The 72,089-nt window shown below is 43.7% G+C and overlaps 3 protein-coding genes and 1 pseudogene across 5 annotated transcripts; all 4 read left to right on the top strand.

Moving 5' to 3' along the window:
* Positions 1-19,256: 19,256 nt before the first annotated feature.
* LOC311124423 (nuclear receptor subfamily 1 group D member 2-like) lies at positions 19,257-26,519 on the top strand (the record flags this gene model as incomplete). Its single annotated transcript, XM_084198576.1, has 7 exons — positions 19,257-19,607; positions 19,810-19,898; positions 20,027-20,171; positions 24,493-25,094; positions 25,276-25,461; positions 25,648-25,858; positions 26,204-26,519. Coding segments are annotated over 7 exons (1,784 nt in total), but the record flags the coding sequence as incomplete, so codon positions are not given.
* A 5,701-nt stretch (positions 26,520-32,220) lies between these two features.
* On the top strand, positions 32,221-46,946 carry LOC311124421 (molybdate-anion transporter-like; annotated as a pseudogene). Its single transcript has 3 exons — positions 32,221-32,532; positions 45,401-46,140; positions 46,540-46,946. The product of its transcript is annotated as a molybdate-anion transporter-like (transcript).
* Positions 46,947-48,502: 1,556 nt separating this feature from the next.
* On the top strand, positions 48,503-55,946 carry LOC311124424 (protein lifeguard 2-like). Of its 2 annotated transcripts, none has more exons than XM_084198578.1 (12): positions 48,503-48,738; positions 49,794-49,905; positions 50,044-50,135; positions 51,019-51,083; positions 51,364-51,417; positions 51,507-51,557; positions 51,676-51,715; positions 51,881-51,918; positions 52,385-52,472; positions 52,627-52,722; positions 52,987-53,040; positions 53,143-55,946. In XM_084198578.1, exons 1-12 carry the CDS (start codon positions 48,724-48,726, stop codon positions 53,293-53,295), a joined length of 858 nt encoding a protein of 285 aa, XP_084054704.1. In that variant the 5' UTR covers positions 48,503-48,723; the 3' UTR covers positions 53,296-55,946. The 2 variants fall into 2 exon arrangements, with proteins under 2 accessions (XP_084054704.1, XP_084054703.1); XM_084198577.1 differs by having other exon boundaries at positions 49,794-49,914; positions 53,143-55,944.
* A 221-nt stretch (positions 55,947-56,167) lies between these two features.
* Positions 56,168-68,127, top strand: LOC311124422 (sentrin-specific protease 1-like). Its single transcript, XM_084198575.1, has 17 exons — positions 56,168-56,803; positions 57,221-57,285; positions 57,427-57,653; positions 57,898-57,982; positions 58,115-58,292; positions 58,559-58,709; positions 58,935-59,050; positions 59,347-59,609; positions 60,612-60,675; positions 60,763-60,801; positions 60,999-61,083; positions 61,310-61,453; positions 61,883-62,014; positions 64,139-64,342; positions 65,408-65,572; positions 65,681-65,776; positions 66,981-68,127. The coding sequence occupies exons 1-17, from the start codon at positions 56,661-56,663 to the stop codon at positions 67,041-67,043; spliced, it is 2,220 nt and encodes a 739-aa protein (XP_084054701.1). The 5' UTR covers positions 56,168-56,660; the 3' UTR covers positions 67,044-68,127.
* Positions 68,128-72,089: the final 3,962 nt, after the last annotated feature.

Raw genomic sequence — 72,089 nt, 5'->3', positions numbered from 1 at the left:
ACTTGTTCTCTGCTCACATCCGCTGAACCAAGCAACTCACTAGCACAGTTATTCGGAGTGCAGAACGGATCCAGGTAGCATCCAAGAATAATCTCTCCTGCACACCTGAGACAGTTGGACATAACTGTTCTGCATCGCATACAGCTGTACATAACTGTGCTTACAGTATACTACGGAGTTTTCTGTCGTTGACAGATCAATACGATTGTCTTCAATCGTGCGCTCGTTCCATGGGTCAGGTATTTTACGCACAGGTAGTTCTCGACTCTCACCTGTCTCCAGTTTAGTATTGATCCTGCATATTGACATTCAGAAGCATCTGTATATTGACAAGTCGATCATCATTCATCACAGCAAACAAGACACATCAAGAAACATGGACAGTCCCGGTGGTAAGTACTATGATTGTGAAGATATGTTTTGTTATTTCCATTGATTGCTAATTTTCATATTATATTTTGTTATTGCATACATTGTATATATCAGTTGCATAGCAATACTATTTTTTCTAGCTCAATATTGAATTTGGCATTGGAATTATACATTTTGAGTTGAGAATGGTGAAGGTTTTTTAATGAATTTAAAGATTATTTACCATGTTTTATTGTGTTGGTTTCTCTTTGCAGTCGTGCATAATTGTGCGTAAAATACGTTCCCAAATGTCCTGCATGATGAGGTTTTACATTGAAAGTGTCTCTTCATGTTAGAAAGGGGATCGAGTTAATAAGATTTGAAACAATGTTATAAGGCTAGTACTGTATGTCCACGTCTATATGTTTAGGAAGTTGCGAGATGGAGATAAGAACAATTCAACTTTATAACAGGATCATCTTCTAAAAATCCACCTTTCCAGAAATAAGTCTCTCACTGTTGCCGCTTGCTACAGACCCCCCTCAGCCCCCAGCTGTGCCCTGGACACCATATGTGAATTGATTGCCCCCCATTTATCCTCAGAGTTTGTACTGCTTGGTGACCTAAATTGGGATATGCTTAATACCCCAGCCATCCTACAATCCAAGCTAGATGCCCTCAACCTCACGCAAATTATCAACGAACCTACCAGGTACAACCCAAAATCCGTAAACATGGGTACCCTCATAGATATCATCCTGACTAACATACCCTCTAAATACACCTCAGCTGTCTTCAACCAGGATCTCAGCGATCACTGCCTTATTGCCTGCGTCCGTAACGGGTCCGCGGTCAAACGACCACCCCTCATCACTGTCAAACGCTCCCTAAAACACTTTAGCGAGGAGGCCTTCCTAATTGACCTGGCCCAGGTATCCTGGATGGATATAGATCTCATTCCGTCAGTAGAGGATGCCTGGTTGTTCCTTAAAAGTAATTTCCTCTCAATCTTAAATAAACATGCCCCATTCAAAAAATACAGAACTAAGAACCGATATAGCCCCTGGTTCTCCTCAGACTTGACTGCCCTTGACCAGCACAAAAACATCCTGTGGCGTACAGCATTAGCATCAAATAGCCCCCGCGATATGCAACTTTTCAGGGAAGTTAGGAACCAATATACACAAGCAGTCAGGAAAGCAAAGGCTAACTTTTTCAAACAGAAATTTGCATCCTGTAGCACTAACTCCAAAAAGTTTTGGGACACTGTAAAGTCCATGGAGAATAAGAGCACTTCCTCCCAGCTGCCCACTGCACTGAGGCTAGGAAACACTATCACCACCGATAAATCTACAATAATCGAGAATTTCAACAAGCATTTTGCTACAGCTGGCCATGCTTTCCATCTGGCTACCACTAACCCGGCCACCAACTCTGCACCCTCTGCTGCAACTTGCCCATGCCCCCCCCGCTTCTCCTTCACACAAATTCAGACAGCTGATGTTTTGAAAGCGCTGCAAAATCTGGACCCCTACAAATCAGCTGGGCTAGACAATCTGGACCCTTTCTTTCTAAAACTAGCCGCTGAAATTGTCGCTAACCCTATTACTAGTCTGTTTAACCTCTCTTTCATAATGTCTGAGATCCCCAGAGATTGGAAAGCTGCCGCGGTCATCCCCCTCTTCAAAGGGGGTGACACTCTAGATCCAAACTGCTACAGACCTATATCCATCCTGCCCTGCCTTTCGAAAGTATTCGAAAGCCAAGTTAACAAACAGATCATCGACCATTTCGAATACCACCGTACCTTCTCCGCTATGCAATCCGGTTTCCGAGCTGGTCACGGGTGCACTTCAGCCACGCTCAAGGTCCTAAACGATATTATAACCGCGATTGATAATAGACAGTACTGTGCAGCCGTCTTCATCGACCTGGCCAAGGCTTTCGACTCTGTCAACCACCGCATTCTTATTGGCAGACTAAATAGCCTTGGTTTCTCAAATGACTGCCTCGCCTGGTTCACCAACTACTTCTCAGATAGAGTTCAGTGTGTCAAATCGGAGGGCCTGTTGTCTGGACCTATGGCAGTCTCTATGGGGGTGCCACAGGGTTCAATTCTTGGGCCGACACTTTTCTCCGTGTATATCAATGATGTCGCTCTTGCTGCTGGTGACTCTCTGATCCACCTCTACGCAGACGACACCATTTTGTATACATCTGGCCCTTCATTGGACACTGTGTTAACAAACCTCCAAACGAGCTTCAATGCCATACAACAATCCTTCAGTAGCCTCCAACTGCTCTTAAACACTAGTAAAACTAAATGCATGCTTTTCAATCGAACGCTGCTGGCACCCGCCCACCCGACTAGAATCACCACTCTCGACGGGTCTGACCTAGAGTATGTGGACAACTACAAATACCTAGGTGTCTGGTTAGACTGTAAACTCAACTTCCAGACTCACATAAAGAATCTCCAATCCAAAGTTAAATCTAGAATCGGCTTCCTATTTCGCAATAAAGCCTCCTTCACTCATGCTGCCAAACATGCCCTCGTAAAACTGACTATCCTACCGATCCTTGACTTCGGCGATGTAATTTACAAAATAGCCTCCAACACTCTACTCAGCAAATTGGATGTAGTCTATCACAGTGCCATCCGTTTTGTCTCCAAAGCCCCATACACTACCCACCACTGTGACCTGTACGCTCTTGTTGGCTGGTCCTCACTACATGTTCGTCGTCAAACCCACTGGCTCCAGGCCATCTATAAATCACTGCTAGGCAAATCCCCGCCTTATCTTAGCTCATTGGTCACCATAGCAGCACCCACCCGTAGTCTACGCTCCAGCAGGTATATCTCACTGGTCATTCCCAAAGCCAACACCTCCTTTGGCCGCCATTCCTTCCAGTTCTCTGCTGCCAATGACTGGAACGAATTGCAAAAATCTCTGAAGCTGGAGACTCTTATCTCCCTTAATAACTTTAAGCATCAGTTGTCAGAGCACCTTACCGATCACTGCACCTGTACACAGCCCATCCGAAGTTGGCCCACCCAACTACCTCATCCCTATATTATTTGTTTTGCTCTTTTGCACCCCAGTATCTCTATTTGCACATAATCTCTTGCACATCTAGCATTCCAGTGTTAATACTATTGTAATTATTCTGCACTATAGCCTATTTATTGCCTTACCTCCATAACTTGCTACATTTGCACACACTGTATATATCTTTTCTGTTGTATTTTCTGACTTTATGTTTTTTTTACCCCATATGTAACTCTGTTGTTTTTATTGCACTACTTTGCTTTATCTTGGCCAGGTCGCAGTTGTAAATGAGAACTTGTTCTCAACTGGCTTACCTGGTTAAATAAAGGTGAAATAAAAAAATAAAAAAAATAAAATCATGCTTTTTGTGCATTATCCTCCCATGTGTGAACTTGGAAAATGCAATGAATCCTGACTGATATACAGTGAGGGAAAAAAGTATTTGATCCCCTGCTGATTTTGTACGTTTGCCCACTGACAAAGAAATGATCAGTCTATAATTTTAATGGTAGGTTTATTTGAACAGTGAGAGACAGAATAACAACAACAAAAAACAGAAAAACGCATGTCAAAAATGTTATAAATTGATTTGTATTTTAATGAGGGAAATAAGTATTTGACCCCCTCTCAATCAGAAAGATTTCTGGCTCCCAGGTGTCTTTTATACAGGTAATGAGCTGAGATTAGGAGCACACTCTTAAAGGGAGTGCTCCTAATCTCAGTTTGTTACCTGTATAAAAGACACCTGTCCACAGAAGCAATCAATCAATCAGATTCCAAACTCTCCACTATGACCAAGACCAAAGAGCTCTCCAAGGATGTCAGGGACAAGATTGTAGACCTACACAAGGCTTGTAGACCTACACAAGGTCCCCCTGCTCAAGAAAGCACATATACAGTGCCGTCTGAAGTTTGCCAATGAACATCTGAATGATTCAGAGGAGAACTGGGTGAAAGTGTTATGGTCAGATGAGACCAAAATCGAGCTCTTTGGCATCAACTCAACTCGCCGTGTTTGGAGGAGCAGGAATGCTGCCTATGACCCCAAGAACACCATCCCCACCATCAAACATGGAGGTGGAAACATTATGCTTTGGGGGTGTTTTTCTGCTAAGGGGACAGGACAACTTCACTGCATCAAAGGGACGATGGACGGGGCCATGTACCGTCAAATCTTGGGTGAGAACCTCCTTCCCCCAGCCAGGGCATTGAAAATGGGTCATGGATGGGTATTCCAGCATGACAATGACCCAAAACACACGGCCAAGGCAACAAAGGAGTGGCTCAATAAGAAGCACATTAAGGTCCTGGAGTGGCCTAGCCAGTATCCAGACCTTAATCCCATAGAAAATCTGTGGAGGGAGCTGAAGGTTCGAGTTGCCAAACGTCAGCCTCGAAACCTTAATGACTTGGAGAAGATCTGCAAAGAGGAGTGGAACAAAATCCCTCTTGAGATGTGTGCAAACCTGGTGGCCAACTACAAGAAACGTCTGACCTCTGTGATAGTCAACAAGGGTTTTTCCACCAAGTACTAAATCATGTTTTGCAGAGGGGTCAAATACTTATTTCCCTCATTAAAATGCAAATCAATTTATAACATTTTTGACATGTGTTTTTCTGGATTTTTTTGTTGTTATTCTGTCTCTCACTGTTCAAATAAACCTACCACTAAAATTATAGACTGATAATGTCTTTGTCAGTGGGCAAACGTACAAAATCAGCAGGGGATCAAATTTCTGAAACAGTTGTAATGTCCAACAAGTGGATATTTTCTTTCAAGCATACAAAGGTGTACTCCAAAAACTGCTAAAAAGATTGACGATGATATGTGACAGTGCTTGAAGTTCACGCAACTTCCCACATAAAAAACTACTACAGTTTACTATACAATACTACAATACTTACTATAGAATTATGTAGTAAACTGTAGTATATTGTCGAATCCTATACTACAGACTGTAGTATCCCTCGATCATGTGTAGTACTTACTATATAATTTTGTACTACAGGTCGCAAAAACACTACAGTAAATACTACAGTAATGTCGGCAAAAACTCTACAGTCTGCAAAAATACTACAGTAATTAGTATAGTATATTATACTACAGTATTCAATTTGCATATGCCCATTCCCCTCCTCCATATCCCAGGTTGTACCACCCATAAGTGTGAAATCTACATACCAAGTATATATAAAAATATATACAGTACCAGTCAAATGTTTGGACACACCTGCTCATTCAAGGGTATTTCTTTATTTTTACAATGTTCTACATTGTAGAATAATAGTGAAGACATCAAAACTATGAAATAACACATATGGAATCATGTAGTAACTCAAAAAAGTGGTAAACAAATAAAAATATATTTGAGATTTGAGATTCTTCGAAGTAGCCACCCTTTGCCTTGATGACAGCTTTGCACACACGTGGCATTCTGTTAACCAGCTTCACCTGGAATGCTTTTCCAACAGTCTTGAAGGAGTTCCCACATCTGCTGAGCACTTGTTGGCTGCTTTTCCTTCACTCTGCCGTCCAACTCATCCCAAACCATCTCAATTGGGTTGAGGTCATCTGATGCAGCACTCCATCACTCTCCTTCTTGGCCAAATAGCCCTTACACAGCCTGGAGGTGTGTTGGGTCATTGTCCTGTTGAAAAACAAATGATAGTCCCACTAAGCGCAAACCAGATGGGATGGCATATCGCTGCAGAATGCTGTGGTAGACATGCTGTTTAAGTGGGCCTTGAATTCTAAATAAATCACAGACATTGTCACCAGCAAAGCACCCCCACACCATCACACCTCCTCCTCCATGCTTCACGGTGGGAACCACACATGCAGAGATCATCCGTTCACCTGCTCTGCGTCTCACAAAGACACGGCGGTTGGAACCAGAAATCTCAAATTTGGACTCATCAGACCAAAGGACAGATTTCCACCAGTCTAATGTCCATTGCTCATGTTTCTTGGCCCAAGCAAGTCTCTTCTTCTTATTGGTGTCCTTTAGTAGTGGTTTCTTTGCAGCAATTCGACCATGAAGGCCTGATTCACGCAGTCTCCTCTGAACAGTTGATGTTGAGATGTGTCTGTTACTTGAACTCTGTGAAGCATTTATTTGGGCTGCAATCTGAGCTGCAGTTAACTCTATTGGACTTATCCTCTGCAGCAGAGGTAACTCTGGGTCTTCCTTTCCTGTGGCGGTCCTCATGAGAGCCAGTTTCATCATAGCGCTTGATGGTTTTTGCGACTGCACTTGAAGAAACTTTCAAAGTTCTTGAAATTCTCCGGATTGACTGACCTTCATGTCTTAAAGTAATGATGGACTGTCGTTTCTCTTTGCTTATTTGAGCTGTTCTTGCCATAATATGGACTTGATCTTTTACCGAATAGGGCTATCTTCTGTATACCACCCCTACCTTGTCACAACACAACTGATTGGCTCAAAGAAGGAAAGAAATTCCACAAATTAAGAAGGAAAGAAATTCTCCAAATTAACTTTTAACAAGGCACACCTGTTAATTGAAATGCATTCCAGGTGACTACCTCATGAAGCTGGTTGAGAGAATGCCAAGAGTGTGCAAAGCTGTCATCAAGGCAAAGGGTGGCTACTTTGAAGAATCTCAAATATTACATATATTTTGATTTGTTTAACACTTTTTTGGTTACTACAAAATTCCATATTTGTTATTTCATAGTTTTGATGTCTTCACTATTATTATACAATGTAGAAAATAGTAAAAATAAAGAAAAACCCTTGAATTAGTAGGTGTGTCCAAACTTTTGACTGGTAGTGTATATAGAAAAGAGCAGAAGCTCTGAACTATCCGCTCAGTCCTACCTACCTATCGATGGGAAAATTGCTAAATGTGCTCTTTGAGTATTTTGTCCAGTAGGTTTCCTCCAGAAAATGCCTCACTGCTATATCAAAGATAATAAAATAAAAGCACTATAGTAAATACTACAGTAATGTCTGCAAAAACACCACAAAAAGGGTTCTACCTGGAACCAAAAAGGGTTCTGCTATGGGGACAGCCGAAGAACCCTTTTGGACCCCATTTTTCTAAGAGTGTAGTATTTATACCATAGTATACTATAGTATTTTTTCATATGGGTTGGAGACACTTCCTGTTTTTCCTCATGAAAACAAAACTCACATGGAGCGAGCTGTAATTGGTTCCAATGCATTCTATGCTTATTGCCAACAGTAGGCAGGCTACTTTGTTTTCGTGTGTATCTATAAGTAAATGATTCTCTACCACCCAGTTGGCATTGAGATAGTAAAAGTGCTGTGATTACTATATTAATAATTAGGTGGGTGCTTATGTTTGTCCTATTTCACACATGTACAAGTGTGTATTATACACATGTGAATTGGAAATGTGTTTTTAGCATATCTCACTCCCCCTAAGACACCCTCAGAGAGTGGGGTCACGGCCAGGGATCAGCCATTATTGACGGCGACCCTGGAGCAATTAGGGTTAAGTTTCTTGCTCAAGGGCTCACCTAGTCAGCTCAGGGATTTGAACCAGCAACCTTTAGGTTATTGGTCCAACGCTATTAACCTCTAGGCTACCTGCCGCCCTTGGAGGCTGGGGCAATGATATGGGTTGATAACGCAAAGTTTATGGCTATGGGAAGCTATAGAGTTATGCATGGAGCATTGGGCGGTGTTTCCACGAGATTAGCGAAAGTACACCTGGCATCATAATATTTGTTTACGGATTCCACTTCCACTCCCGGCTGTTGAGTGGTGATTCATTTACTAACTCTGCAGTCACGTTTCAGTCCAGGTGATGGAAACGACTGTGGCAAATGGCTTGGGTCAAGGCGCCCACGCCCTTCTCCATGTTCCATGACTTCCACAGATTCCATGTCAGTTATTACCTGTAGAGGACAAAACGTGGAGCTTTTCAGACCTCTGCATACTACACTAAACTCACTCAGTCATTTATTTGTCAAACTGATATATATAAAAAAAGTTTTTAATCACTTATTCATCATCTACTTTATTGGCCTTAGATATTTTGTATGGGCTATTCAGGTAGGCTAAATACTGTATACATTTTGCGGATGTTTGCATGATGTCAATAAGGGGGTTAAAAGGTCACTGGTGCAGTAATGTGGGATATCTGAGCCCCATGGCACAGCATTCTTTACTCCTGCTATCTGCCTGCAACTTGGAGGCTGTTTTGAATGGTGGCTCTCTGTATTTCTTCATTGAGAAGGTCATCCAACTTGACCCTATGAATGCATGGCTCAGTTAACCTACAGATGGAGCCCCTGTTTGGCCTTGATATTTATTGGTCTCAGAGGGAGAGATACAGTACATGTATTCTTGATTTATCCTATCAAACCAAGCAGAAGTAAACAAGATCAGATGTAATCCATATACATCCTAATCTAAATAACACAAGATGTAATCTGATACAAGATCAAATGTAATCAAGAACAAGTAGTTCAACTGATTGGGTAATATTAAGAGTGAGGCTACTTTCCCCTAGAGAGCTCAACTGGTTTAACCCAGAGCCCCATATTCACCTGCTGCCCAATTAGGTAAGCCTCACAGAGCAATGCAATGGGTGATGGCATTTAACTGAGAAGCCTGCTCACACACACACACACTTTGGGAACCATGCCAATCAGGTCAGGTGTTGGCACAATATGGGGGCTGTGAACTACATCTACACGTGGCCACTACCCACAGGATGTCTAATCAGATCATCTAACCTATTGTCAGAACTGTAATCCAGATTTGCTATGTGGTCAATATTGGCCACTGGCTCTATGATTGATCACGTGCGGTGTGTGGGGGTCAATGTAGTTCGCGCGAATGATTCTGGCGCGCATTCAGAACATCCCAACCAACCCTACATCCTGCTCTATTTAATTTTCCTCTAAAATTATAACAGAGGCTATAAAGCGCGGGTGGTGATGATACATTCTGACTGGTTGTGATATCTTCATGCAGCGCGAGTCTTTCCACTGAATGCACTCCTCTCATTCTCGAATCGTCCTCACGTGGGTGCACTTTCTAAGCCGCGTGCGGCGCGTGATTTCACAGGCGCGTACAGTACTCTCTCTCTCCATCTCTTTTTTTTTTCTCTCACTGTCTTCTCTTCGCTCTCTCTCTCTCTCTCCCGGGCACTTCTGTTGTGATGCTGCCTCCGGTGGTGGAAAGGGGGAGGTTAGGTTGGACAGTGGGGTCAGCGATTTCATGCATTAACTTTATCTCTAGTCACGTTGTCCCGCCTCATGCACGGTTTATTATATTCAAATGCATTAGTCCTCTATCCTATATCACAAGTCCCTTGCATCAACATCCGTGGCGTCAGTTCATCTAAACCTAGGGTATGGCAAAGTGGGGTGGGGTGGGGTGTGTGATTGACCCCAGGTATTAATTATCACCGCAATATATATTAGGTTTAAAGATGTGTGTAACGGCGTGTACAACGTCAACCACTACTCAACCTCATCATAAATTGACTCATTTACTTGTGGAACGACGTATACAGTGCTACATGAAATAAATGCATAATACGTGCTATCAAGTCACAACACGGCCGACTTCAAATAATGACATCAGTGTGAAAGTAACCGGTGCATAAAACAGCTGACCGCGAATGCAAACTATGCCATATAAATCCTATACATGCTTACAAATAAAAAGCATAGCCTACATCAAAACCTACAGTGTCACTGTCTCCTGCGCTTCCCATCAACATTGCCTCGTGCACTTCCCACACATTTATGCATTTGCCTGTCTGCATTATTCGCCAGGGAAGATAAACATACTGCGAATATTGAAGCAATGTATCAACATGGTGGCTCTGAAAATATTGAAACATTGTATCAACGAACGAGGCAGCTTGGAGAATATTGAAAAATGTTGTATCAACAAGGCAGCGACGAGAATAGTGATGGTAACATAGCAGCCAGCGAGGGGGTGGCTCGCGCATTTTACCACGGGCCAGCTTGTCTCTGTCTGATATTATTGTGTTGTTTACGCATCTGGGTGATTATTATATTTAAAAAACAGCCCTACATCCACACTATAGTTAAATAACTTAGACATATTTAATGACTTTTTAGCAACAAGATTGATCCGTAAGAATATCTCATTTTAATTGAGGAAGATGGACAAGCAAGTCTGATAAGAGTGAGAGGTGGAAATGCAACATACCAGAGGAAATTAGGCTACAGGTAGTGATTAGGGATGCAGGCAGAGAATGATGAGGAAGTAAGCCTACAGCAAGAAGTTCAAAAAAGTTAGCCCAAATACGTCATCATTAATGATTTGCATTATCTCAATTATCATTCTGTCACTGCATGACAATGTACATTTGCTAATGCCTACAATTGTTATTGCCTTTGAAGCCAAAAACAGGACATTTGGGGGAAATGCTCTAAATAGCAAGTTGTTCCGTTGTGTTTATTTTCATACCAATACATGAATTGCACAAATCTACTGGGCGAATGAATGAAAATATTAATTAGACCTACAGCTATCACAGCCTGTATTTTAATAGCAATAACATAGCTTTTGGTTTCGAATGGTCACCAAAAGGAGGGCTCCCCCACCTCCCATTTCCAAATTCAATTAATTTATAACAAATTAATTGCTATCAGATAACAACAAGGTTTAGAAGGCCGAGTTCTATGGAGGACTAAAAGTGCCACAATTAAATAAATAAATACACCATTAAATAATTACTTAAATGTGTCATTAATTAATTAAAATTAGAATTAAATACATAAATGTGTTATTAAATGTGTCATTAATTAATTCAAATACCGATTCATTTTATGTAAAATACATATATCATAATTTCACTATTTACATTTACATTTCATGGTCCTGCGTTGGAGTGCTTCCTGAATTACTTAAAACTGTCAAACTGACCCATCAAAAGTTGGTAGGCGGAACCTAACGCCTGATTGGTTACCCTCTGCATCAAGCCAAGACAAATCAATTCCGGATAATGTCAGCAGGTCCTGCTTCTAAGTTTAAGTTAAGTTTAAAATGTCTCTAACCAACTCCCTGGAAAGTTCACGGAGATCCTCCATTGTCTCTATCCAGGTTGGCCTACTCTACTTCAGACCAAAGCAATGGATCAGACTAGATTCGCGTTAGCCCCGCCCACTGACTTTGATGGGTCAGTTTGACAGTTTTAAGTAATTCATGAATCACTGCAATGCAGGATCATGAAATGTAAATGTAAATAGTGAAATAATTATATATGTATTTTACATAAAATGAATCGGTATTTGAATTAATTAATGATACATTTAATTACACATTTATGTATTTAATTCTAATTTGAATTAATTAATGACACATTTAAGTAATTATTTAATGGTGTATTTATTTATTTAATTGTGGCACTTTTAGTCCTCCATAGAGTTCAAATGCCGACGTCAAATTCAAAGCAATTGGCGCACTCCCTAAACTGCTGACTGGCAAAGCAAATTGCCACTGTCTGCGCTCTGCTTTCTACAAGTGAGAGAAAAGGGTGCAAACTGGCTGCTGCTCTGGTCAGCCAATCACAGTCGTTTCATTTTAATCGGGATTGGAACGATTTCAGGCTACTTTGTTTTTGCCTACTTAACATTTTTGGTCTTGAGCTATGGCGACTGCCATACCCAACTGACGCCCCTGATCAACATCTCTCCCAAACTGAAGGTTCAGCACACATCCACTAGACCAGGGGTGTCAAACGTCCGGCCCACGGGCCGGATCAGGCCCGCAAACGGGTTTAATCCGGCCCGCGAGATGATAAAAAAAATAAAAATAAAAATAAAAAAATTGTAAAGTATAAAAATGCGCTGCAATTTTTCAATAAAATAAACTGCTGTTCCAATTGCGTCCACTGGATGGCGCAATATCAATTGTGTTAAGCAAGCAAACTGTTTATACCGGGGCAGAGCAAGTAGGTCAAGCACGTGCAGCCAATGAGCTACTTTGTTTTGCCCGCGATATTTATTACGGCTTCTACTTTTAACATTATGTGCTTTGGCACCCTCATTGCCCCAATATGTCTCTGTCAAAAAAGAGAAAAGTGGACGCAGAGTGCAGAGTGTTCCAAGAAAAATGGTCATCCTATTTATTCACGGAATTGAATGGGAAAGCTGTATGTTTGGTGTGTTCAGAGCATGTTGCAGTGCTGAAAGAATATAACCTTTGTCGCCACTATGTGAGTCTTCATGCCGACAAATATGACAACTTTCAAGGACAGCGGAGATGAGAGAAGGTGAATGAACTGTTGGCGGGTCTGAAGAAACAGCAGTCTGTGTTTACTCACAGCCGAGACATCAGTGACGCTGCAGTGAAAGCTAGCTACCTCATTGCTAATGAAATCGCAGTGGCTTCAAAACCATTTAGTGAGGGTGAATTTGTAAAAACATGCATGATGAAGGCAGCGGAGATTGTGTGCCCTGAAAAGCGGCAGGCTTTTGCAAATATCAGCCTGACAAGAAACACAGTTGCAGACAGGATTTCCGATCTTTCAGTGGATTTGGACAGCCAGTTGAAGCAAAAAGTAAAGTCATTTATTTCGTTTTCGGTTGCAATTGATGAAAGCACAGACATTACAGATGTTGCACAACTGGCCATTTTCATCCGCGGAGTTGATGACACATTGACCGTCACCGAGGAGTTCGTGGAGTTGGTGCCGATGACAGATACAACGACAGCAGCTGATATTTTTACCGCACTCGTCGGCGCGCTGGACAGGGTCGTAGTGGACTGGTCCCGCGCTGTCAGCCTGGCTACAGATGGTGCGCCCTCAATGATCGGGAAAAAAGCAGGCGTTGTGACAAAGTTCAGAGAGAAAGTGCAATCTGCAAATGGAGGACGTGATTTTTTGACTTTTCACTGTATTTTGCACCAGGAGGCTTTGTGTTGCAAGTCATTAAAGATGGATAACGTCATGAAGGTGGTCATCCAAACTGTTAATTTCATCCGATCCAGAAGCCTGAATCACCGTCAGTTTGACAGCCTTCTCAGAGAGAAAGACCACATCTATGGCCTGCCATACCACACTGAGGTAAGATGGTTAAGCCGAGGTGCTGTGCTGAGGCGTTTCTTTGATTTACGAGAAGAAATTGAACAGTTCATGGAAGAAAAGGGCAAACCAGTGTTAGAATTTCATTCCGCAGAATGGATGCAGGACCTTGCATTTATGGTGGATGTTACAGAGCACCTGAATAACTTGAACAAACAGCTGCAAGGGCGCAACAAAGTTGTCACGCAGTATTATGACAGCATACGTTCTTTCAAGTTGAAGCTGTCATTGTGGGAGACGCAACTTGCCGGTGGTGATGCAGCTCACTTCCCCTGTCTGAAAAATGTGTGCTTATATGTTTTTATGTTGATGTGCTATTGTTTTTAATTGATTTTATTTTATTTGTATATTTAACCTATTCTTGACTCTGTGGTTCTTGCACTTGTTTGGGGAACAGGATTTCATTATTTTTTATCTACATTTCTGCCTGAGAAATGACACCCTGATATAGTTCTGTGATCTGTGATATACTTCTGTGAATCACTGAGGCATTGTGTGTTTGTGTGTTCTTTGTCCTCAGAACTTTCAAATAACTTGAGGTGTTTTATGATTAATAGTGATGTTGTGCTTTTGGACACTGTCCTCAGGCTCCAGCTTTATGTTTATATGTTTTTATGTTGATGTGCTATTGTTTTTAATTGATTTTATTTTATTTGTATATTTAACCTATTCTTGACTCTGTGGTTCTTGCACTTGTTTGGGGAACAGGATTTCATTATTTTTATCTACATCTCTGCCTGAGAAATGACACCCTGATATAGTTCTGTGATCTGTGAAACAGTTCTGTTAATCACTGAGGCATTGTGTGTTTGTGTGTTCTTTTTCTTTTTCTTTTTCAAATAAACTTGACGTGTTTTATGATTAATAGTGATGTTGTGCTTGTACTATTTTGGACACACTGTCCTCAGGCTCCAGCTTTATGTTGTATGTTGATCGTATTAAAACAAAGAAAACAATCTGAAGTTGTTGTTTTTAAGTTATATATACCATGATTTTTCCGGTCCGGCCCACTTAGGAATAGATTTTCCTCCATGTGGCCCCTGAGCTAAAATGAGTTTGACACCCCTGCACTAGACTAAAGTGTGCTATGTACAGCTGGAACGTGACAGCCCTCCCTGTCAGTAGGCTATTTGTAGCCTGCAAAATCATTCGATCCTCTGTAGGCCTCGGAGTGATGCTAAAACTGCTATAGGACAACCTGTGACATCCTGCATTCTTGGTATGCAGTGTGATGGAGATAATCTATTATAATCCTCAAATGATGCATCATGCATTTAGCCTACATGGATATATGGTGGCTGCCAAATAGTGCCATTTGTGTCATTCTTCTTTATAATGCAACCTATGTAGTTGAATAGAGTAGACTTTTGAATATACTTGCAATATAAATATACATATAATCCATAACATAATATAAATTCAACTCCTTCTATTCACCCCCAGTGAGGCCCCTCCAATTAATCCAATCAAATTGTATTTGTCACATGCTTAATAAACAACAGGTGTAGACTAACAGTGTACAGTGAAAATGTTACTTACAGGTCATTTTCCAACAATGCAGAGTTAAAGATAAGGTTGTTTTTTTAAATTAAAAAAATAGTAATGTGACGAGGAATAAATACACTGTGAGTAACGAATAACAATAATGAGTAAAAATAACATGGCTATATACAGGGAGTACCGGTACTGAGTCGATGTGCAGGGGTACAAGGTAATTGAGGTAACTATTGATGTAATACCTATGTACATATACATATATACAGTGAGGGAAAAAAGTATTTGATCCCCTGCTGATTTTGTACGTTTGTCCACTGACAAAGACATGATCAGTCTATAATTTTAATGGTAGGTTTATTTGAACAGTGAGAAACAGAATAACAACAACAAAATCCAGAAAAACGCATGTCAAAAATGTTATAAATTGATTTGCATTTTAATGAGGGAAATACATTTTGACCCCCTCTCAATCAGAAAGATTTCTGGCTCCCAGGTGTCTTTTATACAGGTAACGAGCTGAGATTAGGAGCACACTCTTAAAGCACACTCTTAAATTATAGACTGATCATTTCTTTGTCAGTGGGCAAACGTACAAAATCAGCAGGGGATCAAATACTTTTTTCCCTCACTGTATATAGGTAGAGGTGACTAGGCAACAGGATAGATAATAGACAGTAGCAGCAGCGTATGTGGTGAGTGTGAAAGTGTGTGAGTGTGTTTGTGGCATCAGTATGCATGTGTGCGCGTGTCATGTGTGTGGTTATAGGCTTGCTGCAGCATCTATGTCAGCCACGGAGCGCACATCCAAATACCATTGCACCTTGTTACTGAGACAGTGGACTACTTCTCTTCTCCTAGCTGGATTAATGCAGTCTGTTAGCGACATAGTAACATGCTCCTCATTGGTCAAGGATGTTTACTGTAATGTATTTACTTAGGATGCTTTTGGCAGCTGTCAGTTTGGATCCTGGCTTCAGCCACATACTGTACATCAATAATTCACAAACTGTTATGATCTAGCTATAAGTTACAGTATATGGAGCCAAATGGGTGACCTCCTCTACCTCCACCCTACCTGCTACCTCCATCCTTACCTCTACCTCCACCCTTACCTCTACCTCCACCCTACCCTCTACCTCCACCCTACCCTCTACCACCACCCTACCCTCTACCACCACCCTACCCTCTACCTCCACCCTTACCTCTACCTCCACCCTACCCTCTACCTCCACCCTACCCTCTATCTCTACCCTACCCTCTACCTCCTGCCTACCCTCTACCTCCACCCTACCTTCTACCCTCTACCTCCACCCTACCCTCTACCTCCACCCTACCCTCTACCTCCACCCTACCCTCTACCTCCACCCTACCCTCTACCTCCACCCTACCCTCTACCACCACCCTACCCTCTACCACCACCCTACCCTCTACCTCCACCCTACCTTCTACCCTCTACCTCCACCCTACCCTCTACCTCCACCCTACCCTCTACCTCCACCCTACCCTCTACCACCACCCTACCCTCTACCACCACCCTACCCTCTACCACCACCCTACCCTCTACCACCACCCTACCCTCTACCTCCACCCTACCCTCTACCTTCACCCTACCCTCTACCTCCACCCTACCTTCTACCCTCTACCTCCTTCCTACCCTCTACCTCCTTCCTACCCTCTATCTCTAGCCTACCCTCTACCTCCACCCTACCCTCTACCTCCTTCCTACCCTCTATCTCTACCCTACCCTCTACCTCCACCCTACCCTCTACTTCCACCCTACCTTCTACCCTCTACCTCCACCCTACCCTCTACCTCCACCCTACCCTCTACCTCCACTCCACCCTACCCTCTACCTCCACCCTATCCTTCATGACAAGTCATTGCAAAGGCAAAACGAGCTAGGAAAACACTAGCAGCCTTGCCAGGCTTACAGCTGTCGCATAACGTAGCACAGAGAACAAACCAGGGAAATTATATAATAGGGGAGGAGGATGTGGGGAAGAATTGTTGTGCCTCTTAAGTGCTCAGCGCTCACGTTTCCCTGCCTGACAGCCTGCCTGGCTCTATTCACCCACTCAGGCAGATAGATTAGTGGCAGAACAGGTTGGTAAAGGTCACGATGGGAAGCTGCTTTCCTCACTCCCCAACCTGCTGCTGATTCCACAATTAAGTGTGTATGGCTGTGAGTGTATGGCTCTTCTTCTGTCTATTCTCTGGGTTACATTGGGAATAATCTGGCACGTGCTATAGGCTATGTGCTATCCTACTGGCTGAACATCAAAGCCAACAAAGCCAATTCACATTCCTAAAGTCCTATGGCCCCCTATGATTTTCTATACTCTCATGAGGACCATGTTCTCTGAATTTGAGTTAGTCGACTTGACACAAAAGCCATATACTCTACTTAGCCGCTGGCCAAGCATATGACATATTATGGCAGTACAGTATATAGCAGTATAGTCAAGCTTCGCCTTGGGGAGACTGTAAAAGCAGATTATTAATTGACCACATTTATGGCACCAGTTTTGAGGGCCCCTCACACACACAAACAAACATAGAAGTAACTCACGTGAGTGTTCAGGTGGACATGCAATGTATTTGGGTGGGTGTGGTGGTGGAGGTGGGGCAAGTCCTGGCTGGGTCAGCAGCAGGCTGATTGTTTCCAGTCTCAGGAAGTGGCAGGCCAGGGCAGGACCAGCAGGTCCCTGTCATAAGACTAGCGCTAGCTCTGCTGTGTTAACAATCAATCCTGCAGCACTTGCTGGCTGGAGGATTATAAAAACACTTGAGCTAAACAAATACCCGGTGCAGCAGAGAACAAGAGGAAAGAAAAAGGACAGATTATCAAATTTCCCATTCAAAATGTAAGGTTACATGACAAGTGCATGATATTTGGGAATATCGTTTTTATTCTATGTATAGACCTACAATAGGCTAACTATCACTGCCCTCTATCTCTGATTTACAAACTCAGCAAGCTCAAAAAGTAAACCCAAAGTTCGGTACAGTTTACTCTCTCTATGGGAGAACGTGACTCGCTCTTTCCATACTGGGGGCGAGTTTAATGTACAGTAGGCTACAGTGAAACATTGTACCCCTCTATACCACATCATTCCCGGGGCGCCCCCAGCCCTATATTTCTAAAATCATGGAACAATTTTTACATTTTAGCAGACGCTCTTATCCAGAGCGACTTGCAGTAGTGAGTGCATGCGAAGGGCGGAGGGGGAAAAAATTATAAACAGAGATAAAACGCTATGTTAATTTCCTTAGCCTATTTATAACGACCGCAAAATAAATACTGTGGTTTGCCTGACGCAAAAAAAATATGTTTCAATAACCACGTTTCCATCCACGAGTAGCCTAAAGTCATATCTTATAAAACTAAATCATGACAGCTGTGATGGAAACAGGAAGTTTCGATGTAAATTTATAAACGCAGACATATTTTGTTCGTTCGACATAGTGGGATCATTTTGTGTCGGTAAAATACAAATATTTTCGCTCTTATCCATAATAATCTCATCATGTAGACTAGCCAACCCACACAGCCTACCCTTCACTGTATCTGCGAGCTACTGGCTAGAGCGCGCACGTGCCAATACCAGAGTAGGCCCATTTATATTTAACGCAACAGCTTGTGACAAAACTATCCATAGAATTGAAAATGTGATGGAAACACAATGAACATTCGATTTTTATTCGGTAGGCCTACATGAAAACTTAAGCGAAAAAGTACATCATCATGTACTGATTTTAATTCCCCAACAAGTCAGTTTGGTGGAAACATACCACTGGTGGGAAAATGCGCATATTTTCTTTATGCATATTTTAGAATATTGGCATGAAAATCTGTCGCCAATTGGATAGAAATCTAGCCAGTGGGAGTTAGACTTTGGTTGGCACAGAACCTGCTCGCGCTGTGTAGCTGTGTTTCCAACATTGTTAACCTTGCTCCACTCTCCCTGCATGTGCTTGAATGCACAATTATGCCTATTAAATTCATATCATATGATGAGAGGCTTGCAGCAAATTCTCAGAGCTGTCCTCCTTTGCAGGGTCAGAGGGGTGTGCAACATGACATCACAGTAAAACATGTTCCAAAACATGTTATGCACTTGTATAAATAGCATATTTTTCAACACCAAAATGCATTCAGTACAGCCCTTTTAAATATGGCATCCTAAAATACAGCATGAACTTTGAGACTTTAAACTCCTTTTCAGAGTAAACTTCTCAGCTATTTTGTATAGACTACCTGACTAACTCCCCACTCTGTCTCTGTTTTGCAAACAGGTGGTGTTATTCTGTTTGCGGGCTCCTCTGGCAGCTCCAGCCCTGGCAGCCCCAGCACCAGCCCTGGCAGCCCCAGCCCCAGCCCTGGCAGCCCGTCCAGTGGGTACCAGACCCAGTCCCCCCCCTCCCACTCCCAGCCCTCCTCCCCAGAGGAGGTCACCTTCACAGAGCTCGGTCCGCTGGGGTCCCTGAAGAGCCAGAGGGGAGGAAGATGTACCCCTCCATCCTCCAAACTGGTGTTCCAGTTCCCAGAAGTCTACAATGTGGCTACATCAACATCCACCCAACAGCACACCTACCAACACCCCATCGCTGGGAAAAGGCCATGTGGATTCACAGGAACTTTCACCAGTGAGTTGTTTATCAATGTGTTATTTTCTCTCTTTAATTCCTGAACCTGAAGGAATTCAGGTCCATTACCCATGTCCCCCAAATCTTTTAGTCTAATGTACACATATTTTGTTGCTTGTACAATTGGTTGGTATTCACCCTCGTAGGCTCACTGATCTGATCACGTCTTATTATCTGTGCCTCTGTCTTCCTATATCTACAGAGACTGGTGGGATGGTGCTCCTGTGCAAAGTGTGTGGAGACATTGCATCTGGGTTCCACTACGGAGTGCACGCTTGTGAGGGTTGCAAGGTAAAGACCCTGACAAATAAACACAAACACATACTGTATATGATATGATTACATTACACAGTCTATATTACCATTAAAACCAACCAGGATGCAAACTAACTTTACATCTGCTTGTATTTCCTGTCTAGGGTTTCTTCCGTCGCAGCATCCAGCAGAACATCAACTACAAGATGTGTGTGAAGAACGAGAACTGCCTCATCATGAGAATGAACCGCAACCGCTGCCAACACTGTCGCTTCAAGAAATGTCTCTTCGTCGGCATGTCCAGAGATGGTAAGAGTTATAGTGACATCTTAATGATAGTGCAGTCTCAAAATGGGGCAGAGAGTTTTTTGAGGCCATCCAATGAGGGTTTATCAGTTACTAGCTCCATCAGCACTGCACCAACCTTGTCTTTTTATCTTTCACCTGAGACATTGCACTGGCCTACTGTTGAAGGGCACACTTAGGAAAATACCCTACATCCACACAGCCTCTTGCACATTCAAAAGTTTCAAAGTCAGTCTGCCTTTCTCTTGTTCAGACTCCTCCTCTTCTCTCCTCTCATGTCCCTGCCCCTCTCCATGTTCCTCAACTCCATGTTCCCTGAGCTCTCCCTCCATCCCACTCTCCTCCTGTGCTCTCCCTCCATCCCACTCTCCTCCTGTGCTCTCCCTCCATCCCACTCTCCTCCTGTGCTCTCCCTCCATCCCACTCTCCTCCTGTGCTCTCTCTCCATCCCACTCTCACCCTGTGCTCTCCCTCCATCCCAATCTCCTCCTGTGCTCTCCCTCTATCCCACTCTTCTCCTGTGCTCTTCCTCCATCCCACTCTCCTCTCCCTCCATCCCGCTCTCCTCTCCCTCCATCCCGCTCTCCTCTCCCTCCATCCCGCTCTCCTCCTCAGCTCTCCCTCCATCCCACTCTCCTCTCCTCCATCCCACTCTCCTCCTGTGCTCTCTCTCCATCCCACTCTCCCCCTGTGCTCTCCCTCCATCCCACTCTCCTCCATCCCACTCTCCTCCTCAGCTCCCTCCATCCCACTCTCCTCTCCTCCATCCCACTATCCTCTCCTCCATCCCACTCTCCTCCTCAGCTCTCCCTCCATCCCACTCTCCTCCTCTCCTCTCCCTCCATCCCACTCTCCTCTCCTCCATTCCACTCTCCTCACCCCCATCCCACTCTTCTCTACGACAGTGATTTATGAGAACAGGAGCTTTGAAGTCCCAAAAGCTATCTGTCATCCAGACTGCAGCAAACAGGAATTATTTTGGGAAATTGGAACAGGGGCAACTTGATTACCTTGTGTACTGTTTGCCCTTATAACATCTTGTGGAATTAATTAGGGATACAGCAAACAATTAAGCTTGAGATGCATTAACAAAACAGCTTGGCCTTGACACGCAATTAATCAATCTTTATCATACGCTTTTAGTCTTAATAAGCTAAATATTGATAAATTGCCCCATCACAGATTACAAGAATACGTTTCGGTGTATTTAAAAAAAAGCAAAGATGTGACCTATAGCATAGTGGTAGATCGTGACCTCGTTGGAATTGTTTGCCTGCCTCCTACTCTTCTTCCTGTCAGTGTTGTTGTAATTATCTGTAGAGTAATCTATTCCTTAATCTACGAGAGAACCAAGTGTGATTTATGCATGCGGTCGACAGTTTGGTTGCTCAAAGGTTGAGTACAATAAACGAGGGTAGTGTAGAGTTTTTTAAAGGGAACAAACACTCATTTTGACCCTATTAAAAAAATATGTTGTCGCAATTGTCAAGAACCGCAACCTAGAAACCTCTTTCCTTCTGCTGCAACTGTTGCGAAAACAGGAAAACCTCAGTCAACTGCCTGCAGTCCACATTAAAGAATACGCCCTAAATTCTCAGGAGCCTGATGATGTGTGATTCTGTATCTTGTGATATCGTATAGGCAAGGCAAATATTTAAGTCAGTTGGCACAGTAGTGGCATACTTTCCCTCCCTGAAACCAGTTAATCTTCTTAAAGATACAGTCCATACTTCCAGTGCTTTTATTTCATTCTCACATACTGTAATGACTAGACACTACAGACTAATTTCATGCCATATAATAGTAAATCCATGTAAACTAACATAGCAGATCTCCTCTAACCTCATGCCACTGTGCATAGCCCTTTAGCTCAAACTAGATCGATGATCTTTAGGGACAGTGCAGAGACCCAACAGATCATGTAATGATGCCAGATTCGTTAAAGGCCCAGTGCAGTCAAAAACATGATTCTCCTGTTTATATATATATATATATATATATATATATATATATATATATATATATATATATATATATATATATACATACATACAAATATATATATATTTCCACACCATGAGGTTGGAATAATACTGTGAAATTGCGAAAATTATGATAATGCCCTTGTAGTGTGAGCTGTTAGAATTTTTTTACCTGTTTTGGTGGAATGGTGACATCACCAGGCAGTTAATTGGATAATAAACCAATAGGAAAGCGAGTTCAAAACCTCTCTGCCAATAACTGATAGTTTTCAGTTTTCCCCTCCCCACTCAGACAACTCCCAGACAATCACTCTCTCTAAAGGCCTGATTGGTGGAGTGCTGCAGAGATGGTTGTCCTTCTGGAAGGTTCTCCCATCTCCACAGAGGAACTCTAGAGCTCTATCAGAGTGACCATCAGGTTCTTGGTCACCCCCCTGACCAAAGCTCTTCTCCCCTGATTGTTCAGTTTGGCCGTGCAGCCAGCTCTAGAAAGAGTCTTGGTAGTTCCAAACTTCTTCCATTTAAGAATGATGGAGGCCACCGTGTTTTTGGGGACCTTCAATGCTGCAGACATTTTTTGGTACCCTTCTCCAGATCTGTGCCTCGACACAATGCTGTCTCGGAGCTCTACGGACAATTCCTTCGACCTCATGGCTTGGTTTTTGCTCTGACATGCACTGTCAACTGTGGGACCTTATATAGACAGGTGTGTGCCTTTCCAAATCAATTGAATTTACCACAGGTGGATGTAACAATGAAGCTGTGAGTCGAGAAGCAGGTGCAGGTGAAACGTTTAATAAAACAACAAACATGAAACGAGACAGCGTAACAGTGGCGATATAGCATGATCACAGGAACAATACTGACTGAGGAATGAACGTAGGAGGACAGATAAAGGGGAGGTAATGAGGAAGGTAATGGAGTCCAGGTGTGAATCATAATGATCTGCAGGTGTGTGTAATGATAAATCCCAGGACCGGTAGTTAGTATTCCGGTGACGTCGCACGCCGGAGGGGAGGAGCAGGAGTAGATGTGACAATGGACTCCAATCAAGTTGTAGAAACATCTCAAGGATGATCAATGGAAACAGGATGCACCTGAGCTCAATTTCGAATGTCATAGCAAAGGGTCTGAATACTTATGTAAATAAGGTATTTCCGTTTTTTATTTATAATACATTTGCAGAAATTTCTCAAAACCTGTTTTTGCTTTGCCATTATGGGGTATTGTGTGTAGATTGCTCAGGTTTTTAATTTTTTTAAATCAATTTTAGAATAAGGCTGTAATGTAACAAAATGTGGAAAAAGTCAAGGGGTCTGAATACTTTCCGAAGGCACTGTATGTTCATGCTTGCACTCTTCTTAATCATTCTTATACACAATTTACATTTTGTCTCATGCATTGTGCTGGCTGGGTTGGAGAACTCTCACGAGGCAGGACTGCTGTTTGAAGTCTACTTCTTATCTCACGCGCCACCTTGTGGCGTCTCACACTCCTCACTCACTACTTTCGCTCTGTAATCTCCTACTTCACTCCTCCTCTTCACTGTCACTTACCCCCTCCATCCCCTGCAACCTATACTTCCTGCTTCCCTCACTCCTTCTCTGCAACCTCTCCTTCCTCCCTCCCTCCCTCGTTCTCTGCAACCTCTCCTTCCTGCGTGCTGAGAGCCCATCTCTCTTTCCGCAGTAGCAGTGACATCACGTTCACGATGACCCACTGCCCTACTTACAGAGCAGAGAAGGAGGGAGGGAGCGAGGTAAGGAAGGAAGGAGAGACGGAGAGAGAGATAGAGAGGAGGAGAGAGAGGGGGTCTATCAATAGCATCTCCAGCTGATGGATATTTTTGGAGAGGGTGTAGGGAGGAGGTAGGGAGGAGGAGAGGGGGTAGGGAGGAGGAGAGGGGGTAGGGAAGAGGGGAGGGGGTAGGGGGTAGGGAGGAGGAGAGGGGGTAGGGAGGAGGGGAGGGGGTGGAGAGGGGGTTGGGAGGAGGGGAGGAGGTAGGGAGGAGGAGACGGGGTAGGGAGGAGGAGAGGTGTTTGGGAGGAGGGGAGGAGATAGGGAGGAGGAGAGGGGGTAGGGAGGAGGAGAGGGGGTAGGGAGGAGGAGAGGGGGGCTTGGATGAGGAGATGGAGGGATGGGATCCACTACAAGACTTACACAATCTGCTCAGATTCATCCATATGGAAAATACAACAAGATACAATTAACGCATTTTAGTAATCAAGGATATGTGTGAATATTTTGGTTTCTGTACAGACCATTTAAACACATTCCTCCAAGTCTTATCATGTAGGCTACTATAGGTGTTAACCAGTCCCTTCTGTTTGTGTCTTCCTCAGCTGTGCGTTTTGGCCGTATCCCTAAGAGGGAGAAGCAGAGGCTTCTGGATGAGATGCAAAGCTACATGAACAGCCTGAACGAGTCTAACACCATCATGGACGTAGACTCCTCCCCCATCTCCGAAGCCCCTCCCAGCCCAGCAGAGGTTCCTTCTAAAGAGGCTATTGGAGCCATCTCACAGTCCTATCAGGACATCTTCGCCAGCAGCCAAGGCAGGGCAGCCAAGACGGGCATCAACATCAATAACAACAATAACAACCTCCCAACATCCTGCCCCTTCAAGAGTAACGCATCTCAGGAGACCTCCTATGGCTCCTCCCACTCCGGCTCAGGCTCTACCCAGGGGTATCAGTCCTGTCCTGCAGGCCCCGTCCCTTGCTGCTCAGTAACCAATGACAACCACCATACATTCCCGTCTGTGGACAACAGCTGCTATAGTTACCCTGCAACATCCAATCAGAATCATGGACAGTCCAATATTGGCATGCCTCAAAGGGGCAGCCCGACAAATCATAACTGTTTCTCCATGAAGGAAGAGACCCAAGAGACCCAAACTCAGACTTCCTGTCCATGGAAGTTAGCAGTGGGCACCAAAGTGTTGGTGAGTAAATGGAGAGTTGTTATAAAGTTGGTATTAAACTTGACTTTTGTTAAGCTGCAAAACTATAGTGTAGTGTGATTACAATCTACCTGTATCTAACTCTCTCTATCTAGCTTTCTCTCTCTTTCTAACTCTCTCTCTCTCTATCTAACACTATCTAACCCTCTCTTAACTTTCTCAGGCTTGTCCTCTCAATGCGTGTCCTGTCTCTGAGGCCAGTCGTTCCGGCCAGCAGGTATGGGAGTCTTTCTCCCAGTGTTTCACCCCAGCAGTGAGGGAAGTGGTGGAGTTCGCTAAGGGCATCCCTGGCTTCCAGGATCTCAGCCAGCACGACCAGGTCATGCTGCTCAAATCAGGCACCTTCCAGGTAGTAACCGCTTGTTTAGTCCAGAACTAGGTTTTATCTGGGCCCGGGAAACCGGCTCTAAATCAGATATTTGTTTGTAACTCCAGCTGAAATTAAGTACAAAACACCTCTTAATTTTCTCTCCCAATAAATGTAATCCCACTCCATGTTGGCTAACCTTTCCATTGTGCCTTCTGTCTCGGTCAGGTGTTGATGGTGAGGTTCTGCACCCTGTTCAACCCTGAGGAGCGGACGGTGACCTTCCTGAACGGCCAGACATACCCTCTGTCCACCCTGCGGGTGCTGGGAATGGGGGCGCTGCTCAACTCCATGTTTGACTTCAGTGAGAAGCTGGGAACTCTGAGGCTGGAGCCTGATGAGATGGCTCTGTTCATGGCCGTGGTGCTGGTCTCTGCAGGTGAGACAAACAGACGTTTAATTCCTTAATTTTTCCAAGCCATTTAGTTCATCTCTGAAGCAAGAGGAGGAGAGTTTGAACAACATGACAATAGCCAGTTTAGAAAATATAGTATTGCATTTGTACCTTGACCAGTATGGAGATAGGCTTACATTTGTACCTTGACCAGAATGGAGATAGGCTTACTTGAATGGTATGATTTTTTTAGAATATATTTTTGTATTTAATCATGATAACGATAAACATAACGATAAACTAACCAACCACAAAGCTGTGCTGACATCCATAAATAGATATTGCTGTTTCTCAAACAAACTCTCACCCTGTCTCCTCTCGTCTTCTCAGACCGTTCAGGCATCGCTGACATGGGTGCAGTAGAACAGCTCCAGGAGGGGTTGATCCACGCCATGCGTTCTCTCATCCACCGCCGTCGTCCTGAAGAGAGCGCTGCCATCTTCCCCAAGCTGCTCCTGCGCCTGCCCGATCTGCGCACCCTCAACAACCTGCACTCAGACAAGCTGATGGCCTTCAACATTGACCCTTGAACAGCCCTGACACATACAAACACATCCACTCACACACACACACAGCCAATCACAACTTGCCCACCACCACTCTCAGGGCAGGACTGTCCAGAGACTTCCCATGAAGAGTACAACGATGACATGGGCAAATCAAAATATATATATTCAAGAAGCATGTTTGAAAAATGACAATAATGAACAGATTTTGATCTTCATCCTGTTTTCATGCACACTAATGCACACACACACACACACACACACACACAAATAACCTCAAGATCTCCACTTGGCGAAAGATGGTCTGTTAGAATGTACATCAGTGTTTTAGGCTTACCATTACCCTCCTGGACAGATTCATGTGTATTGATGTTTACCCAGAGACCAAAAGACAGTTCACTTGTTTAACTCATTCCTAATCTCCTGACCATCGCCAAACCACAGTTGAGAGAGAATCAGAGAGGGAGATGTTTGTGGACGATGATAAGTCAGGGACCATTATTGGTGACTGAATGTTTGTATAAGAGAAAGGGATCCTGTATATAATAATAATAATAATAATAATAATAATAATAATAATGACGACGATGATAATGATGATAATAATTAATGCATAGATAAACTTTACACTTAAGATCATATGACTCCCATTTCACTTACAAACACGTCTGTGGTTTAAATATGCAATTAAGTCACAAATATATTCAACAGACATGTATTTTATATAGAAATGCTATTTTCTGTGTATTGTTACATCTGCATCAAGAATCACATCAGAGACAGCACTGTCTCCAAGTATGTTGGGTTTTGTACTCCATTTTGTTGGGATTATTTTGTTGTTGTAAATAATATATTGTCTTATTCAAATAATAACAATATATGGTGGATCTGCTGGGCAAAATCACAGTATATGAGACAAGTCTATGGATCAGAGCCTATAGGAATGTAATGGACTCTCTGTAAAGGGTGGGGGTTGGCAATGAAGAAGTGGGCTGTGCACTGGAGAAAGTAATGTTGGAGAGGGCTCTGTATTGTATTGGGGAGAGGGCTGTGCCAGTAACATTTACATTTTAGTCATTTAGCAGACGCTCTTATCCAGAGCGACTTACAGTAGTGAGTGCATACATTTTCATACTTTTTTTTCATAACTCATAAGGGTGTCAGGTCAGATCAGATATTGAATCAAACCAGCAGAATCCCTGAATTCACCAGCGCTCCTCACTCCACAATATGCACCTACCCACCCAACCCCAAAGTTTGTCATACAAACTGAAAAAGACACTTTCAGGGTGAATAAGGATCTTATCTGATTGCTACAGATCTGATCCACTCCCTGCTAGTTGAGATGATGGTTAACTGAGCACATCTTCTTGTACATTTTGTACTTCCATAGAAATTATATAAAGATTAAATGATGTACCTATTGAATTCCGACTTGTGTTTCTTCTTTGGTGTCCCAAAAGAATCTAACACATAACAAACCTACAAGCCTAACATTCCATGAGATGCAGGTTTCCACAAAAATCCTGCTTCACCAATGCCGTACAACACACTGACCCAATTCAGTATTTAATCTATGAAAATACCCCAGTAAAAATCAAGTCATAAATAAGACTGACTAGTGCCTATACTGCCTACTGCCTTTCAAACTGTTAAAGAGAGACAAACTGATTCTCAGTAGTAGGCTACAATGATACATACTTGCATGCATTTCAGATTTCTTGAATAATAAATAATGTTATGCATGAATCATCATTGCAGTATCATTTCTGAATAGATTATTGTGCAAAAAAGAATATTCTGGATGTTCTGCATGTGTAGCCCTTGATCATGACTCTCAGTTCCATTACCTTACACATAAGAGTTATTGGAGGAAGGCCTCTTCTGTAGGGGGGAGTTTTGTTAAGAGCCGCGACACTCGGTCTGAACATTAACACGCATCACTTGCAGTACGGTTTTGGAAGCATAAGGACATAACCGGTAGAAGTCGTTTGAGGGTAGGGGTGCTGCAATTTTTTTGCCAACACAAAAATTGCCAGCACTGTATTGGTCTGCTAATACAGGACTAGTGAAGGCTCAGTGCACTACTTTTGTGAAAATGTTTAAACTAAATGTATTTGAGTGTTTACCAGCATTTGTAACTTGAGTCTGATAATTATCTGTACAAAATAGTTAATCTGATAATACTTAAAAATACTTGCTTGATAAGTTTTCCAGTTTCTTGAAGTACTTTGCAAATGCAACTTATTTCTATGTGAAAATTGAAATGGTCTATTCATTCCTTTTCCATTTTAGTAGATGCTCTTATCCAGAGCAACTTACAGTAGTGAGTAAATACATTTTCATACTGATCCCCGTGGGAATTGAACCCACAACCCTAGCATTGCAAGCGCCATGCTCTACCACATCACACCATCACAAACCACTTGATGACTCAATGTACTCTATTACTGTGTTGTGCATTGTTTTTCTTCAATGTGATGGAAAGTCTACAGGTACAAACCTAGATGACCAGCCTATGTGCAATACAGTAATGTACATTAAGTGGTTTGTAAGGATGGTAAATTAATACTGCACAAAAAGTGGTTGTTTTCTATGTTATTTGATCAAGAAAAATATTTAATTTGATGTGGTTGTTTTGTGTCTTTGCCCATAACTTCGCAGCATTTTATGTAAATGTTTGAGGACAGTGTTTTGTTCTTTCAGGATTCCATTAGAATGACGATCACAGAGAAAGGGAGAGAGCAACAACTCTTACAATTCCAACTATTGAATCCTGCAAGATACTGTTCTTAATTATACTACTACCTTTTTTTTGCCAAAGCAGAGATGCTGAAATGTTTGGCCCCTGCTACAGAAGTCTATATCGGTCTGCTAATACTAGTAAAGACCCAGTGCACTACTATTGTGAAATATATTGTTTTCAAAAAATTTATTTTTTATTTTATATTAATATAGATTTTTTATTCAGATTTTTCGAGGCAGCACCCTCAGCACTGCTACTTCCCGCAGCTATGCATAAGGACCTTATCTTTCATATCAGCAAGAAATATATATATATACTTTTTTTATACACACCTTTATAGGGCTAGGTTCCCACACAGCCATATTTCCATGTTACAGAGCTTGTTTACGTAAAACAGACGGAATACAGAGTAGACTACCTATGCGAATTAGCTATCTGCGTCTCTGAACTCTGACAGACGACACAAACTTGTTGTCACTGAAAAATACTATTGGCTGCAACTGTGTTAAAACCGGTGAAAACAGTGTACAGTAAATTTGTATTTTGCATTTGTGAAATTATTTTGATGTGACATGAAAGTAGCGGGATTTCTGTTTCTAGAACTGTACCGCAATTGAGAATCGATTCATGTTTAGATGGAGTATTTGGCTGTTTTGGCTTCCAGAGCCAATTCACCATTCTAAAAGAACATGTAAGGAGGTCCTTGAAGGTGTAACTTTAGGCTCCTTTAGTCCAATATTGGGGCTAATGCAATGTTTCCACTAGTTACCACAGCCACAAATTCAAAAATGGCTATATCGTAAAAATTAATGAAAACAAAAATGTGCTTTTTGGTCTTAATTTAAGGGCAGGGTTAGCCATAAGGTTAGTAGTGTGGTTAAGGTTAGGTTTAAAATCACATTTTAAGAAGATAAATTGTAGAAGTGGGCGGGGTTTATGACTTTGTGACTGTGGTAACCAGTGACGACCCTACTGCAAGTGCAGAGATGGAGAAGCAATGCACCATCTGGATAGAAAAGGAAAGGCTGCCACCGAGTGGAGAAGCTAGTTGTGTAGCAAGCTCTGGTCCATTGGGTTATGTGCGGCTTGAGCCCCCTACATCCAAATATGTTGTTTATTTTTTCAAACTAACTCAAGATAAACCACAGCCTGTCGTTTCCAATGGGAACTAGTGGTGGGGAGTTGACTCCAAAATAATCGATTCCTCGACTCCTAAGATTCTGTATTTTTGCAACTGAGGAAACTATTTTCCGTAGTCTACTTCGAGAACACAAACTCTCGCATCTTTCACAGCAAAGAAAGAGGGAGAGTGATGGGAGGGTCACAGCCAGGCATGTCGGTCACAAGGCAGAACCGTGCATCGGTATTCAGAAGATGTAGGCTATCGCAATGCTGTATTTCGCTATTTCTTGGCTTGCAATGTCTCGCGCAAGTTCACTAAATAGGTGATGTCGGTCAATTAGTTGTTTAATAACAAACAAAACAACTAAATGTTGGTTAATCACTCAGCACTACATACTGATGGCTGAACGAACCAGAGGTAACTCATTTCCGGGTTTTAGGACTACAAGCTGTCGAGCTCTATTCACCCCTCCATATATGACATTTTTTTCACGATTTTGATAAATTAACAGGCTTCAATATACTTTTGTTACTCACCAACGTAAAGATGTTGCTGGAGTGCTGACTAACTTTTCTATGCCCCAAACTAGCTGTGGTTCACCCATGCACATGTGTCGGATACAACGTGCACATGCATGCAGCAAGAGAGCAATAGACAATCTTTGATGCATCTCGTGGTGCAGATCCAACACTGAACTCATGTATTTTTTCTTTTGGAGAAATGACAGTTTGCGCATACAGATTTTATGGTCATTCCAACATCTAGCATTTACTGCGATGCAGCCTCCGCAGAAGTCAGAGCATTTATACTTCTTGCGCTTCGGGGAGCTGTCATACATATCCAATAAATTGGTCTGCACCACACCACTCGTAATGATTCAGGGCCAGTGGTGTAAAGTACTTGAGTAAAAAATATTTTTGACAACTTTTACTTTTACTTCTACATTCCTAAATAAAATAATGTGCTTTTTACTCTATATGTTTTCCCTGACACCCAAACGTCCTTATTACATTTTGAATGCTTAGCAGTACAGGAAAATGGTCCAATTTACACACTTTCAAGAGAACATCAATGGTATCCCTACTGCCTCTGATCTGTTAGACTCACTAAACACACATACTTCGTTTGTAAATGATGTCTGAGTGTTCGAGTGTGCCCTGGCTCCGCAATTGCGTCACACCCTCCTTACCACATTTCCAGATCAAGCATATATCGGCTTTTAGTCAGCACTCCAGTAACAAAATCCTCAGTGGGATGTATGGAAAGATGCAGGTGGTTGAAGAAGGTAAGCCGTACGTAACTGCCAAGCTTATGCTAGCTGCTTAGCTATCTTGTGGAAGCAAACGTACAAAATGTACATTGGTATCCATTTTTTATTATTTTTTGGTATCCAATGAGGTTGCTACCTGCCAGAACTTTAGTTTGATTTTAAGCCTTTGAAACTATCAAACAAGGTAAGTATTTCGCTGCACCTGCTATAATGCCCCATTCACGTCATGTCGGAAACTCAGAAACGTCTGATTTGCTAACCTAGGCGCAAGAGTCGGATGATCCCGAGTTTACCACTTGGGAGGTATCAGAATCAACCAATAGGAAGCTCTACGCAAATAATTTACATTCATTTGAACTCTGAGGTCCCGAGTTTCCGACATGACGTGAACGCGGCATAACACCTATAAATCTGTGTACACGACCAATAAACGTTGATTTGATTTGCAGTTATCTCATGCAGCAGTATCCAGATGAGATGACAACCCTAAGCAAACATCTTCTTTAGATGGCTAGTATGGATGCCACTTTTACATAACTTGGCTTTAAGTTATTTATGTTGGTAGATATTCACAATAACTGTCTTTCTGGTGATGTTAGTAATAGAGTCTCTGTCTCCGCAGCCTTTGATTGAGCCACAACGGATAAGACAGGAGTGAAGAGACCTCCCCTCCCCTAACAGTCACACTTGGACAAACCCATCATGTTGGTGGCAGCCAACCTGGCCATCGTGGTCCTACTGGCGCTATGCATCGGTCTGGAGCTCACGGCACGTCGCCTCACCCCACCTCAACCCACCCCCTCTGCCGTGGGCACCAACCCTGCCTTCCGTAGGTTCCAGACCCTGTTCCTCTGAGGCTACCTCCTAGCCTTGTCTGTTGACTGGCTACAGGGGCCAAACCTCTACAAGCTCTACCGCAATTACAGCTTCCTGGAGTCCCAGATAGCCATCCTGTATGTCGTTGTCCTGGCATCCTGTGTGCTGTTTGCCCCCGTGGCCAGCCGGCTCCCTCAGGTAACAATAACCAGGACCACAATAAAATAAAATAAAATAAAATAGTTTATTCGTCAAGTACACAGTTTACAGCAGGTATAAATGATGCAGTGAAATGCCTACTTGCAAGCTTCCTCAACAGTGAAGTATCAATATAATTAAATAAAAAATAACAAGTAGTAGAAGAAAGTAGTATGCATTTTAGTAATAAAACTGATAGATACACAATAGGATATTCAGTATAAATTATGAATATGCTATGTCAAGTATGTTGATGATCACAAGTTTACTGGAGAACGGAGACCAAGTAGAGACTTTCGGACAAGGTGGATGATTGTATAATATAAGGCAGTTTATTCAGAGGTAAAGATATCTGAAAATAGCGTGCACGGACGCGTTCGTCAACCTCGTAGGGAGATATCTGAGAGCGCGCCCCTAAACATTGTGTGCTGACATTTTATACAATAAAATAAAGTAGGTTGATTCTAGTAGTTCTGATCTCCCCATTGGTCCTGATGAGTTGGTCGAGGTCATCTCCATTTCATTGGCTCTGAGTCGGGTTCTCTGTCTTCAGCCTAAGAGAAGGGGTTTTTTGTGTGTGTGTGCTTAACAATGATGATGTGTGTGTATGTGTGTGTATGTGTGTGTATGTGTGTGTAAGTGTGTGTGTGTGTATGTGTGTGTGTATGTGTGTGTGTGTGTATGTGTGTGTGTGTATGTGTGTGTATGTGTGTGTGTATGTGTGTGTGTGTGTATGTGTGTGTGTGTGTATGTGTGTGTGCTTAACAATGATGATGTGTGTGTGTGTGGGGGGGTGTGGGTATGTCCTCAGGGCAATAACTCGTGAGTTTGGGAGGACTTGAGAGACCTATGGCGCGGGTGTTCTCCATGGCCACCTGCTGATAAGGCCGACAAGATAGAAGTCTTTGTGCATTGTATTAAGTCCCAAGGCCCCAACACAAGATGGGTTATGCACAAGATTTTAGTCAGACCAAGCTTTAACATAATATATTTACCACGACAAATCCCTCTCTTCACGTCTCCCCAGAGACGTGACCAAGTAACAGTAGAGAAGGAAAACTTAAGACGTGACACAAGCTAACAGTGTAATTGGCAAAATAGGGAAAACTTTATCAGAAGATAAAGTTTTAATTCCCCCTCTTCACGTCTCACAAGAGACGTGACATAAAGCTTAAATGCTGCAATTTGGCAAAATAGGGAAAACTTTATCAGAAGATAAAGTTTTACATTCCCCCTCTTCACGTCTCACAAGAGACGTGACAAAAAGCTTAAATGCTATTCATCATCCAGATATCCTTGGTCAGCATCGTCAATAGCAAGCAAAGGAAACATCTGACCGTTATCTGCAGGATGTGGATCAATAGCGGTGGTTATAATCCTGGTTGTCAGCGTCCGTATGCATGGAATGCAACAGCATCCACAAAGCACTAGAATTGCAGCAAAAACAGAGATGGATACAAGTATAGAAGAAACAAGCGTTTTATATTTACCAAACGCATCCATCCAAGAGTCCCACATTGAAGTATCCACCCCTGAGTGGCTCTTCATTTTGCCATTAAGAGTTCGTAACCCTTCCAGGGCGACAGTCAAGCTGCCATCTGTGGCTGTATTGTTGGGAATAAAGGTACAACATTGTTCACCAAACATGGCACATACTCCTCCTTTTTCAGCCAGGAGCATGTCGACAGCAATACGATTTTGGAAAGCCATGAGAGAGGTCGCAGCCAACTGGCCATGCACCGCCTCAAAACCTTGTTGTGTCCAATTGCCTAATTTTTGAACATTAAAATGGACATAATTGATTCTGTCAACATTTTTATTAATTGTGCACCACCAGCAAAATGAAGATTCAAAACCTGCGGCTACTTGGTCAATCAATTTATACTCATCTGGTACCCCCCTAGGGACCCCAATTGCATCAATGTAGGTTGGGTCCCCATGAGTAGGGCCCACAGCGCGCCTGGTCCTGGTAGGAATTAAGTCAGACACATGGGTCACCAGCTCCTGAACACCTGTTGGATACACAGATATTGGTAGCAAAAGAGAGACTAGTGCACAGGTGCCTGTGGCATTTCCAGGCAGTCCATCAAAGAGATGAACGCCTCCACACCACCACCAGACATCAGCCCTGGAAACAGGTTTAAACTCAGCATTAGGCGTATAGATAAACCGACACCATCCAACAGGTACCATACCCAACAATGGTAGACCTTTCGTGAGATTAACACAGGTAAAGTTAGCTCTAGCCACCTGATAGGAAAAAATTGGTTTCTTAGTTGCTTTAGTAACCAAGGGATGAACTACGTCCCATAGTGTACAATTGGCGGAAGGGTTGTCATGTTTCATGACAGACAGGAAGCATTCTGGCGTAATGGCGGCAGGGATAATGCGAAGCAATGGCCGTGCCCCCATACAAACCACACAACTCTGATGAGTCACCTTTGCCGCTTCCTCAGTCAACAAGAGCCAGTTGTTAGAAAGGCCGGAGACACCTGTAGCGGTCAAGATTGCATCATCCAAAGTAGGTGGAGTGGTAACCATGGTAATTGGTCCCCATCTACCTCTACCTGTGGGTTTCACAATGTTTTTTCTATCGTCCTTAATTGTAGAAGTGGAAGGGTCGGGTGTTGATACAAAACAAACAATCAAGTTCCATTTAAAATAGTAAATATAGTATGGAGGCCTATGTTTACTATATGGACCGGTGTCCATATATGGAGCCAATATGAAATATTGGCAGCCCTTCCTCTGGCCTGGTGGGATAATTAACTTCAGGCCATTTTGTTCTTTGGCCAATGTAAGTCCCTTTCGCCATAACAAGACGTTTCGTCCTGTTGAATAACTTGACCAATCAGGACCTGTCTCGGCGACTAGGTTTTTCCAGGACCATTTATCCAAACCCCCCAATGTCATGTACCAATGATATTGGACTTGCCATAACTTCCTGTTTTAATTCTGCCCAGTAGTTTCCAACATTCCCCAAGGGATGGTGACAGTGGTGGTAGTATTTATAGGGATACATAGGGTGGTACTTCTAATTTGGTTGGTAGTACAGTTTTGGTCGCTATTAAAAACATGTCGTTTTCGTAAGGTATGGGTGTTTGTTCTGACGGTGGTGTGAGATGTGATATTATTAGGACTAGTGATATTAGTATGTGGATGTGCTAGTTGCTGTATTAGCCATGTGAAAGTTCCCATGGAAACTCCAGTGACTATAATGAAAATAACAAACAAGGGACCAGAGATACCCAGTCTCTCCCAGGGAGGTCTATGTCTCCTCCCAGGGCGAAGCCCTCCAGTCTCTGTTAATGAGAGTCTCCTCCACATTCTCACAGACTAGGAGCCTCTGTATTTGATGCCGAATTTAGGGCGCTCAAGTCAGCCCTGACCTCAGTCAAAGTTCTGGAAGGAGTTGGTGCTGGTGTACAATGTGTCAAGTGGTGCCAAGGTGCGCCTGATTTACCTTTGACCTGGACTGAGTGTGAAGTAACCTCCTTCACTTCGTACGGTCCAGTCCACCTGGGATCTTGCCACTTTCTCTTGTGAACCTTGATCCTTACCCAGTCGCCAACTTTTACCTTCAGCAGCGCCGGATCTCCCGTCAGCTCCCCCTCTTGGACCTTGTGAATCTGTTTGGAGAGAGCTGCAGAGAGTTCCGTTAGTTTTCTCACATATTCAGACATTACAATTTGTTGTACATCAAGGGCGGGCATATGACCTCCCTCCCTTGGTGGACCAGGCATGACTCTACCAGTCATAATCTCATGTGGAGAGAGATGGGTGCCTGCTCCTGGAGAGGCTCTCATGGCCATCAACGCCAGGGGCAGAGCTTCAACCCACGTCAACTTTGAACCTGCACATACCTTGGCTATCTTAGCCTTCAAAGTTTGATTGGCGCGTTCCACGAGGCCCTGAGATTGCGGCCGGTACACAGACCCAAACTTGTGCACAATGCCGAACCTCTCCTCCACCTGTCTCAGGTGTTGGTTACTGAAATGGGACCCGTTGTCGGATCGAATTTGTCTTGGAACCCCATACCTTGGTATGAGTTCAGTCTGCAGCCACTTAATAACTGACCTAGCATCCTCACGTGCTGTTGGTATTGCCTCAACCCATTTGGAGAATCGATCTACCATTACCAATAAGTACCTTTTCCCATTAGTTACATTATCAGCCCCCATGTCAGTGTAATCTATGCTAATGTCCTGAAAACATGCATTAGGTACTGGGTATGAACCCATGGGTGTTTGGAAAGGTTTCTTTGGGTTGTGGCTGCCACAAATGCTGCACTCATCACAAAACAAGTCTGTCATGTCCTTAATGTGTGGGTGCCACCAAATATGGGAAACCTTCTGTAAAGTTTTGAGTTTCCCTTCATGGGTGGGCCCATGAGCCTCCCGTATCAGCTCGGGGCAGAGATTAGCTGGGGCCACCAACCTGCCGTCATGGCATCTCCAAAGTTCATCAGGTCCTTTGGTGGCTCCCATCTGTCCCCATACCGAGTGCTCATACGGGCCCGCTGTGAATTGTAGTTCCTTTATATGTTGGTCTGTGAGTTCTGTTCTAGCTGGTTGAGTCTGCAGCACCATCTGTCTTGGAGTGTAGCCCCCAGCTTTCTTGGCTGCTTTGTCAGCTGCGTCATTTCCCTCGCTGACTTTGTTCTTGAGTTGCTGATGTCCTTTGCACTTCATGATGGCCACCTGCTCAGGTAGTGAGACTGCTTTTATCAGTCTCTCCATTTGTGCCTTGTGTTTGATCGGAAGGTTTCCTGTTGTGGTGAAGTTACGTCTGACCCATTGTGGTCCATCTGTATGGACTGCTCCATGAGCATATGCTGAGTCAGTGTAGATGTTCACAGTCTTTCCTTCAGCCTTTTCCAGGGCTTGAGTCAAACCAATGATCTCAGCTAGTTGGGCTGAGGCAGGTTGTGGGATGATGTCTGATTCCAGGGTCACGTGTGACCCGTCTGGAAGCTGCTGTACCACTGCATATGCTGCTATGTTCCCTTCTTCTCCTCTATAGCAGCATCCATCGGTGTACAACCATAGATCAGGATTGGTAAGGGGTTCGTTTCCCAAGTCTGGTCGCAGTTTCAGTTCCTGTGCCGCCCTCTCTTCGCAGGAGTGTGCCAACCCTTCTTCTGCATTGAGTGCGTCTGCCATGTTTTTGTCGGTGTTGACAAAAGTAATGTGTGATTGGGTGCATTTATTCTGGATTTTGTTCTTTCTTTCAGCGCTGAACGTGAATTCCTTGCTCATCAGATATGCTGCAACCCCATGGTGCGTATGGATTTCCAATTTGTGGCACATTACCAGGTGGGCGGTTTTTTCAATAGCTTTTGCCACTGCAGCCACGTACCTGGAACATGTTGTCTGACCTGCTTCAATATGGTCCAACTTAGAGGAATGATACATCAGTACTCTTCTCTCCCCCTCTTGTTTCTGAAAAAGGATGGAAGAAGTGAACCCCTCCTTTTCAGAAACATCAAGATGAAATTTGTTTTTGTAGTCGGGTGCTGTCAGAGCTGCTGCCACCGAGAGATCGGTTTTTAGGAGAGCAAACGCTGTTGATGCTTCAGGTGTCCAGGTAAGTGAGGAGTGTAAGTTTCTTGGTCCTGCTTCTCTCACTATTTCTCTCAGTGGTTCAGTCCTGGATGTGTAGTCAGGGATGTGGGTACGGCTGTACCCTGTCAACCCCAGGAAGGACAACATGCCTGACACTGTGATGGGACGTGGATGATGGAGTATGGAATCTCGGTGGGATTTCGAGAGACCAGCACCTTCTCCTGAGATTTCTCTGCCAAGGAAAAGGACAGTTCTGCGACAGGACTGGACTTTGCTCATTTTGACCTTGTAGCCTTTGACAGCCAAGAAGTCAAGTAGGGTTTTTGTCATTTGTAGACAGAGATCAGATGTGGGAGCCCCCAGCAAAAGGTCGTCTACATATTGGATGAGTATCACTCCTTCAGGGATTTTCAATTCAGTCAGGTGTGTCTTTAGGATATGATTGAAGATTCCGGGAGAACACCTGTAACCCTGTGGAAGAACCGAATACGTATACTGTTGATGTTCATATGTGAAGGCAAAGAGAGGCTGTGAAGCCTCATCCAGTGGAATGCTGAAGAAGGCATTAGCCAGATCCACAACGGTGAAGTATTGGTGTTTTGGTGAGAGATTACTCAGTGTAATGTGAGGGTCAGGGACAGGTAGGTCAATGGGTGCAGTGACGTCGTTCACTGCTCGGAAGTCTTGTACCATCCGGTATGTTTCGCCTCCTGCTTTCAAGACTGGTAAGATTGGTGTGTTCCATGGAGACACAGTGCGATATATGACACGAGCTCCCAACAACCCATCTATGGTTGGTTTGATCCCCCTGGTCTGTTCAGGTTTCAGACGGTACTGTGTTCGGTAGATAGGAATTTGATCAGGGTTGAGTAAGGTGATGGTGACTGGTTCCACCTGTAGTTGTCCAACATCAAATGGGGTGTGTGTCCATATGCCTTCATCAATGGTGGAAAGCAGTGCTTGTGATGAGGGGTGGTCTGTGTAAGGTTTACCATGGTGTCTTGGGAGAGTGAAACGTTCAGGAAGGCAATGTTCCTCTGTGTCAACTGTCATAAACCTCCACATGTTCTCAGTGGTGGCTTTGGTTATTCCTGGAGTTTGGGTGGGTTCCCACTGGAGTTTGGATGCTCTTCTGATCATAGGCCCAAGGCTCCTTGCTTCAAAACCGTTTCCAACTGCCAGTGTAACATGGGGAGCAGATTCTTTGCCCAGTAGGTACCAGGATTTCAAATGGGAAGGTAGGATAACCGGAGCAGCCACTCCTTCCTGTCCACACACTATGGTACAACATCTGATTGTTGGTGTCAGGTGCATCATGTTTTCATCCCAGTCATCGGTATATGGGTTGACATCATTATCAGTCACATTAAGTGTACAGTGGATTTCAGCTTGAGGAGTCTTGTATGGGTGAAATGTGTAAATGAGTTGTCTCAGCTGGTTGAACTTGAATTGAACCTCAGGGGTTCCTTGGCCGGATTCGATGCACTTCAACCAGTATATTTCTTGGGTCAGGGAGAGCACTGGGGTTGGGATGATGGGTAGCATCAGCACCCTAACTGGATGAACTGGTGTGGAGGTAATGGGATCAATGGAAACCTCCACACCCTTTTCGGTAAGGTAGATTGAACATTTCAGTTTGCACAATAGGTCCCTTCCTAATAGGTTGATTGGACAGTTGGGACAATATAGGAATTGATGCTTCAAATTGGAAGGGCCCCATTGGAAGAGCAATGGTATGGTCTTGCTTTGTGCTTCGGGTGTTCCTGATACCCCCACCACCTGTATTGATTCCGAAGAGAGTGGTTGACGAGATCTTATGGCAGAGTACGTACATCCTGTATCTACCAAAAATTGGTGGGTAACTCCCTCCACTTCACACATGACAGTTGGTTCAGTATGAAGTGGAAAATGCTGACCCCCATTCCCGTTCTGTGGTGGTGGGCAGCTTCAGGGCCAGGGAGGATATTCGTCTGACATGCCCTGGAAGGTAGGAGCTGGCTGCTGGTTAGGCTGTTGGTTTGGGTCTTGTTGTGGGTGGTTATATGCTGGTAGGGCAGCATGTGGCTGGTACATCGGTCTTGGGCCTCCTCTTGATCTGAAGGCATAACCTCTACCCCTGTTTGCCAGCCAGTGTTGCTGTTGCGGACTAGGTGGTAATGGACACCATCTGACAGAGTGGCCATATTGATGACAATTGTAACAGGCCCCCCTATTACCTTGTGGCCTTGGCTGTCCCCATTGAGTCTGGTATGGTGCCACCGGTGGCTGATATGGTGGAGTTGGTGCTTGATAGTATGGCTGAGGCACCATTGCGATCGTTGGGAGTGTTGTTGGAGGCGGCTGTTGTGTTTGTATCATTTGTGAGACAGTTTTTTCAATTATTTGAGAAATGTCAGGTTGGTCTTCAGCCACCATCTGTTTCTTTGGCTTATCTCCCTTCTGTGCCTCTTTCAGTTGTAGCTTGAGCAGCTGCACCTGCAGGGATTGGACATGTGTTTCCGCCCCTCCCTTGTCTTTATTGTATTGGGTGATGTGATGATGGACATGGGAGTTAAACTGCGCCCTAGGGAGTGCCATTAATCCCACAGTTCCCCTTAGTTTGGTTCGAACGTCACTTGGGGTCCCGCTCACCACCATCTCTTTCCACATGCTGCACGTGGTGTCGGAGTGATCATATGGTTCGTCATGGACCGTTCTCCAAGTGGTTTTGGCCCTGTCCAGGTAGGCAGCTGGCTGTTCCCCAGGGCCGATGGTAAAAGAGGTCAGTGTTGCATGGTTTCGTTCTGTAGGATATGCCCTCCTCAGAACTTCCCACAACACAGTTCTATAGACTTCCGGTGGCGTCACACCTCCGCTCTTTTCCAGACCTGCCTCTCTTGTCAGTACCGTCATGGTGGTGTGATCTGTGGCCCTGGCCAAGAGTGCCTTCATGTCTGCCAGAGCAAGCCTAAACCCAGATGTAAGGGTTTGAAGTTGCAACAGCCAAGCAGACGCTCCACCATGGAGGCTGGGCATCTGATCCATCAGGGCGGTCAGGTCAGTCATCTTCCAGGGTTGGTATTCTTCATGTTGTTGGTCTGCTGTTGGTCTAAGTGGCATTTGGGAGTTCAATCCCCTTTCCCTGAGTCTGGCAGATTTTCTGATGGGTTCATGCAAGTCAACAACTTCCCCCACCATCACCCCTTTCAAGGCCCAGGTCTTCCCCTTCTCTGCTTCTTCTATTATGGTGGTGTTATGTGACGCCTGTCCCTGACACGCATCCCACTCAGCCTCATAGGTTTTTTCTTCCTTCCTTTGTTCTCCTTCATCATCCTCACTTGGTGGGTTCCCGATTGAGACCCCCCGTGAGCTTCTTAATGAGCCAGACCCTATCGACCCCCAAAGCTCATTGTCCCCTGCACCCCCTTCTGTCATGGATTGGGTACTTCCCCTTTCTCTTTCGACAAACCATTCTGAGAGTCTGGGTTTAGGCTGATTGGGTGCAGCTGCTTGTCTTAGGCCAGATGCTCCCCCCTTCCTGTATAGATCTGACGGTTGGTTTTGAGTCATCATTACCAGGGACTCTGGGTTGGAACCCCCTCTTGTGGGACTGGGTCTGGGTTGGGTTCCGCTGGCCGGGTGTGGCTCCTCTCGTCCTTGTGGCTCGCTGTTGGCTCGGACTTCCACACAGTGAAGTACTCCTTGCCCTACGCTTAGTGCCATGTTCCCCTCTAGGTGTCCTCCTTGCACCACGAACACAGGCGCTTGTACCACTGCAGGACTTAGGAATGGGTTATAAGGGTTAGTTGGAGGAGTGGGTGTGTATGCGGGTGGTGTGCTCTTCGCTTCCTGTGGCAGGGTCGGATACAGTGGTGCTGAGGGCGCTGGTATGTCACTCATGGACTGTGTCCCCACTATTGGTGTTGTCTCAGTTGTGGGTTCAATCACCACACCCATCATGTCTGGTTTCTTGTATGGGTGTGCTCGTCGTGTTTCCTCAATTGCCCACGTACCTATCCTTAGCTCAGCCTCTGCTCTCTCTCTGTGTTTAGTCCCTTCCTTCTTGAATAAGTGAGACTTATTCCTTACCAATTCACTTTCTGTTCCTTCCCTCACTGCCTCCCCTAGCTCTTTCTCCATAGAGGTGAGTTGCCCTTTAGACGGGGCACCCCCGCTAAAGTAACCTGCATGTGTCCATTTGAGTTTCACTCCCTCCCACACTTTCTTCACTGTCTTATACTGTTCTTTCCCTCCCGCTCTATCCTGTATTTTTTGATCTAGATATTCATTAAACTTGAGTTTTGGGACGGTAGTGGTTGCCATGGTTATACAGTTTTTTTTTTTTTTTGACTATCTTGGTGCACTTAGCCCGTCACTGGCCGAAACCAGCAATGTATTCTTGGCGCTGACTCAGACTTATCTCTGATGTCCCACCCTCGTACACAAAGAATGTTCAATGCTTTATTATTAGGAATTATTTTGCAAAAGGTACTATTGTTTTTCAGTTATTCGAGTTATTGTATATCTTCCCAAAAGGTATCAGAATCGCCCTTTTGGAACAATACATTTAACAAACTCGAGCGCTCCCAAAATAATTATCAATTCAATTTTAGGAATTATTTAGCAAAAGTTATTATTGTTTTTCAATTATTCGAATTATTATATATTTTCCCAAAAGGTATCAGAATCGCCCTTTTGGAGGAATACATTAACAAACCCAAGCGCTCCTAAAATAATTATCAATCTAATTTTGGGAATTATTTTGCAAAAGTTATTATTGTTTTTCAGGTATTCGAGTTATTATATATTTTCCCAAAAGGTATCAGAATCGCCCTTTTGGAAGAATATATTAGCAAACTCGAGCGCTCCTAAAATAATTACCAATTTAATTTTGGGAATTATTTTGCAAAAGTTATTATTGTTTTTCAGGTATTCGAGTTATTATATATTTTCCCAAAAGGTATCAGAATCGCCCTTTTGGAAGAATATATTAGCAAACTCGAGCGCTTCCAAAATAATTACCAATCTAATTTTAGGAACTAAGGAAATACCAACTTCCACAAGAGGGAAAAAGTTCAAGTCAGCTTTTAGCGCAGCGGCTACATAACAAGCAAAATAGGACTCCGTGGTCCTCTTAAAAGTTATCCACTAGTTAGTCTCATGAAACGGCCAATCTTACACAACATTCAGGTTATCATTTCAACAATTACATTTTCATTACATATCAGCATCAACACACGAATTCAGTTTAAGTTCCTCACAGTACATATAGTTGAGTGCCACGTCAACCAAATTGCCCGACTATCTGAACTTGTATTTTTATTTTTATTTTTTTGATTCTCCTCAAGGAGACTCCCAGTCGTTTAAACCATTCAACTGGCGTCTAGTCGGGAGAACCTTTTCTGGACTTGGATTCTCACGGAATTAACTCAACCCGACTATCTGAATCTTTTTATCAAGTCACCAGATCCTTCTCTTGTGGATCAAATAAAAGAGTCCATCGCTTGTGGACCAAAACCTCTGTAATAGGCTCCTCACTAGAAAGCCACATTTCAACAGGAAAAAAAACCACTGTAACTAGACTTCTTCTCTTAGAGTCACATTTCAACAGTAAAAACCTAAGATTTCAGATATCAACAGCAAAAAATAAAAGGGTCCGTCTCTCGTGAACCACAACCTGTAACTAGACTCCTCCCCTAGAGAGTCACATTTCAACAGTAAGAACCTAAAGAATTCAAATATCTTTACATATATGCCTTTTGAGTCATAATAGATATGTTATAAATTTAACAGTAATCCATACTCACGCCCAGTACTACTGATCAAAATTTGGGTTTATCCTACAATACAATATGCAGATTTTGTTTTAACAGGTTCTGCTTACCTTTGTATTGACGGCCGTCTAGATCAGTTTCCTGAGGCGAGCTGGATTCCCGGCTGCTCCTGCGGACAGGTCACCCGTCCTTTCAGATCCGTCTCTTACTTGTCTCCTGTCTCTATCAACTTTTATGGACCGAATTCAGAGTTAGAAAACCACCCTCTGCTACCAAGTTTGTTGATGATCACAAGTTTACTGGAGAACGGAGACCAAGTAGAGACTTTCGGACAAGGTGGATGATTGTATAATATAAGGCAGTTTATTCAGAGGTAAAGATATCTGAAAATAGCGTGCACGGACGCGTTCGTCAACCTCGTAGGGAGATATCTGAGAGCGCGCCCCTAAACATTGTGTGCTGACATTTTATACAATAAAATAAAGTAGGTTGATTCTAGTAGTTCTGATCTCCCCATTGGTCCTGATGAGTTGGTCGAGGTCATCTCCATTTCATTGGCTCTGAGTCGGGTTCTCTGTCTTCAGCCTAAGAGAAGGGGTTTTTTGTGTGTGTGTGCTTAACAATGATGATGTGTGTGTATGTGTGTGTATGTGTGTGTAAGTGTGTGTGTGTGTATGTGTGTGTGTATGTGTGTGTGTGTGTATGTGTGTGTGTGTATGTGTGTGTATGTGTGTGTGTATGTGTGTGTGTGTGTATGTGTGTGTGTGTGTATGTGTGTGTGCTTAACAATGATGATGTGTGTGTGTGTGGGGGGGTGTGGGTATGTCCTCAGGGCAATAACTCGTGAGTTTGGGAGGACTTGAGAGACCTATGGCGCGGGTGTTCTCCATGGCCACCTGCTGATAAGGCCGACAAGATAGAAGTCTTTGTGCATTGTATTAAGTCCCAAGGCCCCAACACAAGATGGGTTATGCACAAGATTTTAGTCAGACCAAGCTTTAACATAATATATTTACCACGACAAGTATGACTGTATTTACAAATATAAAGTCAATAGTGTCTTGGGCACGCAGTTCAGTAAAATAGTATATAAATAGAACAGCAGCGTTGACTGTGAGTGTGCTTGTGTGTGCCCTTGTGTGTTAGTGTTGGATGTGTGGAGAGTCAATGCAAATAGTCTCTAAGATGCAGGTCTGAGCAGGTAGACGGCTAGCGTTCGCCGTTCAGCAGTTTGATGGCCTGGTGGTAGAAGCTGTCTCGGAGCCTGTTGGTCCGAGAACCGATGATCCGAGAGCCAATAAAAAAATAAGTCCTTAAACCAGTGTTTCCCAATCCTGGGGACCCAAAGGGGTGTGCAATTATGTTTTTTCCCAAGCACTAACACACCTGAGTTTGTTAGTGTTAGGGCAAAAAATATAATGTGCAACCCTTTAGGTCCCCAGGACCAGGATTGGGAAACACTGCGTTATACTTTTTACAATGTATGTATTGTTGAACTGCCATGACTGAGGCAGCTCTATGTGTATTTAAAATGTGCATTAATTAATTAAGGTCCTGGGCCGGAGACGGACCTGCCTGCTCTTCTGCGTGACCTACTCAGCCTGTTGCCTTACCAAGCTGTCCCGGGACTACCTTGTCCTGATCCTGGGTCGCATGCCAGGATGCCTGTCCACCTCTCTGCTCTCCATAGCCTTCGAGGCCTGGTACGTGCAGTGACATGTGGACGGCCACGACTTCCCTAAAGAATGGATCCCTAGTACCTTCACCAAGGCTGCTAGCTGGAACCCCGGGTTGGCGGTGGGGGCCGGACTGGTGGCTAACATGCTGGTTGTGTGGCTCCACCTGGGGCCTGTGGTGCCCTTCCTCCTGGCCGTGCCCTGCATGGGGGCCTGTGGCTGGGTGGTGCTGACCGACTGAGGCCTGGAGAAGAAGGATGGAAGTCTGGAAGGGGACAACAAGACGCCCTTGCTCGGTCCTTCTAGTTCAGCACCTCTGGCCCGGGCGTCTGCGCGGGCCCGGTTCTGGCGCAACTGTCAGGAAGGTCTCCGCTGTCTCTTATCAGACAGACGGGTGATGCTGCTAGGAGGAGTCCAGGCTCTATTTGAGAGTGTCCTCTATATATTCATCTTCCTGTGGACCCCCGTCCTGGACCACTATGGTCCTCCGCTGGGCATCGTCTTCTCCTACCTGATGGCTGCCAGCATGGCGAGGTCCCTGCTCTACCGCCTGGCCACCTCCACCCGCTACTGCCTCCAGCCTGGCCACCTCCACCCGCTACTGCCTCCAGCCTGGCCACCTCCACCCGCTACTGCCTCCAGCCTGGCCACCTCCACCCGCTACTGCCTCCAGCCTGGCCACCTCTTCCCACTACTGCCTCCAGCCTGGCCACCTCCACCCGCTACTGCCTCCAGCCTGGTCACCTCCACCCGCTACTGCCTCCAGCCTGGTCACCTCCACCCGCTACTGCCTCCAGCCTGGCCACCTCCACCCGCTACTGCCTCCAGCCTGGTCACCTCCACCCGCTACTGCCTCCAGCCTGGCCACCTCCACCCGCTACTGCCTCCAGCCTGGTCACCTCCACCCGCTACTGCCTCCAGCCTGGCCACCTCCACCCGCTACTGCCTCCAGCCTGGCCACCTCCACCCGCTACTGCCTCCAGCCTGGTCACCTCCACCCGCTACTGCCTCCAGCCTGCTCACCTTTTTCTCCTTCTTCATGCTCATCTTCTCCACCGCCCCGGGCCAGACCAGACCCCACGAGTCCCTGTTGGCCTTCCTGCTGCTGGAGCTGGACAGTGGCCTCTACTTCCCCGCTGTCAGCTTCCTCCAGGGGAGGGTGATCCCAGAGGAGAAGAGGGCCGGGGTGCTGGCCTGGTTCAGGCTGCCCCTTCACCTGATGGCCTGCCTGGGGTTGCTGGCGCTCCACAGGGAGGTGTCAGGGACCGAAGGGGGCGAGGGCGGTAGTTGAACCAGGCATGTTTGGGGGCTGTGCTGTTATGATGCTAGCTGCACTCTTGGCTGTGGTCAGTCTCTTTACACTGGGAAGGAACGATGTGGATCTCCGACTGGAGGGGCCCAAAGGAGAGGGTGGTAAATGACATTTAGATTCAGAAAACTGAACTGTCCCAACATTGGGCAATGCCATGGAGGAGAAGGACTAGGAATACACTTACTGCTTTGTTTACAAAGATGAAGAGTTGTTTGGGAAATGAACAACTTTTGTAGGCCTGAAAACTGAAACTTAATCAACAGAGGGGTTGCCAATATTAGACAATGATTTAAAATAATCTGGTGTCGGTAAGGTATATATTTTTAGTTGCAAGATTTCCTGATATTTATTTGTTTTCATTTTGTTAAGACTGGCACTAGCAAATATCTTGTTAGATTGTTGAGTATATGAAGAAAAATAGTTTATTTGGATTTACTATGCTGCAGTCTGCGTCTTCTCGAGGGGTTGGTTTCAATGCGGAATAAACGTATTTCTTTAGAAGCAAATTCACACACACACACACACTCACCCTGACACACTTGCTTTTGTATTAATGTTGTGCCAGTAGGTAGCACCAGTGGAGCTCCAGGATGTTATTCATATCTCAGCCTGACCACGTCGTAGTGTCATAGTGTTTATTAACTGCATTGTTCAGGGTGTACCTCTCAGCCATGGCAGAACAAGGATTACATCACTACACTAGCACGGCTGCTTGCTCCGGCAGAAATATCACCCACTCTAATATCATAAAACAAGTACATCAGTGTATCAATTCAGTCTTCATTCAGTGTATCAATTCAGCCTCAGCTGTTATGAAAGCAACTTTGCAATCAATTCACATTACACATTGCTAGTGTAAGGAAAAAATATTATGAATGGTTTGTTGTGGACCAATATCGGATAATATCATAATTTTTTAGTAGCTGTTATAGAAACAGAACTTGTATGGGGCTTGCCAGACCATTGTAATTAAACATAAAACCCCATGTTGAAGGCATTTAGATTCTGAATGCATACTGAATACATCTTGGAGAGGCATCGGTATTTGCCTTGTTCTTAAATCATTCTCCTCCAGGACATGTTGTAAAAATGGACAAAATAAGATTTGAATACTGTCTTTGCCATTTTGTGATCCTTTGAATTGCAGTGATAATGTTGTTAGACGGATTTGTCATACTCCACATAGATCATATCAAGGCATATTCTACAGTGTTACATTCATGTTTTATAAGTAGGTGATTCTAGTATTTTCATGAATGTAGTAGCCTTTCATGAATGAATGCTGAATCATTGCATTACCTAAAAATAGAAAATGTTAAACTTTGTTTTTTCTTGCTCTTTAGTTACTGCAGAAAAATATGTGATGAAAAAAAAAAAAAACGTTTTTATTTATAGCCTAACTGCTTCTGACAGGGATGTAGAGGGTAAACATAACTTTCAGAACATCTACGTCACCCTATTTTTTTTTTTTACTGCAGACCAAATATTCCAGTTCTCTCTGGCCCTATCCTCACTTGACTCACATACTGATACAACATCTGTACCCCCCTTTTTTCCAAGCGTACTGGTACAGTCCAATCTTCCCACAGCACTGCTTCTTCACCTGGATGTTGCTAGAATGTTCGTTTTGTGGGTGAGGTGGGGGGGGGGGGGGGGGGGGGGGGGGGGGTCTGTGAGAATCCTAACTGCGTGGCTGTTGGATTAAGACACTGCTGCAGCATCAGAAGTGGTTTAATCTAAGAGAAGCAACAGCAGAGAGTGACCTAGTGTCAGTCCTTTTATTTTGACTGCAAATACGTCTGGCCATAAAGGATACATACAAGAGGATACAATAATAAAAGGAAAGCAGAGCTTCTTTGACTGGAGCAGAGAGATAAATAAACACTATGACCCAGGGCAAGGTAAGGGCCTTGCAGACACATTCTATAGATCTCATTCAATCATTCTATGCTCCATTCATTCCATGCTCATTCTGCAGCAAAAATATAGCAGAATAAGTTTATTGGCTTCTTTCCTTTATAATGCATTTGGTCCAGAATCTTCTGTAATCACTGTGGCAGCATGTACGTAGGCTGTGTCTGTCTCTCCTCCATCCACTCATGTGCCTCTATTGAGGAGCTCAGCTCATTGTGTTGTTCAGTAATGATGCAAAGTCTGTTCCGCAGCAGATAATAGTATTGTCATGAGAGAATGTATAGAGGCAAATGAAATGACAGCTATAAACTAGATTGTATGGAGATGGAGAAAATGTAGTGTTTAGCCTGCGTCACTATCTTAAATCCCTTTATTTACCTTCAGTCCAGCAACACAGACGGACTACTCACATTGCTATTTCTCTCACAGCCAAGTGCTAAATATAAAATCTGAAATGTTGCTGTTATGCATTGACTGGAGGCTGATGAAATCATATAAATATAATTAGCCTACTTGTATGAATTACTGTAAATTAGCTCACAATAAGACTACTAATTATATTTCTATGCAGGAAATATGGAGGTAGAGAGAGACAGGAGATGGATATTCATATTCATTGGTACATTATCTCAGGGCCAGATTAGCCATCTGGACAGTGTTGTGTAATGTCTAATTCACTGATTCTGGAACAGTCTGGTGTTTGGAGCTATGCTACAGCAGAGGGCTTGTCTAAGAACTGATCTCAGTCCACATCTTACAGTCAGTAATCAGAGAATCAGATCAAATGTAAAATTCACCCCAAATTGTGAATCCAAATTAATTGTATTTGCTGTTTAAATTGTGGATTGTTTTTGTTGTTGTTAAAAATGTTACATTTTCAAAGCAAATGCAATGAATTTGGATTCACAAGTTGGGGCTAATTTCGGATCAAGTATCACTCAGTTGGTTAAATTGGCTCATAAGAATTCTCTGTCAATTATGAAAAGGTATTTCCAAACAGCTATTTCGTCCTTATTGGGGATCTTATGTTATGTACCCCCAGCTTTCAGTCGCGAACAAGGCTGCTGAAGCAGGAGAGAAGCAGTATGGCACTTCAAGTGGAGAAGCAGGAGGGCCACCGGCCCCTCCCAGCTATGAAGAGGCCACTGGCGCAGGTGAGAAAGGTATGTCAGTGTCGGAAAAACAACTGCCATATCTTCACCCCTTTCTCTTTATCAATAAAAGTGTGAAAAATAACTGGCCATTTACTGTGTGTGTGTGTGGTGTGTGTTTGTGTGTGTGGAACTTGTCAGCAGGGCTCAGCGGGGCTTATCCTAGTGACGGGGAGATGCTCACAGAATTCAGCTGGAGTGATAAAAACATCAGGCGAATCTTTATCCGCAAGGTAGGCTATAACTTAAGCTATCGCTACCACACCACTACCAATGACGTATATAAACCCTAGATTGCTTTTGCAATGTATTGGCCATTGAGAGGATTTGAAGCCACTGGTCGGCCATATTGGAACTCCCTAGTAGGAGCAGTCCTCCATAGGAATGAATGGAATTCTACAGTATTTCAATCAAATGTTTCAAGGACAAAATTACATGTATTTAAGTATTTTTTGTTGTAGTGGGGACAGTAACATCAGTAGGCTCTAAAAAAAATACTTTTAATGATTTTTGTAAAAATATATATATTTTTAATGTTTAGCTCACATAATATAATTTAAAAGTATGCATTAAGGTGTCTGTAATAGAATAAATGTGTCAACAACGAATGTAGACATTAATAAATGCATTTCAATAGCTTCCAAAATAGTGCCAAGATGGCTGCACGGTGGCTTCAATACAGCGCCCCCTGTCAGTCATCCAGGGTTTATACACATAATTGATTACTACCTTATTACCACATGATTACTATATTAGTACTACCCTATGTTAAAGGGGCAATATGTGCTTGCTACATCCATTTTTGGACTTGATAGATACCTATTGATAAAAAATAAAAATAAAGAATATAACTTACAAATGCCTCATGAGCTTAGTTTAATTGTTGTACCCCATCAGAACCCAAAATATAAGCTTGTTTTACTCGAACGTTTGTAAGGGTTGTAAATGTAAACAAACACTATAACCTCAAAATATGCTTAAAACTATCAGTTTGATATTTTGGATGGTCAGTCCTTGCATCCATAGCTCTGTCTATGAATGTCATAGTGGTTACATTTCTCCAGACCCATCCTTCAGATTTTACCACAGTTGTGTTTTTTCGGTACCTCCTTTTAGGTTTACTCCATCTTGATGATCCAACTTCTTGTCACTCTTTCCATAGTGGCTTTATTCACGTTCTGGTAAGTGTTCTAATACCTCTGAATATGGATGCTACTTTTCACCCTTCAATAGTTTCATCTGGTCAGGCCTGGTCAGAAGTCCCACACTTTGATACAGTAATGCTCTATCACTCTGTGAACCAGACATGACACATTCACAGGCACTAGATAAGAAGCTGCAAGTTATGAGATGACTCATATGGAACGTTTACCATAAAAGGCAGAAAACATATATACCAAGTACTTTGAGGGAAATGGGCAAACATGGCATATTTACAATTCTTTGTGCTTCCTTCATCAGTGAACCAGTGAAGAACTACATTCAGTCCAACCCTGGATGGTACTGGGCTTCTTAGTAAGTCACAGCTTTGATCTTGCATACGTCATTACTATGTTGATTTCACTCTGAAAGTACTAAAACATATGTTTTTTTTCTTTACACAGTGCTGTGTTCTTTGTCACATACATTACACTCGTCTGCTGTCCTGGACCAAGGTGGGTTTAATACTTTAATGTGTGTGGTTAACACAACTTTAGTTATTATGATAATAGAGAATGTATAATTTTAGCAGAACGTAACGACAGTACTTACTATGATTTGTATTTCCAATAGGAGACAGTTTCCATGGAATCTGATCCTGCTCGCCGTCTTTGTAAGTATCATGTAGTGTTTGAAACAATCGATACCATAGCATTTATACACATTGTCTAAAGACAATACTTCACATAATTCAGAATCACATACTTTTCCTTTGAGTGTAACCTACAATAGGCTTTCTCAGTAATGTCTCTTTACTTTGTAATCTCTCCTGTTACAGACCCTCTCTCTCTCCTATATGACAGGGATGCTATCCAGGTACAGTCTTTCATAGCTGTCTACAGTTGGTTTTCCTCTGTTGTCTTACTTCTCACTGTCTCGTCCGCTATGCTTGCCTGCTTCTTCAGACTGATATGGCTAGCATGATGTTTTTTGCAGCCAGGTAAAGTGCTAATGTAATATTAAATTCAGCTAGATAAGGTCTTGGTGAGCTAATCAGATATGCTAAATTAGGGTTGGACTGAAAGGATGGTAGATCACCAGGAAGAGGGTTGGGCAACCCTGCATTAAACTGTGTCAGTGTCAATCAGTTATGCCAAAGGTATACATGGTCTTACTAACACTGTTGCACAGTTGTAGATTTTAACCTTGCTTTGTTACTGTGTATTTACCTAAATAAGTCATTAATATGTTACTACTGTATGATAACCATTTTAGTATGTCATTTCTTAGTAACTAAATACTTGTCAAATCATTTCTCTACCATATATTTCCCCTTTAATAGTTATTACAACACCAAGTCAGTGGTGATGTGTCTGGGTATTACTGCTATGGTCTGTCTAACCGTCACTCTCGTCAGCTTCCAAACTAAGGTCAGTCTGCCAGAACTTTCCTCCAGCGAAAAAGGAACTTCTACAATTTAAAAGAGAGCTTCTATGAATCACAATTTGTTCTAAGTTGTTCTTTTTAACTTGTGATCAAGTGAACTTCTCTTTTCTCTTCTATCTTCCCTTCTGTCCTATTCAGTTTGACGTGACATCATGCCAAGGCGTATTGTTTACCTTCTGCATGGTCATGATGGTGTCTGGACTGGTCTTGGCCATCGCCCTGCCCTACGGATATGTAAGATAATAATAATAATACACTTTATTTGTAGAGCACATTGTCATACAGGAAGACTGCTAATTAAACTGCTATACATAGTAGGAAGTTAAACTACCCTAATCAGAACCTATATAATTAATTAGATGAATAAGTTAATGCAGCTGGATACTAACTTGAGGAACTAGACAGAGGTCTCTACCAAGCCTACAGCTGGGTCAGATCTAATTGAATGTGTTGGATATGATATTTCACAGATATAATATCACATTTCATGTGCTGCAGGTGCCCTGGGTGCATGGCGTCTATGGTGCCTTGGGAGCATTGCTGTTTACCATGGTAAGTGTAAAACCTATATAGTCTGATTAACTACACAGTCTATCAATGACAAATATCAAAGAGAGATGTACTAACACTTCAATTGTTTTCTTCTCTGTTTAGTTTTTGGCGTTTGACACCCAGCTACTGATGGGGAACAAGCGCTACACAATAAGTCCAGAGGAATACGTCTTTGCCACTCTCAACATCTACCTAGATATCATCTACATCTTCTCCTTCTTCCTCTCACTGTTTGGAACAGAGAGGACAAACTGAATCCAACTCCAGGCCACCATCTCAGCTCACCATCTAAACAGGACCCGTATTCATAGTCTCAAACTGCATTTACACATGTAGCCAAATTCTGATAATTTTTTCACTAATTGGTATTTTGACCAATCATATCAGCTCTGAAAAATATCTGATGTGAAAAGATCTGATGTGGTCAAAATACCAATTAGTGGAAAAAATATCAGAATTGGGCTGCCTGTGTAAACGCAGCCTCAAAGTAGTATTGCTGATCTAGGATTTGCCATTTAGATCATAGTAAATAGTATTATATACAGGGGGGATCTGATCCTAGATCAGCACTATCAGCTATGAATACAGGCTCTGATCTCACCATCATGATGTACCGTACACAACCCATTGATCCTTGATCCACCACCTCCTCCCACAGTCTCTGCCCTCTCTAGCATGATGTGGACCTATACTACTGTACCAGTATTGGGTTTTTAGCTTGTCTGTTAAGCTGTCGATCTCAGCACTAATGTACAGCAGTTTTCACCCATAGGGTCACAGATCTATAGATTTACATTGCTCACAGTAGACAGATGTGGAAGAAAACATGCAAAATACTGAGTCTAAAATCTATAACTGTAGGTGTTTGTGTCTTATGCAGATGTGATGTCCTTGTGTTCTCCTATCTTTTAACAACAACAGTCATCTATGACAGTGCTCTACAGGAGATCACCTCGTCACTCCTGAACACATGAATATCAGAATCACCTTTATTTGCCAACTACATTAAAATATACCCGGAATTTGATTCAGTGAAATGGCTTGAAGGGCATTCTAGAAAGTGCATTATTTCCCTATAATGCACAGTATATTTGCATGGTAGAATTCAATGACTATATTTAATTGTTACATGTTTTGTTTGAGCTGCTTTTGAAAGCAAAAGTCAAAATGCAACAATATTGCTATTGTTGAATTCGATTTTCATAATAGCAAGCTAGGACTAATGATTGTTTTGGTTACCACGGCAACTATTGTCAGGGTTACTGTAGCTTGCTAGTAAATTTTCTTTCTACTTCTATGTACATTGAACACATTTATACCGGCAAATGAACACATTTCTAGTGGCAAATGTGTTAAATTATAGCCATGGTATAAAAGGAATAATCAATTCTGGACTCTGCGTTCTCTGAAAAATAATGCAACTCCGTGGAAGGTCACGTCGATCATAATTTTCCATAGAACGCATAACCCCTCGTTCATTATCCCTTACAAATATAGACGATAAACTTAATACAGACAGAATATATCGACAAAGAATTTGAGAATTGACATACACTATGAATAGCAAAAAAATAAATAATTATGCATGGTACAGATGTAGATCAAACATAGACATCATGTAGTTTTCACCTTTGTTGTTCGTTTATCAGTAGTACACTAGGCTACATCCGATTACATTAGTGTACAGATGTAGGATCTTAATTTGATCACCCTGTTGCAGGATAACTTTTCTGCAATGTAGGAAATGTAACACTTGTGGTGTGTTTGAGGTTTAAAAAGTCTTCAGAAGTTTGAAATTTGATTTTCCCTCACGAAAATAGATCAACCCCTACAGAATTGTCCATTAATTATAATCCACATAATAATTCACATTTTCTGTTGCTGCATGATTATTTTCCTGCTGCAGCAAACTGGCTCAAATTAAGATCTACATCTGTACAATGTAAAAGCACCCTTTGATTACCCTCAGCTTTAGACCTCTATCAAAGGCACCTGTGCACAGTATGTCTGTGGTTTGTTGTTTCTCTAATGCCTATCCTCCGTTCTGTCAGCTCTTAGCCTACTGGTTGAAATCTCAAACGAACATAAAATCCAGAGCATGCAGGCAATTCAATCCAATTCGGAGTACATTTGAATGTAGGCTAATTGCTTGGCTTTCCATGGCTGCTTTGAATCAAGTTGCACTTAAACTGGAGATGTAATGCAATCTTGTCTATATGATGAGCCATAGTCCAATGATGTCAGTAGGGGTTTCCCCACTCGACCCTGGTTGGATGCTATTTAACTCTGAAGTTCTCATTTATTTACAGATGGGCTAAACCAATGACTTCATACCCATTCTTTGCTGAGCATGTTTTGGGGGTCAATCTGGACAACTTTTTAAAATGTAGGGATGTGGTAAATGTATGTATTTGCTCCAGATGTTATAAGTTGATGACTTAACTTTGTGGTTATTACTGTTTTTATAGAGACCGAAAGAGTTGTTATATTTTGTAAAATCAAAAAATGTTAATTGTTGTAAAAGTGAATAGTTTTGAATATTGTCACTAAAAATAGTTAATCATGCTTGCAACATGCCTGATGTGTACATGACAAAATAATAGTACATTGTACTCGACCTGAAAAATATGAAACATATATTTTCTTAAATAACACCCTGAATGTGTATGACATTTGTGGCCTTGGAATAGTCTTATCTGAACAAATTGTAATTAATTTGCTGGTGTAAATATGCGCCTCTTGACTAAGTGCATTGAGTGTTATTCCATTTGAATGTGTTAGGAAATTCATTTATATTTACAATTCTTGCTGTACATAATACATATGTATTTATTTATTAGAACAGGAATGTGAATGTTTATTGCATTTACCTCTAAACAAAATAATAAAAACAATTGGCTCACCGGATCTTCTAGTTTTTTTTTGTATCTCAGACACTAAATAGAATAGAACAGAATATATCCGTGTAGAATATAATATGCGTGTCGAAATCTGTGAACAGCATCAAAAAAGCGCCAGAAAAAAAGCACTCCAACCAGCCATTCACGTTTCAGAATACTTGCGTCTACTCGAGTTGCTCATCCAATGAAAACGTTTCATGGTAAAACTTCGAGCTCAGCCATGTTGTGGTTTTGAATGAGGAAGAAGCGGGAGAGGTTATTGTTTAGCGAGTTTATACACCGTATTTTTGTATTTAAAGTGCTATATTGAGGTACTTTTGCTCCTTGGCTATTTAAGAAACAGCAATTGCATTCTAGAATGTGTTAGTAGTGATTAAACTCAGTCAAGTGCGGATTCAAATCCTAGTAGCTAAAGCCACATACAACCAGCTTGTTAGCTAGCTAGTTTAGCTAACCGCTAACTAGCTAGCAAGTTTGTTAGCTGCGCGAGCTAAATAGCTAGCTAATTTCAAGGGAAGGAAGGGGAAGGTAACCTAAAATCTAGGTAGCTAGCTGGTTAGTAGTGTTGGTTAGGTAGCTAACTAACTACGATTTACTTGCCCCGGCCGAATGACGTTGGGTGGCTTTATGTGCTTTTGGCTGCGCTGGCAGGCGGGTTGGAAGCAACCATAGCGATACATTTTTTCGCGGGAGGGAGGTTTTAAACTTCTCTAGCTAAACATGTTCAATACATTTTACGAATGGATTGGAACGGGCTTCGCTAATCTCCGCAATGGAGTGCCAGCTCCCGATCAACAGGATAACGTCGACACACACGGAATACAACAAGGGCGTCGGATCAGGAGAAAACGACCTATCGACTGGTAAGTTGATATTAGCTAGTTAACTATCTGTAATTATATTTGTTGTGTAGTAAGTTAGTTAGCAATCTAGCTTAGTTTATCTGTTGGTGGTGACACGGGATGACCAGTCAGTTTGTTTGATGACCTAACTAGCTGGCTGTTAGCTATATGTGAGTTGTAAATTTGCGGTCTCGTTCATTTGACATTGTGGTGAGATGCTAGCAGGTATGTCACACATTGTCTGACATGTGGAAGTGGGTTGTTGAGCAATCAAACTTGCTTACTCAACAACCGCTATGGCTGGAGTGGATTATAACCGGTCGCTGTCTAAAGTGAATGTAGTTAACTAGTTATAAGAGTTGTAATGACAATACCCGCTATCACTGACGGGGACTCTGGCTTATTCTCATTTTGGATGTTTTCCCCTTTTTGTCAAAGTTTGGAGGACGGAGAGGCACTTGACCAAGATGAGCAAGCCCTAGCAGTGAAGAAATTCCGGATGGGTAAGCTTTGCTGCAACCTTGGCCATGCAGTCATAGGCCTATATCTTGTGTTGTCTAACATGTTCCTGGCACAGTGTATACTGTGATCTATAAACAAACCATGGCTCTCTGACTTAGACTGCATTTATGTCGATATTACAGGGGATCTCGTTGACACAGTAAAGACTGCGGCTGAAGGGGTGAAGAGCCATAGCTCCAATGTGGCTTCGTGGGTACGGAACAGTGTGACCCCTACCTTGAGGAACATACTGCCTGCTTCCCCTGGCCCTCCTCTAGAAGAACACACAGGGGAAGAGCCTCCAGAAGAGCCCCACCTGGAGCCCTCAACCTTTGCACCCCCTCCCTCAACTGTCTGGGAAGAAACTGAGGTATTGGATCTCTTTATGTTTCAGGGCCCATAATTTGCATCGGCTTTGACTTTTAAATCATAATGAATACGAGGGGGGACCTGATCCTAGATCAGCACTCCTACTCTTAAGACACTTTTTCAATATTGGCCCATATCTTGTAGTAGATTTATACGCATTCATTACTCCAGTTTACTGCAGGCCAGCACTCTGTTATATTCATATTGAACAATAATATCCGGTGTTTTTATGGTATTGTTTTCAGGTACTTGAGGTGAGGAACTCTGCTCCTCTGGATGGGATGTTCGTTGCTCCATCAACAACTCTTGAATGGAAAAGCTCTAAATCAGGCAAGGCTATTCTAAACTATTCTAAGAATGTCTATGAAAACATTCCTTCTGACAGCTGGAAATTTCAGTAATGTTGCTATGGAAATGGAACAGTTGTTTGACACACTCTTTTTCCTCCTTTCTTCACTGCAGAGTCCTTTAGAATTGAGAAGTCGATGATGGGATCGAAGGTCTGCAGACGGCAAGTTTGCATGGCTCTTACACATCGTGAAGCACCCAAAACAAATGGGAACTCTGTCAGTAGCACCCCTAAGCCATGTCCCTCTCCCCACCTGGGAAGGACCCACCTCAGAACACCTGCATCAAATAGGTATGCTCATATTGTCAATAGATATAGGCATACCTTTCTCACTGATGAAAAAAAGTAATTCTGCTATTAATTAATCAAGTATTGTACGGGTGCTTGAAAACCTCGAATAAGATTGATTTTGAACAGGACCATTTCAAGGTTGTGAAAGTGCTTGATTTTCAAAAGGAGTGCTTAAAAATGCTCTATTTTCTGTGCATGATAGTGCTCCATTCACAATAATTTCATTCTCTCTCTCTCTCTCTCTCTCTCTCTCTCTCTGTCTGCAGACGGTTTACCTCAGCAGGGTTAGGGACAGGAAGCAGCTCCATCACCAGCATGTATGAGAAGACCTTCCCTATCCGCATGGTGCAGAGTCCTTCACACGGCAGCTCTTCCAACCGCCTCCTCAGAGCCTGGGCTCGCTGCACTGCACAAGAGGTCAGATACCCCTGACCAGAATTTTTATGGATCCCACTTGCTGCACTGTTTGCTGAACTTTTGCTATTGGGCTGTTTTGGATGAACTTTGTTATATAACTATTCTTCTGCATTGTAAGTCAATATATACCTGGATAGATACAATAGAATAACTTTTTCCCCCAATCTTTTCCATATCAAAGCCTAATTTATAATATAGTGTTGGATCCTCTCTGTGTGTCTCCAGTCTGTCCGTGAGGAGGAGAAGGAGGTGTACAGACAGCTACTGGCCATGGTCTCAGGTGGACAGTCCTCGTGTCTCAACGGCAGCTCCCATGGCTTTCCGCACTCACACAGAGACTTGTGAGTACAACAACCACAAAGCCAACACGACAGTCCTCTCACTCTCCTCTACACAGACAATTCAGTCATGCTCAATGACCTGTACTGGCAAGTTGATGCAAGCACACACGTTTTCATCAGGAAATGTACGTTTTCTACTTCTCCCTGGGGTTTGTAGTCCTACATTTGTGTGTACTGGTGCTCCCCTTTCCCTTAGTTCTGACATGTCCCTCTCTCTCTCACTCACTCACTCACTCACTCACTCACTCACTCACTCACTCACTCACTCACTCACTCACTCACTCACTCACTCTCAGCACCAGCTTCCTGAGTACCAGCAGACGTCTGCTCCAATGTTCGTCCCCTGCCGGGTCAGGAGATGCCTCACAGGGCCCCAGTGGACCCCCCAGCCAGGGGTACAGCAACGTCCCCAGCCCAGGAGAGGGCTCCACCAGTGGGGCAGGGAACCAGCCATGGGCCTCTGACTCAGACCTCACCCCCAGGGGACCAGAGCCACTACAGTCTGCCCCCTCCCCAGTTACCCTACAGGACACCTCTTCTCAGGACTCACAATCATCAGGTAATGATTGAGACATCATTATTCAATTCATCCAAGGTAATTATTTCTAAAAATAGCTGCCGTAATTGTTGCAACCCCTATTACTAGCCTGTTCAATCTCTCTTTCGTAACGTCTGAGATCCCTAGAGATTGGAAAGCTGCCGCTGTCATCCCCCTCTTCAAAGGGGGTGACACTAGATTCAAACTGTTACAGACCTATATCCATCCTGCCCTGCCTTTCGAAAGTTTTTGAAAGCCAAGTTAACAAACAGATCACCGACCATTTCGAATCACACCGTACCTTCTCCGCTATGAAAGCCAACACCTCCTTTGGACGCCATTCCTTCCAGTTCTCTGCTGCCAATGACTGGAACGAACTGCAAAAATCTCTGAAGCTAAAGAGACTCTTATCTCCCTCACTAACTTTAAGCATCAGTTGTCAGAGCAGCTTACCGATCACTGCACCTGTACACAGCCCATCTGAAATTAGCCCACCCAACTACCTCATCCCTATATTGTTATTTATTTTGCTCATTTGCACCCCAGTATCTCTATTTGCACATCATCTCTTGCACATATATCATTCCAGTGTTAATACTAATTGTAATTATTTTGCACTATGGCCTATTTATTGCCTTACCTCCATAACTTGCTACATTTGCACACACTGTATATATATTTTCTGTTGTATTTTTGACTTTATGTTTTGTTTTACCCCATATGTAACTCTGTGTTGTTGTTTTTATCGCACTGCTTTGCTTTATCTTGGCCAGGTCACAGTTGTAAATGAGAACTTGTTCTCAACTGGCTTACCTGGTTAAATAAAGGTTAAATAAAATAAATAAATTCAATCATCCCTTTTAATTGCTCGTAGGGAATGAATAACGTTTATTGAATTGATGGTTGGATGCTGTAGTACCAATTAGTGTAGTTATGCATCATGTTTACATTAAAGCCTACCTGTCTGTCTGTCTGTCTTCACCATCATGGATTTGTGGTCACCTCTTGTCTTGTTCTGAACAGCTTATGATGGGGACTCCGTAATCATTGTGAAAGAACAGAAGGGCAAAAAGCCAGACAGTTCAAGGTAAGTGTTTTTGTTCAGTTGTGGATGTTTGTTATGTGCTTTGTTGTCCCCACCTAACCTGGTTACTCTATCTCTCTATCTCTACAGTGTACCATGCTTCCAAGCTGAACTCTGGATCAAAGAATTGTAAGTCCCCTGATTCCTTACACTCATGATTGGTACCGCTTTCGTTACTATTTCTTGATAAATTCATGGTGTATTTTGCTGTATATCGCAGTGCGCCAGTGCATACTAGATGCTCCGCAGAAATAAAAATGAAACCCTCTTCTAGCTCATTACAGAAGTCCTTTCCTCAAGTCAATTTGTGTGTCTGTGTTTCCCAGGACTAGCATGTACGACTCCCGTGCCCGGGAGAGACGGAGGCAGATAGAGGAGCAGGAGGCCCTAGCTGCTCAGCTGCTGCGACAGGTACTTTCTCTGTCCTCCTCATTGGTGTGATGTCAGCCATCATGTCTATACATAGTCCCACACTTACCTCAGCCAATAGAAATGATAAGTTATCCCTCTAGGCTTTTATTCATCGTTGCATAAGAATATGAGATGAGATGCTCTTTCACCACTCTGAAATAAACATTCAACTCTGTGGTGGTAGCTCTAACCCTAACCCTCTTCTGCTGTGGTCTGGTGGTTCCAGCGTATATCAGATGACAGCCAGCTGGGCCACGGGGCCGTGGAGCTGCATGTTAGAGTCCCTCTGGAGAAGGAGGTTCCTCTGGCTCCCTTCATAGAGGAACCCAAACCCACAGAGGAGAAACCAGAGTTCCCCGAGCTCACCGAGGTACATTCACTGTCTTTTAGTTTTGTGTATTGTGCCTATTTTAGCACTTTGAGTTTGTGTGAGAGGGCATTACCAATAACATGCATTATTGTTATTTTATTGTTCAGTGCATTGAGGTGTTTTAAATGCAGTTTAAATAAATCAAGTTGGTTTGATCACAGTGCGCATCAGGAATGTACATAATAATGATAATAATAATTGATTGGATTTATATAGCGCTTTTCTACCGAGGTACTCAAAGCGCTTTACATAGTAGGGGGAAACTCACCTCATCCACCACCAATGTGTGGCACCCACCTAGGTGATGCACGGCAACCATTTTTGTGCCAGAACACTCACCACACATCAGCTGTCAGGTGGAGAGGTGAGGAGTGATATATGCCTATTAGCCTTTAGCTGAGCCAGCTTGTTTGTGTGTCTGCCACCCAGGATATGGAGGGGGAGGTGGGCCGGGCGCTGAGGGGAGGCAGCCAGGACGAGGTGCTAAGTGAAGGCTTCAGACTCACCATCACACGCAAAGACCTCCAGACACTCAGCCACCTCAACTGGCTCAACGATGAGGTGAGAGCACATCACACACTGCTTCTGTTTGTCATGCTGCTTGGTCATTTTTCTGTCCGTAATTTGAGTAGCTTTTATTTAGTGTGGGTTTGAGTGACAACTGAGTGTACTGGACAGGTGTGTGTGTGTATAGTGTACTGGACAGGTGTGTGTGTATAGTGTACTGGACAGGTGTGTGTGTGTATAGTGTACTGGACAGGTGTGTGTGTGTAGTGTACTGGACAGGTGTGTACAGTAGAGCAGCGATTCTTAACTGGTGGGTCGCGACCCAAATTTGAGTGGGTTGCAAGTGTCTGCGTAAAAAAAAAAAGCCATGAAAACGACTTAAATTTTTTCAAAATAGAGATATTAGCAGCACTATGTTGGTTGATTTCGTGGTCTCAAGCCAGTGAGTTTATTAACATACTTCATCAATAATATGGGCAAAATTGTATTATTGACAATGAAAGAGGTGGGAATGTTGTTCCCTTGTCATATAATTCTTACATTTACTATCAGGAAGCGGCACAGGTCCTAATCCAGGCACTTGTCATCTCCCGTCTGGATTACTGCAACTCGCTGTTGGCTGGGCTCCCTGCCTGTGCCATTAAACCCCTACAACTCATCCAGAACGCTGCAGCCCGTCTGGTGTTCAACCTTCCCAAGTTCTCTCACGTCACCCCGCTCCTCCGCACACTCCACTGGCTTCCAGTTGAAGCTCGCATCTGCTACAAGACCATGGTGCTTGCCTACGGAGCTGTGAGGGGAACGGCACCTCTGTACCTTCAGGCTCTGATCAGTCCCTACACCCAAACGAGGGCATTGCGTTCTTCCACCTCTGGCCTGCTGGTCCCCCTACCTCTGCGGAAGCACAGTTCCCGCTCAGCCCAGTCAAAACTGTTCGCTGCTCTGGCAGCCCAATGGTGGAACAAGCTCCCTCACGACGCCAGGACAGCGGAGTCACTGACTCCAGACACAGACACTTGAAACCCTACCTCTTTAAGGAATACCTGGGATAGTATAAAAGTAATCCTTCTACCCCACCCCCACAAAATAATAATAATAATAAATAAAATAACATATATATATATATATAAATATATATATATATAAATAAAACAAATTAAAAATATACTCTAAAAAAAATTATTTGAAAAATATACTCTAAAAAACATTTTGTCCCACTGGCTATCATAAGGTGAATGCACCAATTTGTAAGTCGCTCTGGATAAGAGCGTCTGCTAAATGACGTAAATGTAATGTAAATGTAAATATAACAGTAAAAATTATTTTCCAGATTCTATTTCGGCGATTATTTTTTGTGATTAAAAAAACAAACATTTTTAGTCATTTAGCAGACGCTCTTATCCAGAGCGACTTACAGGAGGAATTAGGGTTAAGTGCCTTGCTCAAGGGCACATCGACAGATTTTTCACCTAGTCGGCTCGGGGATTAGAACCAGCGACCTTTCGGTTACTGGCACAACGCTCTTAACCACTAAGCTACCTGCCGCCCCATGCGAGTGATGCGAGTATTGGGTCGTGACTGAGAGAACTTGGTTCAATTTGGGTTCTGAGGCAAAACCACTTGAGAACCACTGCAGTAGTGTACTAGACATTATATTTACCGTAGTGTACTGGACAGGGTATTTACCGTAGTGTACTGGACAGGGTATTTACCGTAGTGTACTGGACAGGGTATTTACCGTAGTGTACTGGACAGGGTATTTACCGTAGTGTACTGGACAGGGTATTTACCGTAGTGTACTGGACAGGGTGTATGTAGTAGTGTACTGGACAGGTGGATACAGTAGTGTACTGGACAGGATATTTACAGTAGTGTACTGGACAGGTGTATACAGTAGTGTACTGGACAGGTGTATACAGTAGTGTACTGGACAGGTGGATACAGTAGTGTACTGGACAGGTGGATACAGTAGTGTACTGGACAGGTGGATACAGTAGTGTACTGGACAGGTGGATACAGTAGTGTACTGGACAGGTGGATACAGTAGTGTACTGGACAGGTGGATACAGTAGTGTACTGGACAGGTGGATACAGTAGTGTACTGGACAGGTGGATACAGTAGTGGTCTACCTATGTTGTATTTTCTTCATTCATTGCTTCTCTCCTTTTACTCTGCAGGTGATCAACTTCTACATGAACCTGCTGGTGGAGCGCAGTAAGGATCCCAGCCTGCCGACGGTCCACACCTTCAACACCTTCTTCTTCCCAAAGCTACGCAGCGCAGGCTACTCTGCCGTACGCCGCTGGACCAAAAAGATGGACATCTTCTCAATGGATGTCATACTGGTGCCCGTCCACCTGGGGGTACACTGGTGCCTCTCTGTGAGTACTATACTAACACCCTGCTGGTGCCCGTCCATCTTGGGGTGCACTGGTGCCTCTCTGTGAGTACTATACTAACACACTGCTGGTGCCCGTCCACCTGGGTGTACACTGGTGCCTCTCTGTGAGTACTATACTAACACCCTGCTGGTGCCTGTCCATCTGGGGGTGCACTGGTGTCCCTCTGTGAGTACTACACTATACTAACACCCTGCTGGTGCCCGTCCACCTGAGGGTACACTGGTGCCTCTCTGTGAGTACTGTACTATACTATACTAACACCCTGCTGGTGCCTGTCCACCTGAGGGTACACTGGTGCCTCTCTGTGAGTACTATACTAACACCCTGCTGGTGCCCGTCCATCTTGGGGTGCACTGGTGCCTCTCTGTGAGTACTATACTAACACCCTGCTGGTGCCCGTCCACCTGGGGGTACACTGGTGCCTCTCTGTGAGTACTATACTAACACCCTGCTGGTGCCTGTCCATCTGGGGGTGCACTGGTGTCCCTCTGTGAGTACTACACTATACTAACACCCTGCTGGTGCCCGTCCACCTGAGGGTACACTGGTGCCTCTCTGTGAGTACTGTACTATACTATACTAACACCCTGCTGGTGCCTGTCCACCTGAGGGTACACTGGTGCCTCTCTGTGAGTACTATACTAACACCCTGCTGGTGCCCGTCCATCTTGGGGTGCACTGGTGCCTCTCTGTGAGTACTATACTAACACCCTGCTGGTGCCCGTCCACCTGGGGGTACACTGGTGCCTCTCTGTGAGTACTATACTAACACCTTGCTGGTGCACGTGCACTGGTGCCTCTCTGTGAATACTGTACAGCAGCCCTATAGCTATAACTAACTATTATACTGCAACTCTCCTCCAGTCAGCAATGCCTGATTCCCACTAAAGAGCCGAGCTGTACTGGGCTGCCCTGGAACCTTGCTGGAAAGGACAGTGTGAAAGCGAAATATACGAGCCAGCACTGTGCGGTTCAGGGCGGCCCTGTAGTGTGAATCACACTATCTGAAGTGGGATGTTTATATTAACATCCTTCTCCTCTCAGGTGGTGGATCTCCGTAAGAAGAGTGTCACATACTTTGATTCAATGGGAGGAAACAATGACGAAGCCTGCAGGATATTGCTGCAATACCTGCAGCAGGAAAGCAAGGACAAGAAGGGCAAAGAGCTGGATACCGCAGAATGGACTCTGCAGAGCAAGACACGCAACGTGAGTGTTACATAACTAACAGAGATCGGTCAACTCAACATTCATTAACACATCACTTATTGATGTTGCCATCTTTTTAAACATTTATCTCAATGTTTCTCCCACCAGGAGATTCCTCAGCAGATGAACGGAAGTGACTGTGGAATGTTCACATGTAAATATGCGGAGTACATCACCAAAGACAAGCCAATCACATTCACACAAGTAAGTACTGTCAAACTTCAATTAATATCCCGCACATGTATTTGATTCAAGCGCCAAGCTGCCCCTGTGTCTGTTGGAGACAGGCTCGTATTGGAGGCCAGTGTTTAATCCAGTCAGAGGGGTGCAAAGCCCAGCTCAACCTGTTATGATTCACGCTAGGAACACAAGCGTGGAGCGTGGTCCTCTGTAGCTCAACTGGTAGAGCACGGCGCTTGTAACGCCAAGGTAGTGGGTTCGATCCCCGGGACCACCCATACACAAAAATGTATGCACGCATGACTGTAAGTCGCTTTGGATAAAAGCGTCTGCTAAATGGCTTATTATTATTATTATTATTATTATTATTATTATTATGATTCAGTTTCCTCGCTCTGCTTCTGTCATTTAATAAGTTCTATGATATTTGTAACACTGGTTGCATATAGTTTGCACTGCATATGTTGCAAAAGGGATGAATTGATTAGTATTTCTCACTGGTTACATGGACAGACTTGCGTTTTGACATGCAGGGATCAATAATTTAGCGCGAGAAAAGAGATGCTGTGAAATTCTACTGGAGCAGACTGGCCTTAAGTGGCACGCATCATTTTTTGACCCGGCACTTGTAAGAGACTGCCGTTTTATTTGCTCAAATGTGAAGTGATGGCCAGCCACTATATGAAACCGGCCCTTGTTGGAGACTCTGGGTTTAATGGAAGTGTTATGGTAAGCATGAGCAGTCCTGCCAGTACAGGAAATGTCCTACAATCCAATGACTTGACTTCTATCTCAAGGCCATCAGACTGTTAAATAGCCATCGCTAGCCGGCTACCACTCGGTTACGCAACCCTGCACCTTAGAGGCTGCTGCCCTATGTACATAGACATGGAATCACTGGTCACATTAATAATGGAACACTAGTCACTTTAATAATGTTTACATACTGCTTTGCTCATCTCATATGTATATACTGTATTCTACTGTATTTTAGTCAATGCCTCTCCGACATTGCTCGAGCTAATATTTATATATTTCTTAATTCCATTATTTTACTTTTAGATTTGTGTGTATTGTTGTGAATTGTTAGAGACTACTGCACTGTTGGAGCTAGGAACACAAGCATTTCGCTTGCTACACCCGCAGTAACATCTGCTAAATATGTGTGTGACCAATAAAATTTGATTTGAGTAACTAACTCAATATTTCCCCTCCCTCCAATTTACAGAAACACATGCCCTACTTCAGGAGACGGATGGTCTGGGAGATATTGAATCGTAAACTGTTGTGATGAAATTGGGGATATTTTTGAACTGATAGCTACAGTTTGGTCAAGGGGAGGTGTCTGAAATGATGATGGTGCCCAAGACGCTGTGGCTGTTAAACTGCAGGAGGATTCAGCTGGTCCGCTCCTGGATGGGAAAGAGACTCAGAACAGGGACCTATGACCTTTATCAGGTGGAGCTCTGAGGTCCCCCCCATACACACGTCCAATCCAGTGGAGGATCTGACACTGTCATCTCTAAGGGTTTTGCTTATTTGGTCTTTGAGCTTGAAAGGAGGAATGGAATAGAAAAGCAAAGCACTGCCTCTGCATAAGTTCCCCCATCTCAGTGTTTTATGTTGTGGTCCACTGTCACAATTTGGGAAGTCCAAGGTGCATTTTGTGTATCACCCAGCAACGTTTGAGTTGGCGTTGTTTTCATTTACAAATTATACTCTCATCAGAACTTCTGTCTAGTGAAGTTGGACCAACCAGAATTTTGTCACTGATATTTTTGTAAACTACTTAAAAGTACAGTTCAAAGAAAGATTGGTGTTCGGATCTGACGCTTACTGTTAACCATAGACTTTATAAAAATAAGGTGTTAACACCCATACCTGGTTCAATAAACTGGTTAACTCAGAGAACCGAGATTGAGATATGGTGACATTATTTGATTTATATCTGGACATCCACATTTGATCATTGTTTTTAGCTAAATTGAAAATATATGCAACTGATTACAGTACATGTACTATTTACCTCAGAGTATAATTTGTAAATGGGTTGCAATTGTATTGTACTTGACACTAGTTTTTTCATTGGTAATTGGACCCCAAAACAGATCAGCTGCAGTGATGCTTCCTTGATCAAGAGACCAATAGTTCCAAGACTAAATTGTAACCTTAAGTTTAAAGTCTATTTTGTTTAAATAAGCAAAGTGAAAAAAAAAAAAAAAGCAGTTCAGGCCTTTTTTCAGGATATTTTCAACATTGTACATACTAAGGAGTATACAGTTTCTTAGGTAAAGTATTTAATCTACATTTTGTAACTTTTTTGAATGTTTTGTATCTAGAACAAAATATTTTTTGAAATAAATCCTCAAGTGTTATGTATGTGCATCTCTGTCTGGAAAGGTGTACTGTACATGAGCATACACACTAAGTAATCAAAGGCACATGGACATAAACAAGTTCAAAAACATCAAACCAAAGAAACCTCTTGAAAGCTGTGTTTGTCTAGAATGGGGACAATTGGACCTGCTAGTGTGGCACACAAGCAGATTAATGGAGGAAAGTGAATAACATTGTACATGGTTGCTTTACAATGGCCTTGCTAAAGCCATGGGATAGTAGATGTTAAGTCTGTGAGCCAATGATCTATGAAATGTCAGTTTTCAATCTGTCTGACCACCCATGACCTGGATGACTTATTGCTGGACTGAACTTCAGCTGATGATTTCCCCCTCCTAGATGTTGTAGGACAATTACTAGAACCCACTCCTCCGCAAACCTTTCAAATCCTAAATTGGCAGCAAGATGTTTCAAGTGGACTCTTCAGGTAAATCACGTGTCAAACTCATTCCACGGAGGGCCGAGTGTCTGCCGGTTTTCATTCTTCCCTACATGATTGATGAATTAAGATCACTGAATAGTAAGGAACTCCCCTCACCTGGTTGTCTACAGTGCATTCAGAAAGTATTCAGACCCCTTCACTTTTTCCACATTTTTGTTACTTTACAGCCTTATTCTAAAATGGAATTATTTTAATTTTTTTCTAATCTACACACTATACCCCATAATGACAAAGCAAAAACAGGTTTTTAGACATTTTTGCAAACGTATAACATTTTTGCTGGAATATCACATTTACATAAGTATTCAGACCCTTTACTCAGTACTTTATTGAAGCACCTTTGGCAGCGATTACAGCCTCGAGTCTTCTTGGGTATGACGCTACAAGCTTGGCACCCCTGTATTTGGGGAGTTTCTCCCATTCTCTGCAGATCCTCTCAAGCTCTGTCAGGTTGGATGTGAAGCGTCGCTGCACAGCTATTTTCAGGTCTCTCCAGAGATGTTCGATCGGGTTCAAGTCCGGGCTCTGGCTGGGCCACTCAAGGACATTGAGACTTGTCCCGAAGCCACTCCTGCGTTGTCTTGGCTGTGTGCATAGGGTCATTGTCCTGTTAGAAGGTGAACCTTGGCCGCAGTCTGAGGTCCTGAGCGCTCTGGAGCAGGTTTTCTTCAATGATCTCTCTGTGCTTCGCTCCGTTCATCTTTCCCTCGATTCTGATTTGTTTCCCAGTTCCTGCCGCTGAAAAACATCCATACAGCATGATGCTGCCACCAAGCTTTACCGTAGGGATGGTATTGGCCATGTGATGAGCGGTGCTGGTTTCCTCCAGACGTGACGCTTGGCATTCATTTACATTTACGTCATTTAGCAGACGCTCTTATCCAGAGCGACTTACAAATTGGTGCATTCAACTTATGATAGCCAGTGGGACAACCACTTTTTTTTTTATGGGGGAGGGTAGAAAGATTACTTTTATACTATTCCAGGTATTCCTTAAAGAGGTAGGGTTTCAAGTGTCTCCGGAAGGTGGTCAGTGACTCCGCTGTCCTGGCATCGTGGGGGAGCTTGTTCCACCATTGGGGTGCCAGAGCAGCGAATAGCTTTGACTGGGCTGAGCGGGAACTGTGCTTCCGTAGAGGGAGGGGGGCTAGCAGGCCAGAGGTGGATGAACATAGTGCCCTCGTTTGGGTGTAGGGTCTGATCAGAGCCTGAAGGTAAGGAGGTGCTGTTCCCCTCACAGCTCCGTAGGCAAGCACCATGGTCTTGTAGTAGATGCGAGCCTCAACTGGAAGCCAGTGGAGTGTGCGGAGGAGCGGGGTGACATGAGAGAACTTGGGAAGGTTGAACACCAGACGGGCTGCAGCGTTCTGGATAAGTTGTAGGGGTTTAATGGCACAGGCAGGGAGCCCAGCCAACAGCGAGTTGCAGTAATCCAGACGGGAGATGACAAGTGCCTGGATTAGGACCTGTGCTGCTTTCTGTGTGAGGTAGGGTCGTACTCTGAGAATGTTGTAGAGCATGAACCTGCAGGATCAGGTCACCGCTTTGATGTTAGCGGAGAACGACAGGGTGTTGTCCAGGGTCACGCCAAGGTTCTTTGCACTCTGGAAGGAGGACACAATGGAGTTGTCAACCGTGATGGCGAGATCATGGAGCGGGCAGTCCTTCCCCGGGAGGAAGAGCAGCTCCGTCTTGCCGAGGTTCAGCTTGAGGTAGTGATCCGACATCCACACTGATATGTCTGCCAGACATGCAGAGATGCGATTCGCCACCTGGTTATCAGAAGGGGGAAAGGAGAAAATTAATTGTGTGTCGTCTGCGTAGCAATGATAGGAGAGACCATGTGAGGATATGACAGAGCCAAGTGACTTGGTGTATAGAGAGAATAGGAGAGGGCCTAGAACTGAGCCCTGGGGGACACCAGTGATGAGAGCACGTGGTGCGGAGACAGATTCTTGCCACGCCACCTGGTAGGAGCGACCTGTCAGGTAGGACGCAATCCAAGAGTGAGTAGCGCCGGAGATGCCCAACTCGGAGAGGGTGGAGAGGAGGATCTGATGGTTCACAGTATCAAAGGCAGCAGATAGGTCTAGAAGGATAAGAGCAGAGGAGAGAGAGTTCGCTTTAGCAGTGCGGAGAGCCTCCGTGACACAGAGAAGAGCAGTCTCAATTGAATGACCAGTCTTGAAACCTGACTGGTTTGGCTCAAGAAGGTAATTCTGAGAGAGATAGCAGGAGAGTTGGCTAGAGATGGCACGCTCAAGAGTTTTGGAGAGAAAAGAAAGAAGGGATACTGGTCTGTAGTTGTTGACATCGGAGGGATCGAGTGTAGGTTTTTTGAGGAGGGGTGCAACTCTCGCTCTCTTGAAGACGGAAGGGACATGGCCAGCGGTCAAGGATGAGTTGATGAGCGAGGTGAGGTAAGGGAGAAGGTCTCCGGAAATGGTCTGGAGAAGAGAGGAGGGGATAGGGTCAAGCGGGCAGGTTATTGGGCGGCCGGCCATCACAAGTCGCAAGATTTCATCTGGAGAGAGAGGGGAGAAAGAAGTCAAAGCATAGGGTAGGGCAGTGCGAGCAGGACCAGCGGTGTCATTTGACTTAATAAATGAGGATCGGATGTCATCAACCTTCTTTTCAAAATGGTTGACGAAGTCATCCACAGAGAGGGAGGAGGGAGGGGGAGGAGGAGGAGGATTCAGCAGGGAGGAGAAGGTGGCAAAGAGCTTCCTAGGGTTAGAGGCAGAGGCTTGACATTTAGAGTGGTAGAAAGTGGCTTTAGCAGCAGAAACAGAGGAAGAGAATGTAGAGAGGAGGGAGTGAAAAGATGACAGGTCCGCAGGGAGTCTAGTTTTCTTCCATTTCCGCTCGGCTGCCCGGAGCCCTGTTCTGTGAGCTCGCAATGAGTCGTCAAGCCACAGAGCAGGAGGGGAGGACCGAGCCGGCCGGGAGGATAGGGGACATAGAGAGTTAAAATATGCAGAAAGGGAGGAGAGGATGGTTGAGGAGGCAGAATCAGGAGATCGGAGGGAGAAGGATTTAGCAGAAGGAAGAGATGATAGGATGGAAGAGGAGAGAGTAGCGGGAGAGAGAGAGCGAAGGTTGCGACGGTACATTACCATCTGAGTAGGGGCAGAGTGAGTAGTGTTGGAGGAGAGCGAGAGAGAAAAGGATACAAAGTAGTGGTCGGAGACTTGGAGGGGAGTTGCAGTGAGATTAGTAGAAGAACAACATCTAGTAAAGATGAGGTCAAGCGTATTGCCTGCCTTGTGAGTAGGGGGGGACGGTGAGAGGGTGAGGTCAAAAGAGGAAAGGAGTGGAAAGAAGGAGGCAGAGAGAAATGAGTCAAAGGCAGACGTAGGGAGGTTAAAGTCACCCAGAACTGTGAGGAGTGAGCCATCCTCAGGAAAGGAACTTATCAAGGCGTCAAGTTCATTGATGAACTCTCCAAGGGAACCTGGAGGGCGATAAATGAAAAGGATGTTAACCTTGAATGGGCTA

The sequence above is a fragment of the Coregonus lavaretus genome, assembly GCF_964263955.1.
Source record: "Coregonus lavaretus genome assembly, contig: HAP1_SCAFFOLD_2181, whole genome shotgun sequence".
NCBI lineage: Eukaryota > Metazoa > Chordata > Actinopteri > Salmoniformes > Salmonidae > Coregonus > Coregonus lavaretus.
This window is presented reverse-complemented; position numbering and strand designations above follow the sequence as displayed.

Excerpts from the sequence above, each read along its gene's own strand:
- LOC311124422 (XM_084198575.1), top strand. The coding sequence starts at position 56,661 with ATGTTCAATACATTTTACGAATGGATTGGAACGGGCTTCGCTAATCTC. Across the intron at positions 58,710-58,934 it reads CTCGCTGCACTGCACAAGAG|TCTGTCCGTGAGGAGGAGAA; the intron begins GTCAGATACCCC and ends GTGTGTCTCCAG. Across the intron at positions 59,610-60,611 it reads TCAGGACTCACAATCATCAG|CTTATGATGGGGACTCCGTA; the intron begins GTAATGATTGAG and ends TGTTCTGAACAG.
- LOC311124424 (XM_084198577.1), top strand. Across the intron at positions 51,558-51,675 it reads GTCTGCTGTCCTGGACCAAG|GAGACAGTTTCCATGGAATC; the intron begins GTGGGTTTAATA and ends TATTTCCAATAG. Across the intron at positions 52,723-52,986 it reads TCGCCCTGCCCTACGGATAT|GTGCCCTGGGTGCATGGCGT; the intron begins GTAAGATAATAA and ends CATGTGCTGCAG.